This window comes from Vulpes vulpes, chromosome 1 (assembly GCF_048418805.1).
Source record: "Vulpes vulpes isolate BD-2025 chromosome 1, VulVul3, whole genome shotgun sequence".
NCBI lineage: Eukaryota > Metazoa > Chordata > Mammalia > Carnivora > Canidae > Vulpes > Vulpes vulpes.
In genome coordinates, this window is record NC_132780.1 from 111953144 (window position 1) to 112025232 (window position 72089).

The 72089-nt window shown below is 40.6% G+C and overlaps 1 pseudogene; it reads right to left on the bottom strand.

The window, feature by feature from the left end:
* Window positions 1-4994: 4994 nt before the first annotated feature.
* On the bottom strand, window positions 4995-36448 carry LOC112913688 (cytochrome b-c1 complex subunit 7 pseudogene; annotated as a pseudogene).
* Window positions 36449-72089: the final 35641 nt, after the last annotated feature.

Consider the following 72089-nt stretch of genomic DNA (forward strand, 5'->3'; position numbering starts at 1 on the left):
CTCTCTCTCTCTGTCATATGAGCAATAAAATCTTTTTTTAAAAAAAAAAGAGAAACAGATGAGTCATTTAGATGTAAATCTGGAGAGTAAGGTAGGCTATCAGGTTAATCATTTGGGTTAGGGGCTCCTGGCTGGCTCAGTCAGAAGAGCATACAACTCTTGATCTCAGGGTTGGGAGTTCAAGTATCACGCTGGGTGTGGAGACTGCTTAAATAAATAAAACTTTAAAATAAATAAATAAAATAAGTTGAGTTAAAAGAGGTTAAAGGTGGAGGTAGATGGTAGAGTTGAAATCATGGGGAAAAAGAAAACAAATTGGTTTCTTTGTTTATAAACTACCTTCCTCCACTCCTTTCTTTGACCTTGTGTCAAGCACTAGGGATGAAAGTGGTTCTGTTTTTTAATTATCTCACGGTACGTTGAGTTCCAGAAAAGTGAGCACAGTGTCACTGAGTTCCATACCCATTTTTCCATGACATCTACTTTAAAGAACAGTACATGGGGGCACCTGACCAGTTCAGTTGGTGGAGAGTGTGACTCTTGATCTTGGGGTGGTGAGTTTGAGCCCCACGCTGGGTGTGGAGCCTACTTAAAAAATAAATATAGAACAGGACATGTTCATCAGGGGCACCTTTAGATGAAGCTATTGGAGCTTAAGCTTCAGACACTTTACTTATAAGTGGTCCACTCCAAGTTTCTGCGAAGACCCTAGCAATTTTGCATTTATAATTTGATATTCTTTATCTTAAAGAGGAACCTCCAGAGCTATAGAAGCTTCAGGCCCTACAGATCTCTTCTAGTGATGGTACATGAATACCGAAACGTTTGTATGAAACCGTAACATTCCTTAAAAATCTCAGTCTGTTCCCCTTTGGCTTCCCCTTACCTGCTCCCCTACCTTCATCCCAATTAACTGGTCCAGGACAATCCCTACTTGGTTATTAGGTTTTCAGCTTCTGTTCCTCCTGTGTGTGTGTGCTAAGTCCCAAAGTAAGTGTGTGGCCCAGGGCCATCCCTAGCACATACAAAATTTAGTATATATTTGAAAATAACGTACCTTGGAACTGACAAATTGCAAAAAAGCATCCACTCAAGAAGATCAATTACAAAAAGGTTGCCCCTGGGCAGCCCGGATGGCTCAGCGGTTTAGCATTGCCTTCAGCCCAGGACGTGATCCTGGAGACCCGGGATCGAGTCCCACGTCGGGCTTCCTACATGGAGCCTGCTTCTCCCTCTGCCTGTGTCTCTGCGCCTCTCTCTCTCTCTCTCTCTCTCTCTCTCTGTGGGTGTGTGTGTGTCTCATGAATAAATAAATAAAAAATCTTTAAAAAAAGAAAAAAAGGTTGCCCCTACCTCTAGGCTGTTGGAGCTGTGAGGGAGTGGCTTCTGAGTTTCATGTCAGCTACAATTCATGATCTTTCTCTGGAGCAGGTGCATGGAGACCACCATGGCATCTCTGTGGCCCTACTTTATCCCAAATGTGTCACTGAGGACAATGCTTTTGGAAACCCAGGTAAATTATATGTAGTGATATTCTAGGAGTTTCATCATTGCCATGAAGAATACTGGTAAGTTTCTTAAAGTTTTGTTCTTCGAGCCAAATGATGGTGCCCAGAGATTGTCTAGTGTAATTACCCAAGTCATTGGCTGCTAAGTGCCTGGGAATGAGGCAGCTGTGAGCCTGCAGGCCTTAAGAAATGGATTGCATGTGAAAATGGAAAAGAGCTGGCTCTGTGCTAGTGTTTGTGATCGTAGGAATTCACCTGGATACGATGAGTTTGAAGTAAAGAACACAAAGATTCTGACAAGACATGATGACTGAGACCATTTCTTCAGTTCCCAGTGTGAGAACAGAACCTTAGCTTCTTTCTCCTCATTACCCACCAAGTATTACTGAGTCTACCTCCCAAACATTTGGCAGCACTGATTCCTCTTCATCCTCACAGCTACCATCTGCATTCGGGATTTTATTCTCCTCTGCATCCCTGTCACCCCAGCCTGCATGCAAGGCCTCTGTGTAAGGTGTGCCGTCTACTTTGGGGGGACATGGGGATGATGCAAATGGTGCCTCCTTGGAGTCCTTTTTGGCTCCAGTGTCCCAATGACTGGGAATCGAAAACTCGAGTATTTGAAGCTTTTTTGTGTTGTTAAGTATCCCAAGGAATCTAGGAGCGAGAGTTTATAAAAGCGGGCTTAATTTAATTCTACAGCATGTATACATTTTTACTCAGAAGCCTTAACTCTTGTCAAGTATAATTCACTTTCTTGTGGCTTTAAATTTTACCCGACTCCGAAATAGGGTGGCTTTTATGGTAAGAATTGCTTTCCTCCTGAGCTAGAAGCATAACCATGCATAGGACAGTAAGAGTAAGTTAAATGAGAATGATTACTAAATGCAGCCTCAAAGAGAAGATAGATAATAGCACTTTGCATTCATACCAGCCTGCCTTTCATCTGAGTATCTCAAAGGAAGGCAAAATGTAGCTGATACTGTGTTATGGTTGAAAATTACAATTGTGCAATTTTCTTATTCCTGAGTGTTTCCCTTCTCAAACATGATACTGAGTTAAAACGTATCTAGAATTCAATGTATATTGATTCTGAACACAGGTTTCTCTTTCTGCCCCTCAAACAGCAACGCTGAGTTGCAAAGGCATCAATGGACCACCTGCCTTTGTGGCTTTGAAGCATTTGCTACCATTGGAGAAAAACATAATAAGGGATGGGCAGACATCTTTCTGAGCTGTTCTAAAGTTTTTGAGAGATGACTTCAACTACTTCCATTTTGACCTCAGTTTGTACTTTCTAATTGATCAAGTTCTTTCCAGCTTATCTCTTAACTCAGCCAAGACCTAGCAGGTGAAGCATTCTGTGATGGGACCTGAAACCAGCCCCTCAGGCAGTAAGGAGTGCTGGGAGCCAGCAAGACCCCACCTGACTACCTCAAGACCCTGATGGGCCTGACCTTCACTGCCCAGCTGCATGGACCCCCACCAACCTCTGTCCCGCATTTTCCTTACATAAACCTAGAAGTATTTTCAACACTTTGGGGCCAGTCTTTGAGACATTAGTCCACTGTCTTCCTGGTGCTAGCCTCTGAAATTCCTTTCTTGTTTCATCACCACTCAGCTCTCTGCCTTTGGAATTTGTCAGCAGTGAGTGGTAAAACCTGGTCTGCTTGGGACCCCCAGAGCCAGGTGTTCCTGTGCCCTGGGACCCCCGTTAACTTGTGGTGGAAAAATTAGAGGTGAAGATGGAAAGAGAATATTTTCTATGTCCCCCAAATGGATTAAATCATGGTGCTAATACTTCAAGAATGCATCAGAGAGGGGCACCTGGGTGGCTCAGTGGTTGAGCTTCTGCCTTTGGCTGGGGTCGTGATCCTGGGGTCCTGGGATCAAGTCCTACATCAAGCTTCCTGTGGGGAGCCTGCTTCTCCCTCTGCCTATGTCTGCCTTCCTCTGTGTGTCTCTCATGAATAAATAAATAAAAATCTTAAAAAAAAAAAAAGAATGCATCAGAGAGCTCCACTCTACTGAAGCAAAAGTTGTACAGGAGGTGCTCAGCAGTATAGATGGAAATTATTCAAAATTCAATCTCTGAATTACACCACTGTAAATGTTCTATGTGTTGATAAGAAAAGTTTTTTTTTTTTTTTTTTTTAGATTTATTTATTTTATTTGAGAAAGGGAAAGTGAATGAGAGAGCAAGCAGGGAGGGGAGCAGAGGGAGAAGCAGACTCCCCACTGAACAGGAGCCCCTCCTGGGACTCGACCTCAGGACCCTGGGATCATGACCTGAGCTGAAGGCAGATGGCTAACTGAATCCCTGTATTGATAAAAAAAAAAAATTATAGAAATCCCCAGAAATACATTGCTACTGAGCCTCTTTACATGCTTTCTGTTGTAAAGTTGTGACCTAATATTTTTTTGAACGACTTTAAAATGTTCTTATAGTACCTATTTATAGGCATGCATTTTTGAGTACTGACATAAGGGAAATTAAACAGTGAGCCTCTAAATCTCTATAGATATAGAAGAACATTTTTTGAAAGTCATTCAGAAAAAAAATATGCAAAAGGTAAACAAAATTTTTCCTGGGGCACCTGGGTGGCTCAGTGGTTGAGCATCTGCCTCTGGTTCAGGTCATGATCACGGGGTCTTGGGATCGAGTCCTGCATCAGGCTTCTCACAGGGAGCCTGCTTCTTCCTCTGTCTATGTCTGCCTCTCATGAATAAATAATGAAATCTTTAAAAAATAAATAAAAATTTTCTCAAAGTAGTTAAAATTTTCTTTCTTTCTTTCTTTCTTTCTTTCTTTCTTTCTTTCTTTCTTTCTTTTTTTTTTTTTAATTTTCATGCTAAAAAAGACCACATCTTGGTGGTCCAGGGGATGGGTTAAATGTGTGATGGGTATTAAGGAGGACACTTATGATAAGCACTGGGTATATAAGTGATGAATCACTAAATCCTGCTCCTGAAACTAGTATTTACACTGTGTTAACTAACTGGAATTTATTAAATAAAAACTTGAGACTACTTAAAAAGAGGCCAAGTCTTAGCATAAAGGGAACCAAGAGGTCCAGGCTTCACAATCTCAAATAACCTCATAATCTGACACTTCCAATGATCTCTAGATTAGGTTATCCATATAGCCAGGGATATATTATAACAAAAGAAAAGTATATCAGTCATGCAACTTTGTTAGAGGTCAACATTTTCTGCAAATATACATTTTCTGTAAAACTAATGAATTTTTAAAATATACATGAAATCACAAAAATTTCCGGAAGTGTTTTGGGTTTTTAGGATACTGTGACATATTTGATCCTCATCCTGGTTTCTGGTACAGGGTTCCTTTTTTTTAATAATCACAATAGACATTTATTTAAAGTAATACATTTGCAGCTCAAATAGTTCCAAATTTTCCATTTCAGGTTTGCCCAACTTAGAAGTATTTGAGGGCAGCTGCAGCCACAGATTTCAACACCATCATTATTTCTTTGCCCATTCCTAACTCCTTTCTTTCCCGAATAACTTCTTTCGATATAGTCCAAGGTAGAATTATCCTCATATTTTGTCCACTGCTCCTTAGGCAAGATCTGATGCCTCCTGGTCAGGTCCAGTGCCCTCTTACCGTGAAACATCCTGTCATTATAAAGGTTCTCAGGAAGCCTACTTATGGCCTCTTTCACATCGTCATTCTCATATTGTATCATCTCCATTAACCCCGGTTTATTGAACCCTGCAGCATTGTAATACCACTTTCAAATGTCCTTCAGCCCCTGGCTTGATGCTGCAACTGGCCTGCCCACCGTCTTGACCGAAACTGGTAGAAAGTTCTAAAACCCTTGGAATTTCTTAAGTGATGAGAGCAGCAAAGAGGTCTTGTTATGTTAATGATGTGGCTTTTGGAAAGTACCCGAGGAGGGGTTGGTTGCTAAGGAAGCCAACCATGTGACTGGAGGGTTGGAGTTCTCAATCCCACCCCCTTAACTCGGGAGAGGGGAGAGGGGCTGAATCGATCAGCAGCGGCTAATGATTTAATCAACCACACTAATAAGGAAGCCTCCATAAAAACCCCAAGGACAGTGGGCAGAGAGCTGGGCTGGTGAGTGCATGGAAGTCCTGGGAGAGTGGTGCAGTGGGAAGCCCGGAGGCCTCACGCCCTTTCCCCCTCCCAGCTCTGCGTCTTTTCCACCTGGCTGTTCCTGAGTTTCATTGTTTTATAATAAATCCATGATCTAGTAAGTAAAATGTTTCTTCGAGTTCTGTGAGCCTCTCTGGCACATTATTTGAAACCAAGGAGGAGGTCGTGGTTTGGGATCTTTGAGCCCAACAGTCAAGAAAGAACTCTTGAGACATTTTTATGGTGCAAAAGGGTGTTTTCATTAAAACACAAACAGCTGCATTGTGATGGTGAGGAGTGACTGATTAAGTAGGGTTTTCTAACCTTTGGAGGTAAAAGTGACGTTAGGGCTCCAGGAAATTGAGTCTATAGATTCCTGGGGGTCTATTTTTTTTTTTTTTAATTTTTTTTATTTATTTATGATAGTCACAGAGAGAGAGAGAGAGAGGCAGAGACACAGGCAGAGGGAGAAGCAGGCTCCATGCACCGGGAGCCCGATGTGGGATTCGATCCCGGGTCTCCAGGATCGCGCCCTGGGCCAAAGGCAGGCGCCAAACCGCTGCGCCACCCAGGGATCCCTCCTGGGGGTCTATTATTAAGATTGTGTTTTTTAAATATTTTTTTAGTAATCTCTACACCCAACATAGAGCTGGAACTCACAACCCCAAGATCAAGGGTCGTAGACTCTTCTGCTCTTCTGACTGAGCCAGCCAGGTGCCCCTAAGATTGTTTTTCTTGTAAATCATGAAGACAGCTGCAAACTATAGTGGAGTTTCTTGTCCTACACGACTGCAACCTTCATCCGTTGACTGTTTTTCCTCTGCCTTTATTTCCTAGGCAGTTACTAGTGCCTGACAATGTTATTTATTAATCCCATCTTGGCGGGGGCTGGTTTGCAGGTGTCAGCTTGAGTTATGCCCTCAGCTTGCCTTTTAGCCTCTCATCAGTTGGAACCTCCATCTATAGCTGGTGGGTTGGAAGCACAGGTGATGACCTGGACGTGGCGAGGGACAGCTTTGTAGGACTGAGCCCTTAATCTGTGGGGTCTGACACTATCTGAGAAGATGGTGTCAACTGGGTTAAATTGCAGGACATGCGGCTGTCGTAGGGGTGCTACTCGGGTTTCCAATTGTGTTGGAGAATCACATGTTGGTGTGGCGAATCCTGATCCCTATGGGGGAAATGGGTGCAGAACCCCTATTATTACAAACTATTCTTCAATAATAAATTATGATCAGTGAAAGGGGAGAAGATAGTAAGGGAAAGAATACAGGGAGAACAAGAGAAACATGAAGACACAATACAAGAAAAACCTAAAGTGAGTTTCAGGGAAAAACAAGCATAGAAGCAAAGAAGAAACAGGAAAAGAAGGGTAAGAGCTAAGTGTTCAATATTAACTACATATTTCTGCATTGTTTGACTTCTTAGGATGAGCACATTGAAATCACAATCAAATATTACTACCATGCAACTTCCTGATTCCCAAGTGTTTTGCTTTTTTTTTTTTTTTATTAAAGATTTTATATATTTATTCATGAGACAGAGACACACAGGCAGAGGGAGAAGCAGGCTCCATGCTGGAAGCCCGATGTGGGACTAGATCCTCAGACTCCAGGATCACTCCTGGGGCCCAAGGCAGATGCTCAACCACTGACACTCCCAGGGGTCCCCCAAGTGTTTTGCTAACTGTCCAACATGATCTAGTCTGCAGCAAGGGAGAAAGGTGCTGTCTGCTGTTAGGACTGATGACAGGAACCTACAGAACCTCCAACTAACTCCTCAGGCTGTGTGTTCTTACTCAATGAATTACATGCCACTTAAGATTTAGGAACATTTGGCTAGAAAGAGAATACCACCCCCGAGGGGCTTTCTGATTCTCTTGAGAATTACATTTGTTCGTGTAAATTGACACCAATCATTCTGGTTTATGCCTCTGTGTCCTGTGAGGCTACTTACTGAGATTGAGATTATTCACGTAGAGCTGAAGAACTTCGATTTCTGGGTTTGTAAACTAGATTATAAGGCCCTTGAATTCTGTGACAGCAGAGTCCACCCTTGGCAGTGGCCTGTGATCCTTTCTCCTCCCTCTTATCTGTGTTCTTCATATTTACATGCACTCATTCACAACTGTTGGATAAGAGCAATTCAATCCAATAGGGTTTTTTCTTTCTTTCTTTCTTTCTTTTTTTTTTTTAAAGATCATTTACTTGAGAGGAGGGAAGAGGAGCAGAGGGAGAGGGGAGAAGCAGACTCCCGGCTTAGCAGAGAGCCTGATGTGGGGCTTCACCCCAGGACCTTATGATCTTGACCTGAGCCAAAGGCAGATGTTTGTAACCCACTGAGTCACTTAGGCATCCCTCAATAGAGTCTTATATATGGATGATTTCAAAGAAAATCATGCATTTTTTAATATAAGACCTCACAAAAACAAACATAATAAATTTGAAAAGTAAAAGTTTTACTGAAAGAAAATAACAAGGTACAATATACAAAATGTCTCAAAGTATGAAATTTCTGTAGAAAGTATGAAATAGTGGAAAACTTGAAACAGCCCACATATCCAGATATAGATAGCTGGACTGGTAAATTCTTTTTTTTTTTTTTTTTTTTGACTTGTAATTCTTGATGCTTTTAATCAGTAAAATGCTTTCCAGGCACTGAAAATACTGTAGGAGAGCAATGGGTTCTTCTATAGTAAAGAAAACTTAGATATATATTTTTAAGTAAAAACATTTTAGAGCCATGTGTATTTTATGATACTATTTTTGTACAGCAATGATATGGAAATGGGGAAAAGGACGATTGGGTATTGTCATTTTCTGTGTCAGACATTCCTGTAGTATTTGAAATTCTGGTAGTTAGCATGTATTTTTTTAATTAGAAAAAAACACCAAAAAGAATTAGCCACTATTTCTTGTGTTGAGATTGTATTTTAAAATGGAATATCTCTTTACATAACAGTATTTTAACCACCTGACATTCAGACTTTATCAAAAAAAGATTTAATATATTATGCACAACATTAATGATTGTGCAAGATGGTGAAAGCATGGACTCAGGCCAATCAAAAAAAAAAAAAGAAAAACAACTTTCCAGTTCTTCAGGACAGGTCTGAGTGGAATGGCTATCCTAAATTCTATTAAATGTTAAGAGGTAGGGACACCCCTAGAAAGTGGTGAGACTGGTAAAGTTTATGTTTGGTGTTGCCCTCCTTCTCTGAGGTTCTTGGGATCATCTGACCTTTACCCAGTAACACAGTACTGCAAGAGCCAAGGAAGTTACACCTTCTTAGGGACCAATCTGAGAATGCTAATAGTGATCCCTACTAAGTGGTTCTGATGATTCCGTCAAAACTGAGCTGTTACTTGATTGATTTCTTCTAGTTGTGCTCTTTCTATGGGAATCCGTTTGGAAACAGAGAAACTAGGCAGATATAACAGTTGACATTTATTGAGCACATAGGTGCTAGGCATTCTATTTACATGATCTTATTAGTTATCTTTTTTTTTTTTTTTAAGATTTTATTTATTTGAGACAGAGACACAGGCAGAGGGAGAAGCAGGCTCCATTCAGGAATCCCAATGTGGGACTCGATCCTGGGACTCCAGGGTCATGCCCTGGGCCAAAGGCAGGTGTTTAACCACTGAGCTACCCAGGCATCCCTAGTTATCGTTGTTATTCCTGTTCTGCAGATGAGAAAACTGATATTCAGAGGGTTACTCAATATCCTACAGTTGATGAGACATGAGTTTAAGATTCAAACTTCAGTGTTTCTGTCTCAGTAACCTGAGATGTTAACTCCTAAGCCATGTGATTATTGACACGTAGACACTGACCAGTAGCAGCAGCAACATCACCTGGGAAATGCATATTCTCCATCTCTACCTCAGAAGTACTGGGTAAGCTATTTTTAAAAATGCCCTGCAGGCTTTAAAATATATATACATTTAAATATGGTTCTTGGGCAGCCTGGGTGGCTCAGCGGTTTGGTGCTGCCTGCAGCCCAGGGCGTGATCCTGGAGACCGGGATTGGAGTCCCATGTCGGGCTCCCTGCAGGGAGCCTGCTTCTGTCTCTGCCTGTGTCTCTGCCCCCACCCCCCGCCTGTCTCAATAAATAAATAAAATCTTTAAAAAAAAAAATGCCCTGCAGGTGGGGCATCTGGGTGGCTCAGTTGTTTAAGTGTCTGTCTTCAGCTCAGGTCATGATCTTGGGGCTCTGGGATAGAGCTCCACATAAGGCTCCCCGCTCAGTATGGAATCTGCTTCTCCCCCTGCCCTTCTTCTCTTCTTATGTTCTGTCCCTCACTCTCTCAAATAAATAAATAAATCTTTAAAAAAAAATGCCCTGCAGGTGATTTTAAGGCACACTGCCACACAAAATTGTAAAGCGGAATTGTCCAATTGAACTTTCTGGAATGATATTTTATACAATCTTGTCTAATAAGGTATCTTCTAGCCACATGCAGCTACTGAACATTTGAAATGCAGTTAGTGTGATTGAGAAACTACATTTAAATTCTATATAATTTTAATTAAAATGTAAATAGCCACAAATGGTTAGTGGCTACTATGCTGGATAGTACAGCTATTATCTCCTTGTCTACTTGTCTGTGGTTCTTTATGACATCATCCCTCACTTTTAAAGAGCACCACTCATGCAGTCAATTGGCAGCAATTATAGCAGAATGGTGTTGGAAATACATTGGAGTAAGTGTAGTCTTGTGTAGGACCCACTATCTAGGAGGCTTCCCCCGTTGTCAATGTGTAGTGTTTTAAAAAGAATAAATGAGAGCATTCACCCCACATGACCCTTAAATGAGTCCATGCAATACTAAATGTAGTGATTAGGTTATTTGTACAGATTGATCATCCCATATAGAACAATGGTTCTGCTGCATAAAAAAGATGAAGTCCACAAATATGGACCTAGATAGGACTTTGATAAAAGGTCATAAATCTTTATGTAATACAAGCTTTTTTTTTTAAGCATGTAAGAATATACAGATATGATAACTCACTTGATGTGACTCAAAGGCAATTTTTTTTGGACAAGATGTTGGCCCTTTATACTATTAGGAAGTAGCCGACTTGAAATGAAATAAACATGAGTCTGTAAACTTCAAAATTGTAACTTGGTTTGTAAGTGGTAGAAATGAAGAGAGGCAGTGTAGTCATGCCATGTAGGGTGGAGAAAAAGACTATGTCAAGGCTAGAATTTATTTACAACTGTCGAAAGGAGGGGTGCCTGGCTAGCTTAGTCCATCACGCATGTGACTCTTAATCTCAGGGTCTTGAGTCCAAGTCCTACATTGAGTGTGGAGCCTACTCAAAATAACAATAAAATAAAATAACTTAAAGAACCTCACAACTATCCAGAGGAGAGAGAAACTCCAGCTAGTGAACAAACATTCTTGATAATACAGTGAAACAGATACTAAGAATTTTAAATTTTTTTTATTATTATTTATTTATGATAGTCACACAGAGAGAGAGAGAGAGGGGCAGAGACACAGGCAGAGGGAGAAACAGGCTCCATGCACCGGGAGCCTGACGTGGGATTCGATCCCGGGTCTCCAGGATCGCGCCCTGGGCCAAAGGCAGGCGCCAAACCGCTGCACCACCCAGGGATCCCGATACTAAGAATTTTAAATCCTCCTGCTCACCTTGGGTAGTTCATTAGCAGGCGCCAAGGGTCAATTCCAACAAACATTTATTGACTTATGGGTCAGCACTGATGAGAATTTAATGATGAGAACAGCTGTGTTCCTGAGAGAGGCATGCTGGGAGATGTGCATTAAGAAAATTACTCTGGGAAGGGGCTGTTGCGGGACTGCCTTCTAGGGACCCTGAAGACCAGAACGAGGTGGTTGTTGTTGGGACTGGGTAGGTAGGGAAGGCTATGTGAAGCTTGTAGAGATAGAACACCACGGGAAATTTTTAGATATGGGGGGGCTGAACTTCATTAAAAAACTGAAGTTTAAATTTGGATACTGAAAGATGGTGATATTAACACTGCACTTGAAAGAAAGAGAACATGTGGAAGAGAGGTGATGTGTCATGGACTTGAGGGACTACAGCTCCTAGTAACTTGATGTTATTTCTTGCCATGACCCAAGCAGGCAGAAAATGACTCCAAGGGTATATGATCAAGTGTCTATCAGGTGTTGGCCATGATTTGGAGACTGCATAGAGGAGAGAACCATAATACATCTTTCTTAAAGAGCGTGGAATTGCAAATCCTGGAGTCTATTTAGAGATCTAAGGTATGACCGGCCTGATAAAATGTCCTTGTTAATTATCTGACAAATTGCTTTACTTCAGTTAATTCTTCCCTCCTTAATATTTGCAGATCTTGCACAATTCTTTCTCTTTTTAAAAATATATATATATTTTAGTTTATTTGACAGAGAGTGCAAGTGCACAAGCAGGGGAAGTGGCAGGCAGAAGGAGAGGGAGAAGCAGGCTCCCTACTGAGCAGGGAACTCAACATGGGCTTGGTCCCAGGATCCTGGGATCGTGACCAGAGCCAAAGGCAGATGTTTAACTGATTGAGCCACCCAGTTGCCCCTTGCACAGTTCTTTCTATAGTGTGATGATTTGCTAGATCGGGAGTTCCTTGACTAATGGAACCATTTCTGGGGCACCTGGCTGTCTCCGTTGGTAGAGCATGCAACTCTTGATCTCATGGTTGTGAGTTTAAGCCCCACATTGGAGGTAGAGATTACTTAATAAATAAAAAGTAAAAAAAAAAAAAAAAATAGAGAGAGACTATTTCTTATTTAACTTCATGTTGTGAGCCCTTAGTCTTAGGACCTAACACACAAATATTGGCTTAAGTATTAGAGTAACATCTGGAGGAACGAAATGGTATAAGGACATTGCTCAGTCCTCCTCATTGTTGCCAAAGCTAAGCCTGGCCACAGGAGTCCTGACATTGGCTCAGATTGTTCTTCCAGATGGGCTCTATCGATGTTGGGTACATGGGACAAGTCATGGCTTTGGTTGGCAGGTGATAGTGATGATATGTGGTATGAGGTTAGGGGAGGACATCATGGTGATGGGTCTAGGAAAATAGAAGAGAAGATATCTAAGTAAGCTTATTTATTTATTTATACATGTATAAACTATTTATTAGCAAATAAGTCCTACAGATTTATTTCTTTTTGTACATACTCATAGCGTGGTCATGGTGGCATAGCTTTGGTATACTGCCCTCAGTCACAAAGTCCTCAGAAGTGGTGTAGCCATCTGTGGGCCCAAATCTTCAGTTGCTCCAGGTCTTCATGAAGTTTGTCATCCAGACTGGTCAGGACATGGCTGTATTTTCCATAGTTCACATCCTTTGCTCAAAAACCTTTTGCATGGGATCTCGTACTGGCATGGATTCTGCATGATGGTGATCACACATTTCATCTCCTCCTAGTGAGCTCTCCTGCCCTGTCAGTGAGATCGATGTCTGCTTTCCTCGATACCGCATGAGCATACCTTCACAAAATGTGCTGGAACTTCTCAGGGATCACTAGAGGCACGGCGGCAGCCCCAGAGGCAGAGCAGGCCTTCTGTGGAAGAGGTAAGTACATTTATTTTTAGTACTTTTCTACTTTGCCTATGTTACTCTGATCAAATTTTCATTTTTCTTCCTTCAGTTCTCAGATACCTGTACTAAAAGGTAATATATACAAGGCACTGTGCTAACTGACAGGGTACAAAATACAAAGAGCAAGTTCTAGAGTGCAAAGTATCCCAGCTGTAGGGGCTGCACTGTTCCTTAAAGCTCATATTGCCATGCCCAGTGAGTCTTTGATAGCCTTCTTGCTTTTCAGTGCAATCTGGTACCTGTGTTCTTCTCATATTGCATTAATTCTCTTTGAAAGATTTCCCCTCACTTCACAGGAATGCATAATATAATCTGTCTTACCTAAAAAGTCTTCTGTTTTTAAAGAGTCTCTTGTTTCATGGGGAGAATATTTCAATTGTAATATTACCATTGGGGTTTGACTTGCTGTAAGGTATATATTTATTTTTCTTATCAATTTAATGGCCTTTTGATAATTGTCCATGAGACTCAGCAAAATTCTAACACTGATATTTAATATTTTAAAACAAGTCTCTTTCTCTGTGATTCTAATATAGATCCAGTATCTGCTTTGGATTTGATAATAATCTTAATATACTGCTTAAGAACCAGATTTATTTTTTATTTATTTTTTATTTTTTTAAAAAATAAAAGACATGAGAGACACAGAAAAGAGACACATGAGAGACACATTTATTTTTTCATGAGAGACAGAGAGAGAGAGAGAGAGGCAGAGACACAGGCAGAGGGAGAAGCAGGCTCCATGCAGGGAGCCCAATGTGGGACTCCATTCCAGGTCTCCAGGATCACGCCCTGGGCCAAAGGTGGCGCTAAACCACTGAGCCACCCAGGCTGCCCAAGAGCCAGATTTAAATGTATATATTTTTTAAAGCACTGACCTTGCTTTGGGAAGCAGTATGTATTTTCTTAGCCCCTGCTTAACCAAGCAGTGGTTACAAAAGAACCCTTTCCACCTTCTTTGTCCTTTATTGTTTTTTTGTTTGAGAAATAAATGCATTGCACTTTCTTACATGAAAGTTGGATCCTTATTTTTATGATTCTTATGAATATTTCACTGTTTCTAACTAACTTAGGAATTATGCATGAAAAATAAAAGAACTATAACTGGGTTTGCCAAATCCTGAGGTGAGCTTATTGAAATTGGAGACAGTAATAAAACAAACAAAGCCAAAATAAAATAAAAGACAGTATGCTCACTAGAAAAAGAAGGAAACAAGTTTGCCATTCTAAGTGAAGCAGGTGAGGATGAGAGATGAGAACCAAGGTTATAATAAAAATAATAAATGAATGGTCAATTCAAATCCGATATAAACCCCTGGTTCTCAAACTTTAGTATGTATCAGAACTACCCTGAGGACCTATTAAAGTCCTTTCTGGACTTCACCCAGAGTTTCTGATTCAGTAGGTCTGGAGTATCTGTTTTTCTAATCAGTTCCCACTAATGCTGCTGGTTTAGGGACCACATCTTGAGAACTATTAATTTAGCCAAATAATAGAACACTAGACACCTTTGAACTAGATCATGTAGATGTATTATTTATTAACAGAGAATGGTAAATTCATAATGGAACTAATGAGAGGGAAAGATAGGGAGCCCCCCTTCTTGGTCCCCACCAATCTTATCTTTTTCAATTCTTTGTACATTGGTAGTTGCTGAGACATCAACTTTGTATTCCAAGTTTTATAATTAATGGAAAGAAGTAAGCTTTCCTTGCACAGTGTGTTGTGTCAATGTAGCCTTAGTAAGTGTCAGAAAGTCATCTATGGAAGAGTTAGAGATAGTGAATGTGGAAGGAACGATAATATTAGAAAGTCACTATTTCCAACTCCTAATGTAATAATCCAATCAACGATCATCACTGGATGAAACAAATAGGTGAAAAGCTGATGGTGATCTTTAGAGTGGAGGTATTCAATAGTTACTACACAAATCTGATTAATCTTAATGCAAATATAGAGAAACAATGAGACATTTTGGTGCTTGATATGATGCAGCACAAAACACCACACTCTAAGTATTTCTGCCAAATATGGGGAAACTGATTCTAACCAAGACTCTGGGGCTTCCTTCTATTTACAAAAACTATGGGAGAAAGAAAGAGATTGAGCTATGGCACAGGGAAGAAAACAGACACATCAAGAATATGGAATATTCTACAGGAGAAATCAGTGACATGGGAGGAAAAATTAGAGTAGTTTCCCCTTGATTCAGAGAGTCATAATAAGCCAATGTGTCAGTGGACCTTATTTAGATCTTGATTTGGACAAGCTAAATGCAAAAAAATATATACATTAAGACCAGGAAATGCATAGCCTGAGAATTAGCCAACACCAAAGATTTATTCTTAATTTTGTTAGATTGATATTAACATTTAGTCAGTAAGAGAATGGCCACATTTTAAAGAGATACATAATGATAGGAAATAACATAACATCTAGGATCTGCTTTAAAATGGTTTTATAGGGCTGCCTAGTTGGCTCATTCAGTAGAGCATGTGACTTTTAATTTTGGGGTCATGAGTTCGAGCCCCATGTTGGGTGTAGAGAATACTTTTATTTATTTTTTTTATTTTTTTTATTTTTATTTTTTTGAGAATACTTTTAAAAAATAAAATAAAATAGGGACACCTGGGTGCCTCAGTGGTTAAGCTTCTGTCTTTGGCTCAGGGTGTGAACCTGGAGTCCCGGGATCGAGTCCCACATCAGGGTCCTTGCATGGAGTCTGCTTCTCCCTCTGCCTATGTCTCTGCCTCTCTCTCTCTGTCTCTCATGAATAAATAAATAAAATCTTTAAAAATAAATAAAAATAAATAAAATAAATAAATAAAATAGTTTTGCAAAGGGATAAAAGGGTAGAAGGAAAGTCCCAAAAGTTTGATAAGCATAGTGTCTGGATAATGGGTATATTAAAATGCATTACCATATTCTCTCTACTTAGCGTGTGTTAAAAATGATCATAACACAAAATAGTGGAAAGAGTAACCTAATCTCCAAAGCTTTTCTTCTCTTAGTCTTAAATTGTGATAATTTTAAAAATCTGGAGTAAATTTCCATTGTCCTGATATTCTGTTTACAATCCTGTTTGCCTGCATTGCTTATCCACCATGTGACCTTGGGCAAAGGAATTATTAGGTTAGTTAAGTGGCAGTAATAATAGTATCTGCTCTAGGGTCTGTATGAGGATTAAAAGCGATAATGAATGTAAATCTCTTTACTCAGGGTCTGATGCATAGTAACCACTCAATAAACATTTGTTATTATTATTACATAAATAATTGTTTTTTTCTATCCCTCTTTTTGTTTTTAAAGGTTTATTTTTTTCAGAGAGAGAGAGAGAGAGAAAGAGAGAGAATGTGAGCAGGGGAAAGGCAGAGGGAAAGAGAGAGAGCGAATCCTCACCCAGACTTCCTGCTGAGCATAGAGCCCCTACACAGGCTAGATCCCATGACCCCGAGATCATGACCCAAGCTGAAATTAAGAGTCGGTAGCTTAACTGACTAAGCCACCCAGGCACCCCCTTTTTTCCCTATCCTTTTAGTAAATCAAGAGTTTCTTTCCCTCTAGACTGATCATTTATAAAGGAGATATCAACTAACAGTAAGGATGTTGTCTACATTTTAAAGTGATACGCTCTACTCGTATAGTTAATTTATAAGCTTAAAAGATTATTTAAATATATAACATATGTTAATGACATTAAAATATTTTCAGTGGGTTTTGGGGCTTGAGAAAATGATTTTAAAACAAATATCCTTTCATCATTCACCAATGCTAGTACAGCATGACTTGTTCTTCGTTTGCATAAATAATCTCTGTGCATTCTTCAGAAAAGGTAAACATCTTTGCTAAAGCTCTTAAAGCCTAGCTGAATTTAGAAGTAAGCCATAATCCCAAGTTGACTTAGTCAGCTTCGGAACTGTCGTACCCTTTCAGATGGATTGGCAGTCTTGTAACGGTGGTGATTTGAGTGCCATAGGAGGAGATCCAGAGGGTCCTGGGAGACAAGTGCAGATGACTCCCAAATTCTTTATGGACAAGGAAGTAAAATTTAGGAAGTGGCACATTTGGGCAGGGGGGAGGAATTCAGTACTGTTGGTTATGCAAGGAGGAGGAGAACAATACATCTGGAGAATTAAACGGAAAGATGAGCACACAGATGGGTTAAGAAAGCAGTGTTTTGCCAACTGGATAACATCTGGCACGTTAGAGTGAAGTTAATTACCTAACAAGCTAAACAAAAGTCCAAGTAGCAAATGATCTCTTCATCTTTCTGCAGGAATATAACATCCCAAAATAAGGCATGTTATATGGGAAAACCAGAGACATGGATAGAGTTTAAAAAATAAAATCCTCCTTTCAACAGATGTGGAATCCACAGCTGGAATTAAAGCAGTCAGGAGTGTGGGAAGGAGGCAGTTTATAGAAAACCTAAATGTGGTATTAACTCTCGCAGTGGATTACAGCATAAAAGACAGCAACACATTTTCTCTCTCCCAGGATTGCTATGGTTTATCAGTCTATCAGCAATGCTTACAAAGCAAAGCATATACAAACAGTTTTTCAGAAACAAAACAGAGATTTATATTGGTAACCGATTACAGGTCCGTGACTACAGTAAAACTTTCCTTTGAGATAAACTTACTTGTAAAATGTTGTATGAGTTATCAATATTATTGAGATGCTTTTCCTGCCAAGACTTATCTTCATGATCCTCTCTCTTTGTTCTATATCACCACAGCCTGGGATATCTTTCTGAGGCAGTGAATCCAGTCTGAGTTTTCGTCACAGTGACAGAAATTAAAGTAGCACGAAAGATCCAATCTCTTTTTTTTTTGTTATTCTCTGACTTTGGTGGGGGTGGAGGGAGAAAGCCTTAGGTTTGCAATTCTACCTCCAAGATTCTTACCGTCTTAAATCCTAAAGAACAGTAATTTTCCAGTCTTTTGGAAAGTAATAATACTTAAAAATTTCTGTTGTCTTTCTGATACATTAAAGGTAAAGATAGGGCAGCCCAGGTGGCTCAGTGGTTTAGCGCCACCTTTGGCCCAGCATGTGAACCTGGAGACCCGGGATAGAGTCCCACGTCGGGTTCCCTGCATGGAGCCTGCTTCTCCCTCTGCCTGTGTCTCTGCCACTCTTTTTTTCTCTCTCTCTCTCTCAAATGAATAAACAAATCTTTTTAAAAAATAAAGATCAAGATAATGTTTTATTCCAGTTCCCAAAGCTGGATGAGATGGTAGGAGCAAAACTACAACATGCTGCAGTCAGCCATAATGAGCACCACTATATCCCATGTACAATTCTAGGTGCTAGAGCTATAGCTGTAAGTAGACAGACAAGGACTCCAAACACAGGAAGCTTCATTTTGGTGGAAGGAGAGACAAAGAAATAAACCAAATCATTTCAGCCAGTGGCCAGTGCTGGGGGAAAAGAACGTAAGGTCATGTGATTGAGAATGTTGGGGGGACCACTTTAGTTTGGATGATGAGGCAAAGGCTCAGAGATGGATTGTCAGTCTTATGACATGGCTCTCTGAGGAGGGAGCTTATCACTGAATCAAAAAAGGAGCCAGTTACATCAAGAGCAGAGGCAAGAACATTCCAGGCAGAGGATAGAGCTAGTGCTAAGGCCCCATGGTAGGAATAAGTTTGATCAGGGACAAAGTATGGAAAATATAATGCATTTGTAATGAAGTTACTGATTGCATTAAATATGCTTAAGATGACAGTACTAATAGTAGAAAAACTAGTCCTTAGGAGGGAAATGAAATTCAAAGTATCCAAAAGTGGTGCCCATGATTGCAATATGACTGAAAGAACAAGCAAGGCCCAGATGTTACAGAATAAATGCGCTTAATTCCTGAATTAATTCCAATTACTCTTGGCCTAGACTCAAAGCCATCATAAGAACACGATCCAAATGGACTCAAAGAGTACAATATTTTTCCACAGTTTAAACATTAGGAAGAAGGCAGACCATAATGTCACCACTGTAAAACAACTTATAACAACTCTCTTCTCCCCATTTTAAGGCCCTCCTGAGAAAGCACTGCAAAAAATGTTTCCTAAATATCTTTTAGTTCTCCTGAAGTATTGGTTAGAAAATATTAATATTGTAAGGTTCATAAGTCTTATCTATTTTTAGATTAGTTTTGAGTGAAATTTACCTTTTCATGAAGTTATTTGTCATTCTACTCTGATCCTTAATAGATAGTTTCAATATTTTTGCTAACTCGTTGTCACTTGATAGGTTTAACTGATGGCTACTTGTTGAGGCTCAAAGTTGAGAAAACTTAGAATGAGCTGCCATCTTTGTAGCTTTTCTCTTAAATAAGCAAATAGTTTAGAAAGGTGATTCAAGCTAGCTACAAAATACATATAATATATATATCTTGGGACGCCTGGGTGGCTCAGTGGTTGAGCGTCTGCCTTTGGCTGAGGGCATGATCCTGCGATCTGGGATCCAGTCCCACATCGGGCTCCTTGCGTGGAGCCTGCTTCTCCCTCTGCCTAAGTCTCTGCCTCTCTCTTTCTTTCTCTTTCTGTGTCTCTCATGAATAAATAAATAAATAAAATATTTTTTTTAATTTTTTTTTATTTATTTATGATAGTCACAGAGAGAGAGAGAGAGAGGCAGAGACACAGGCAGAGAGAGAAGCAGGCTCCATGCACCGGGAGCCCGACGTGGGATTTGATCCCGGGTCTCCAGGATCGCGCCCTGGGCCAAAGGCAGGCGCCAAACCACTGTGCCACCCAGGGGTCCCAATAAAATATTTTTTAAAAGTATAAATATGTCATATGTTTTATGTATATATAAAATATCTTATTTATCTATCAGTGAATGAATGCATGGATTGCTTTCATGTCTTTGTTACTGATTGATCTATCACAGCTGCTAACTCAGGAAATGAATAGATGAGTCCCCGTAGCTTTCCCTCCCAACTTCTCCATCCCACAGAATCCAGAGGGGGCTGCACTAATCGAAACCATCGCCCCTGGCTGGGTTTGCCAACACCATTGCTCAACAAACTTGGATAAACTCTCTTGAAAGAAAAGCCCAATAACTCAAGGGTCAAGGGTTTGGAAAAGACAATGGGAGAGATAGATTTCAGGTGCCAGCAACTGGAAGAGGTGGCAGGTGCAAGAGAATTAGGAACGTTAGACTCTAGATCACTTTTGTAAGAACATTGAGGGTTTTGTAACTTGTTCAAGTTTGTTCTCTTTGACAGCCCATGGCCTAGTAGAGAGAGCAGTTAATCCTTAACATTACAAGCCAGTGTGTCTGTGTTCAGGGACAGCCAGACTGCTTTTCTCAATACGATCCGCTCTGAAAATCCTCAGGGAGAGAAGCACGTTTGCTGGTGATCAGAGAAAGGAAAACAAGGGGCATCTCTGGGAACTGCTACCAGGAAAAATACAGAAAAACAGCTTAGGGGAAATCTGCTGAGCATGAAAAACAGCTGATGGTCACCCACTCTGACTTCTAGGGTGGAGATTTTCAACTTGGAAGATGAGTAGGTTCCACAATTGCTAATGCCCTGTTTGCATCCCAGGACGATTACACCAGCCTCTCTGATGCAGGCATCAGTATTTTTTCTTAAATTTTATTTATTTATTTGAGAGAGAGAGAGCAAGTGAGAGAACGAGCACATAGCAGGACTGAGCCACCCAGGTACCCGCAGGCATCAATATTTTTTTATAGTTCCCCAGGTGATTGCAGAATATAGTCAAGTTTGGGGCATCTGGGTGGTTCCACCTTTGGCTCAGGTCATGATCTCTGGGTCCTGGGATTGAGCCCTGTGTCGGGCTTTCTGGTTAGCGGAGAGTCTGCTTCTCTCTCTCTCCCTCTGCCCCTCCCCATCACTTGTTCTCCCACTCTCTTAAATAAATCAATAAATCAATAAAAAGAAAAAGAAAAGAATGTAGTCAAGGTGGAAGACCCCCTGCCTTAGGAAGCACTTCTCAAACTTTAAAGTTCTTATCAAACCACCTGGGGAACTTATTAAAATGTAGATTCTGGTTCAGGATGTCTGGTCCTGCATTTTTCAACCCAGCTCCCAGAAGTTACCATCGCTGGGGAGGGGGGTGGGGGAGTGGGTGGGAGGGGGCCCGAAGGAGGGGTACCCTGAGGTGCACCAGCCTTCTAATATTAATTCTGGACACCAGCTGATTCTTCAGTGTCTCCAGTGCCTGCCATTAAGCCAGTACTCAACACTTGAGTGTCAGACATTTTAAAATATAAATCTTGGAAACCTCATTAAATTTAGAATAAAATCTGAACTCACAATGGCTTTCAAATCTTTTAATGTGACAGGGGCTTTAGCCTACAGCTCTGCACTGGCTCACCCTGCTGCAGGTACAGAGACCCTTACCGCTCCTCAAGCATGCAGACCTACCTTCCCTGCAGGGCCTGCAGAGCAGCTCTGCTTTCTGCCTGGAATAATTCCCCCTCCATATCCTCATGGCTTTCCCCCTTTTCAGCTCACTTGTCACTTCCCTCGCTCTTCTTGGATCTCTCATTCTAAGCAAGCCAACTTCCCTCCATCTCATAACTCTCTTCTCCATGTAGCTCTAATCGCTCTTTGAAATTGGCCTGCCTATTTGTTTGCTTATTGCTTTCCTGTCTACCTCCACAGCAATATTAGCCATGAAAGAAAAGCTGCTGTCTGTCTAGGCCACTGCTTCACCCCTCAGCTCCTGGTAAAGAACCTAGAGGAGAGTAGACATGCACACAAAATGAAATTGAGCGGTAGGAGTATCAGTCAGGTATTTATATGGAAAAGGAGAATTAAGTTTCAGTAAGTACAAACTGTTACTGAAGAGATGGTAAGGTGTGGGTTTCTGTGGTAGTGGCAGTGAGTGTACAGGTGGGGTTGAACCAACAGGATCATCTACTCATCACCATGAGCCTGGCCTTGGCTCACACGGGACTTCTACTCCATGCTTTTAGGAAAATCTTTTTTTTTTTTTTCTCCCTCAAGATTTCCTCTTACTCTAACCAAACTTTTTTCTTTTTATTTATTTATTTTAAATACGCTTCACACCCAATGAGGGGCTTGAACTCACAACCTTGAAATCAAGATTTCCATACTTTACCAACTGAGCCAGCCAAGGGCTCTTAGGAAAATCTTTTTTTTTTTTTTTTTTTTTTTAAGATTTTATTTATTTATTCATGAGAGACACAGAGAGAGAGAGGAAGAGACACAGGCGGAGGGAGAAGCAGGCTCCATGCAGGGAGCCCAACATGGGACTTGATCCCGGGTCTCCAGGATCACCTCCTGGGCTGAAGGTGGCACCAAACCGCTGAGCCACCTGGGCTGCCCTCTTAGGAAAATCTTAATGAATTCATATACATTGGAGAAGCTGAATTCATATTTATATTAAGTGAGAACATTAGTCAGTTTATTAAAAGAAAGACTGTAGTCATAAGCTGAAGCAAGATGCTTTGGCTCTTTTCAGGCCGTTTTTCTTGGAAACTAATCCATGGAAGTGGTTGCTAAGCCTGGCTTCTAGGTGTGAGAGCTTTAGCATTTAGACCAATCAAATACTTGAAAAGTCACTTTGGCATATTATAGGTATTAAGCACCAGGACATACCTGTGATTAGATTGGAAGGTGCAAATTCTTCAATGGTTTTTATGTTCTGATTTCTAGCCAATATTCAATTCTCACATATTCTTAATTGAGTAAGTACTCAATTATACTTAATTGTACTTGAGTTTGTGCTCCTACAACTGTGGTTTTGTAGATTGTCATTATGTATTTTTATATTTCAATTGAAGTAGCAACAAATGATATATTAAACAGGATTCAGTCTTTGTTAAGATTAAAAAGATAAATAATGAAAAGCAATCTCCCTTTTATTTCTGACCTTTGCTAAAATGATTAAGAGAAGACAATTTAGGTGATACAAACAAATGTTATTTAACACTTCATGAATTAAATACTCTCTGTTCCCAAGGGACCAGAGAACTGTAAAATGGGTGAAGGCAGGAAGCTTTTACAGGATAAAGAATAAAGGAAGTAAGTAGAGAGCCCAGCCCTGACTTGGTGTTTGGAGGTGGGCTGCCTGGCTATACTGTGTTTCTGGTCAGAAGGAGGATTTACAGGGATACGAATATTATCTAAGTTTCATTTTGTTGACATGGTATCCCAGGCAGGAGTAGAAATTCATTTCAATACTTCAATCCCCAGTTCCTCCTCAGGAGACCACCACTGTTGACCCTGTCTTGTGTATCCTTCCAAAACTGTTCCATGCATCATCTGAGCTTCACTTTATTAATCTGCAAAATGGGGTAATAATAGCACCTGGTCTCATCAGGGTCTCATGAAGATTAAATGTATGAACACATGTAAAGGCCTTTAAAACAGTGACAGATACATACCGTGAATTTTGTTCTTTTTAAATGATACCATGCATTTATTAATATGAAGATTGGATATCAGTGCTGTTCAAAATAGAGATATGTATATCTCTTTAATATTACTTAATACTGCATTTTGTAGTAGCCTCAGTAAGAAAGTACAAAGAAATAAATGAAAAACTTTTAGTAATATTTTTGTTTACCTCAATAGATCCCCTAAAATATCATTTCAACATGTAATCAATGTAATATATTCTTTAATGTACACCTATTTTAATGTGATATTTTATAATCTTTTTTTTTTTTCTTTGAAGTTCGGTGTGCATTTCCTGCTCTCAGAACACCTGCCCTGGCACTAGGTCCAACTGAAGTACCTTCTAACACATGTGGCTAATAGTTACTGTACGAGACAAAGTGGGTCTACACATCAATCTATCAACTTGTCACGTTTTGTACTATATTCAAATAATACTATTCCATGTGTACCTGAATATCATAAAATATTAATATTTTGGATGAATTTGGGGAGAGACAAATACTGTGTTTATCATATTTAAAATAATGTGGTTTTAGCCTCTCAAATGCCTACAGCAAAAGTGAATTCCTAAAATGCTTAATATAATGGAAAGAACAAGGGCTTCTCATTGTTCTTCGAGAGAGGATGACCTTTCTAGCTGTGGCTTATGGTGGGAACTGGTCTGCCTTGCGTGCCACCCGCTGGTTCTGCACCAGCTGTGCTCAGGACTGCCTTGGAGTTCTTCCTCAGGGCACCTTCTCCTGTGAGCCATATCAGCTCTGGCAGGGTTGCTTCCTCCCTCCCATCCCCCAGCATGCATGTACACTTGACCCTTCCAGTGAGTAATGTATGAATCTCTTTAAGGAGAAAAAAAAGCACAACTTTTTGTGTCTAAATATCGATTTAAATGATTTTGTTACAATATAAAAAACAGTGCCAACATAAAATTGTCACTCCTTACGTTGGTGGTTTATATATCATATCACATCCAAAATGAAAACATTAACTTAAAGAAAAGGAATTATGTAGTTACTAGAGATGTACATGTACAAAAAGCATATAACAAAAATAATTCTCCCTCCACCTATTGTCTCAGCCTCACAGTTCCCTTCCCAAAGGGAAACTAGATACAACATGTATATATATGTGTGTACATATGTATTATTTATTCTTTGTTTATTTTTACAGAGATTTGTTGCATTCTTTTTCAAATAACAGTTCAGATGATTGACTAGTGGAATAGATGATGTTTTGTTGAAGTCACAACTGCACCACATCTGCACTTGCCCCTGCACCTGACTCCACAGCCTGGGTTCTTTTGAGTTCTGCACAACCAGTGCACAGGTGCTGTGCCCACCCCTGCCATGAAACCTTTATTCTTGCAGGGTTCAGGGTGGGCATTTTATCTTCACTTGGCAGGAATGCACCATATACATACTAAGTCCGTCTATTCTTTTCTCATCAGCCTGAGACAAGACTTGTGCTACTTGTGGCCAACTCAATCAAAACACATGTTCAGCATGGGCTTTTAAGGCTTTGGGCAGATCTCAGTCATAAAGCAAGATTCAGAGTATATTTCTATTAATTTTTAAGGTTGTCATCAAAATGAGAATACAGAATTAAAATAAGTCATATAGATGACCTACGGGCCCAAGAATATCTTAGATTAGAAAGTACAAGCCCAATTATTTCAGTATATATATTCCTCAGGGCTCAGCTCACTCAACCCCTAAAACTAAAGTCAGGTCCCCCAGTTATGTGTCTATAAAGCACCAGGTATTCCTTTAATACAGTCAGAGTTAAGCCATTGAGTATATGGTCATGTGTTTATTAATTAATTAATATAGTTTATTTTATATGGTCATGTATTTAATGCTGTCTTGCCCATAAGAGTGTAGTTCAGGTGCAGGTCTCATGTCTGTATCTATAGTGCCCAGCACAGTGCTTTTCTCATAAAAGGCATTTAACAAATAGTTTTTGAGTGATTAATTAATTATAAAAGACTAGGGTTCAAGTCCTATCTTTACTTCTGCCTCTGTAACCTTGAACACCAGTTATTGAATTTCTTTAGGTCTTAATCTCTGTATATCATAAAATGAGGCAAGTAGAATAGAACAGAGATTCTTAAACTTGAAATCACCTGGAAAGCTTTTAAATAATATATATTGTGGAGTTCCACTTGTAGATACTGATTTACTAGTTCTGGGGAACGTCTAGGGAACCTTTCCTTTTTTTTTTTTTTTTTTTTTTTTTTTAAGATTTATTTACTTGAGAGCCAGAGAGCATGAGTGGGGGAAGGAACAGAGGGAGAAGCAGCAGCTCTGTAGGGCTATGTCCCAGGACTCTAAGATCATGATCTGAGCTGGAGGCAGACATTTAACTGACTAAGCCACCTGGGCACTCCTAGGAAATCTCTTCTAAAAGCTCCTTTAGCTTACTATGTATATAGCCAGCATTGGAAACTGAATCAGTTCTAACATCCTATGCTTCTTTGTATATATTAGTCCTTGACTTAAATTTAACATGTAGTGATTGAGGACCCATATATGCTAAATATATCTACACTGGGATTAGTAATACGAGGAATATTTAGATTTCCCAAGGACTTCCTGGCTGAGAGACACATTAGCGATCTAACAGCATTTTGAACACTATGTTAGCACAGGATGCTGCAAAACGCAGAGAAGGCATTCATTTCAGTCTGAAGTTTAAAGAATAATTGCAAGAGATGGAATGGAACCTCAATCATTGAATTTTGAGTTAACCATTGAAGGTAGAAATTAACCAAGGGGGAAGGTAGGTCAACAGAAAAGACAGAATGTGCAAAAGTCCAGAGGCGTAAAAAAATCCAGTTCACTAGAATCCGATAAATAATTCCCAAAGTTGGAGCAGAGCCAGAGGCAGTAGGGTTTAGGAAAAGTCTCTTGAGAAGAAGCTGTTGTTATAGCTTCTTGGCTGTGACCAGGGTTTTTGAGCCAGAAAGGTTTCTTTTAAATCTTGGTTTTGGGGATCCCTGGGTGGCGCAGCGGTTTGGCGCCTGCCTTTGGCCTAGGGCGCGATCCTGGAGACCCGGGATCGAATCCCACATCGGGCTCCCGGTGCATGGAGCCTGCTTCTTCCTCCGCCTGTGTCTCTGCCTCTCTCTCTCTCTCTCTGTGACTATCATAAAAAAAAAAAAAAAAAAAAAAATCTTGGTTTTGTCACTCTCTCTCCCTGTGGGACTCATAAAAATTAATTAACTTGTTCACACTTAATTTCCTTATCTGCTAAGTGGGGGCACTAATACCTGTCTTGTAAGATGACTAGAAAAATTTAAGGAGGCAAAATGAGGAAATATATGTACAGTTCTCAATACAGTGACTGGTAGATTATAACCAAAAAACATGCCGAGGAAGGCAAGTTTACTACAGCTTTTCTTCCGTTTTTAAGTTTTAATGACTATGGGGTACTGATATTGTAGTTAAAGTTTTATTTTTTTAAATAAAAATTGTAACTGTCATTATTTTCATGAGGAAGATATTCAGGGAAAAGTAAGTGTCCTTCTCAAACCCAGGTGTCTGTTCTATGATTTGTTCTTCCTAGAGGCAACATTAACATTTAATGTGCTCTTTAGAGATATTCTAAAGCACATTTGAAATAGCAAAAAAAATTAGAGGCAATCAAGATGTCCATCAGTATGGGAAATGTCTCTGGAATAGGTACCCTTTTTATACTGGGTAGTAGTCAAAAAAAAAGCAAGTTGCAAAATGGAGTATTCCATTGCAATATCTTCTTTTAAATACACATGTAATGTTATAAAGAGATATAAATATCTGTGTGGGTATATATATCATTTCATGTTTATAATCAATACCTAATGATTAAGAATTCGGTACTCTTTATTGTGGCATTTTCAAAATCTAACTTAACCTTTTAAATATTCATATCTCAGTGATATAACATGCTTGCTTATCTACTAACTTGAGGGAGGTGCTCCTAAAAGTAATTTACACATTGTGAAAAGATTGCTGAATAAATCAGTACGGGTCAAATCTTGTAACCTTAGACACTAATATCATTTGGAAGTCTATGACTATCTTTGACAGAGTGCCTATGGACACCCTGTAATTTCTTTTCTTCTTTCTTTCTTTCTTTCTTTCTTTTCCTGAAGCACCGTTGACATACAATATCATATTAGGTTTTGATGTAAAACATTAGTGATTTGACATTTATATACATTACAACATGCTTACCAGGATAAGTGTAGTTATTGTTTGTCACTATACAAAGTTATTATAATATTATTAACTGTATTCCCTATGCTGTACTTTAAATCTCCATGACTCTCTTATTTTAAAACTGGTCATTTGTGTCTCTTAATCCCTCACCTATTTTGTCCCTCCCCGCTCTGGCAGCCTCCAGTTTATTCTCTATATTTATGAGTCTGTTTCTGTTTTGTTTGGTTCTTTTTGTTTTGTTTTTTATTTTAGACTCTACATATAAGTGAAGTCATATGGCATTTGTCTTTCTATGTTTGAGTGTTTCTCTTAGGATAGATCTCTAGGTCTATCCATGTTATCACTAATGGCAAGATTTCAATCTTTTTTATGGCTGAGTGATATTAGTATGCCTGTGTGAGTATCTTCTGTATCCATTAATCTATTGATAGATCCGTAGGTGGCTTCCATATCTTGGCTATTGTAGATAACGCTGCAACAAACATAAAGTGCATATATCTTTTTGGATTAGTGTTTTTGTTTTCTTTGAATAAATACTCAGAAGTGGAATTACTGGATCGATCATATGATATTTCCACTTTTAATTTTCTGAGGAACCTCCATACTGTTTTCCACAGTGGCTATACCAATTTATATCCCTATCAAGATTGCCAGAGTGTTCTCTTTTCTACACATCCATGCCAATGGATTACTTATTGTCTTTTTTTATGTTGGCCAATCTGACTAGAGTGAGGTGATATCTCATTGTGGTTTGGATTTCCATGTTCGTGATGATGAGTGATGTTGAGCATCTTTTTCTGTGCTTATTGGTCATCTGTATGTTTTCTTTGGAGAAATGCCTGTTCATGTTTTCTGCCCATTTTTAAAATGAATTATTTGTTTTCTTGGGTGTTGAGTTGTATAAGTTCTTTATATATTTTGGTTATTATCCATCACTTGCAAATATCTTCTCCCATTCAGTAGTTTGCCTTTTCATTTTGTTGATAATTTTATTTGGTGTGCAAAAAAACCTTTTTATTTGATACAGTCCCAATCAATAATTTTGGCTTTTTTTGCCTTTGCCTGAGGAGACAGACCAAAACTAATATTGCTAAGACAATGTCTGAGAGTTTACTTCCTATGTTTTCTTTTAGTTTTATGGTTTCAGGTCTTACATTTACCTCTTTAATCTATTTTGAGTTTATTTTTGTATATGATGGGACATACAAAAGAGGGACACTAATTTTTTTAATTATGGCCCACTAGTAGAGATTTGTGCATGCTTTAAGTATGATGAGGTATAATTTTATTTCCTTAGATATCTGTGCTGTAATGTTTATCTAGGATTTATTAATAGCTATTTTGCTTATACACTAAACGTACATATTCATTGTAAGATACATTTTTTTTTTTTTTTTTTTTTTTTTTTTTTTAATAATAAGACCCCGTCGGAGGTGAGGTCTGAGCCTTCTTTTTATTTTTATTTATGATAGTCACACGCAGAGAGAGAGAGAGGCAGAGACACAGGCAGAGGGAGAAGCAGGCTCCATGCACCAGGAGCCCGACGTGGGATTCGATCCCGGGTTTCCAGGATCGCGCCCTGGGCCAAAGGCAGGCGCCAAACCGCTGCACCACCCAGGGATCCCTGTAAGATACATTTGGATTTCAAACTAACATTATTGGTCATATTTTGATTTTTTCTATTTATTTATTTTTTAAAGATATAGTTATTTATTTTAGAGAGAGAGAAACTCCAAGCAGACTCCATGCTAAGTGCTAGCCTGACATAGGACTTGAGCTCATGACCCTGAGATTGTGCCATAAGCATCTTTACTGTGTTGTATTCCCTTACATTATTTTTCTCTATAAGTAGTTGTTAATTATATTACCTGGTAGTTTTACTTGAAGCAAATATTATTTTAATAAACTTGAGAGTGGAGAAGTTCTTTGCTTCATGGTATTAAAGTCAGAAACACTAAAACAGAATTGGCTATGTGAAAATTAATAGGCACTCTATGAAAAAGAAGACAAAAGTACCACAATATAAATGTGTGTATGATAAATTTGTGAAAATATTTGCAAAATATGATGCTGAAAATAATTAATTGTGGGACACCTCGCTGGCTCAATTGGGAGAGCATGTGACTCTTGATCTCAGGGTTGTGAGTTCGAGCCCCACATTGGCTGTGGAGTCTACTTTAAAAAAAAACTAACTGCTTTAAATATTTTATAAAGTTATACAAATCCATTGGAAAAGGTGAAGCCCCTCCCCAGAAAAATGGGCAAAGACTTCAACAGGCAATTCCCAAGAGAAAGGATACAGATGCAAATAATATACTTTTTATTTTAAAATTATTTTTAAAAACATTTTATTCATTTATCTGACAGAGAGATGAGAGAGAACAAGCAGAGGGAGCAGCAGGTGGAAGAATAGGGAGAAGCAGGCTCCCCACGGAGCAGGAAGCCCAACTTGGGGCTTCATCCCAGGACCTTGGGATCATGACCTCAGCCGAAGGCAGATGCTTCATTGACTGAGCCATGCAGGCAGCCCCAATAATGTACTTTTAAAATGCTTATCCTCGTTAATAATCAAAGAAATGCAAATTACAAGGTAAAAAAGTACATTTGGATTTCGGAATGATTAAATGAGAAAGTCTTAAAATCAAGTATATGTGATATTTAAATGACATTTACTTTGTTAGGGAGAGACGATGGAGGATGGCAGCTTGTTATACTATGAAATTGCAGAGATTTTCCATTTAGTATGGTTACTGTTTTCCAATGCCACACTTCAAATTTTTTAGTCATCTCTTAGTGGAAGAGGACATTGGTTGCATTACTTTTCTTTTGTCTATAACAGTTTAAAAGATTTCAATTTTCAGGATGCTTGGGTGGCTCAGTGGTTGAGCGTCTGCCTTTGGCCCAGAGTGTGATCCTGGATCCTGGGATCGAGTCCCACATCCGGCTTCCCGAGGGAGCCTGCTTCTACCTCTGCCTGTGTCTCTGCCTCTCTCTCTCTCTCTCTCTCTTTCTCTCTCTCTCACATGAATAAATAAATATTTTTAAAAAGACATAATGACTAAAAATGGTTTTTAAAAAAGATTTACTTATTTATTCATGAGAGACACAGACACAGAAAGAGAGAGGCAGAGACACAGGCAGAGGGAGAAGCAGCTCCTCGCAGGGAGCCTGATTCAAGACTCCATCCCAGATCCCAGAATCAGGACCTGAGCTGAAAGCAGGAGCCCTACGGCTGAGCCAACCAGGCGTCCCTAAAAATGATTTTTTAGTCATTATGTCTTTAACAGAGGCAAAATTACTTAAAATGGTGTGATGTAAACACAAGTGCTCTGCTGGCTAAAAATCACACCAAATGTTTATGTATATTAATATATATATAGTCTAGGATGCCTGGGTGGCTCAGCGGTTGGGCATCTGCCTTTGGCTCAGGGAGTGATCCTGGAGTCCGGGGATCAAGTCCTGCATCGGGCTTCCTGCATGGAGCCTGCTTCTCCCTCTATGTCTCTGCCTCCCTCTCTCGGTGTCTCTCATGAATAAACAAATAAAATCTTTTATAAATAAATAAATAGATAAATAAATAAATAATCTCAATTTTCTTCAGGTTTTTTTTAAGAACATAAAAATTCATATGTATGCACTACCAAATTTATTTTCTTTCATTTAATTATTTGTTTGTTGGAGTGGACCATAGGGGAAGAGAAGAACTTTTTTTTTTTTTTTTAAGATTTTTTATTTATTTACTTGGAGAGAGAGAGCAGAGCATGCAAGAACATGAGTTGGGGGGGGGGGGGCGCAGAGGGAGAGAGAGAAGCAGGGAGCCTGATGCCGGGCTCTATCCCAGGACTCTGGGATTATGACCTGAACTGAAGGCAGACACTTAACTGACTGAGCACCCAATGATACAATATCTTCATTGTACAGTTCCCTCTTCTCTTGCCCAAACTTTCGTGGCCCAGTGTTTTAGAAATTAGAAATCATCTGATTCCAGAAATCAGATAATATAATACATATGCCATAGTATACGAGAGTCCCAGGAGGTCTCAGATGGTATAACATATCCAAACACATTAACATTTCACCAGCAAAATCTATTTATGTAATAGAAGTTACATACAAAATTTTATTTACATAGTATAGATTCAGGGCAGGTGTTACTGCCAAATGAGTTCCTGTCAAACTTAGAATATGTATTTTATTGCATTACAGATAACCACATAATATATATATATATAATGTGTACATTTACATATCTACATATACACACTTGACTATAAAAGTTCTTATATCCATCCAAGGATGTTAGAGTTAGTAGATTCATTATTGAACAAACAATTAGATTTAATGTCCATCTTCATTTAGATATTTTCCTTGGCTATGTGAAGGGCACTATTTTTCCCTGTCAAGGTGCAGTGTGGGAACCTCTGTTATTTGAAGAAATAATTATGTTTTCTTTCTCTTAGCCATTCTACGTTGTCAATAGGGAATGGAAACAGCCATTAAGAACTTTCTAAAAGTGTAGGTTTACAAATAAACAGAATCAAATTTGAATCCCAGCTCCACCATTAGTTGGCACAATAATGAAATGTCAGTAGGAGTGCATGCAAATCAAACTTGGATTCAAATAGATTATCAATTTGCAGCCGTTGGTTAATGGCTTACTTTGGGAGAAGGAAAGGAGTAGCAACTGTAGATATAGGGAGGCTGTTAAATGCTACTATTTTATTTCTTGATTTTGATGGTTGTTGCATGATTGTGTTCACATTATGATAATTCATCAGGCTATATAGTTAGGATGCCTGCATCTTTCTGCATGTATTCCTTCTATAAGTAATATTTAAATGTTTATCAGTAAAAAAAAATAAAAGTATCTTAAAAAATAGAGACACGTGGGGGTACCTTGGTCGCTTAGTTGGTTAGGCATCCAACTCTTGTTTTAGCCTCAGGTCATAATCTCTGGCTCCTGGCTCAGCATGAACAGAGAATCTCCTGCTTGAGATTCCCTCTCTTCTTCTCTCTCTGCCCCTCCCTCTGCATATTCACGCACCCTGTCTCTAAAATAAGTGAATCTCAAAAAAAGGTAGTGATACATTAACTTTCTATAATCCACAGATCCAATGTAGAAAATATTTCATAAAACTCATGTATAAAATCAAAAACATTTAATATCATAGATATTATACTTAATATACTTAATATATGATATTGATTGATTAATGATATATTTAATATAGATATTATTATTGATACCATTAAAAATAAAGATAAAAGAACAAAGAGGTTTAGTGATCAGCAACAAGATAATATATATGTAGGCATTAGTAAGTGCTGTTTAGTGGGTCAGTATGTCAGTATGCAGATTGAATCAAGCATTCTTTGCTTAGGAGATTTTTCCTGCTACTTCTGGAGTTCTGGGAGTGTTTGTAATGAAATAATAAAAACAGCTGTGTAAATGGTTTAGTATTTTTATTACATATATTGAAAAAAATAACTCAGAAGAAAATTTGCAAGCATCACCTTTTTTTTTTTCTTCTTCTCTATAGACTAGTGTTTTTATGAAACACAGTTTGGTAAATGTTGATTTAAACTTTAATCTTATGGGCAACAGGAAGCCATTCAGTATTTTAAGAATGAAACTGACAATTTCATTCCCAGCAAAGGAGGATATGAAGGCTGGAACAGAGGTAGACAAGTAACAGATATGGGGCTGGTTCAGTAGTTGAGGCAGCAAATAATATGAGCCTTAATCCTGTTAACTAGCAGGCTCACCTGAGGATAGAGAATTGACAGAAGAAATTTCAAAGTGATAAAATCTTGGCATTGCGATGACAGCGGTGGATACTGTGGTCTATGCGCAGATCCCTCTTGGATGATATATGGTTGTTCCAGTTGCTGGGAGGGCCACTGGCAGGGGCCAGCCCTTTAGGGATTGTCTCAACTGCAGAAACCTTGTTTGCACCTAGTGACTGGAAGAATAGGGCCAGTGTCATGTATGTGTGACCCGTACATTCACACAACAGCCCGTGCCCAGAAGGGGCCTTGTGCATGGTTTAATGCTCTATTGTCATCCTCTTGGAAATCTTAATTTTTAAACAGTAAGTCTTGCATTTTTTTAAATAACTTTTTTATTTTTTATTTTTATTTATTTATTTATTTATTTATTTATTTATTTATTTATTTATGATAGTCACAGAGAGAGAGAGAGAGAGGCAGAGACATAGGCAGAGGGAGAAGCAGGCTCCATGCACCAAGAGCCTGACGTGGGATTCGATCCTGGGTCTCCAGGATCACGCCCTGGGCCAAAGGCAGGCGCCAAACCGCTGCGCCACCCAGGGATCCCTAAATAACTTTTTTAAAGCAAGCTTTTATTTATTTTTAAAAAATATTTATTTATTTACTTATGATAGAGGAGAGAGAGAGAGAGAGAGAGAGAGGCAGAGTCACAGGAGGAGGGAGAAGCAGGCTCCATGCCAGGAGCCCGACGTGGGACTCGATCCCAGGGCGCGCCCTGGGCCAAAGGCAGGCGCCAAACCGCTGAGCCACCCAGGGATCCCCAAGTCTTGCATTTTTTAATTTTGCACTGAATCTTATAAAACATGTAGCTGGTATTAATGTGAGAGTATAAAGGCCTTGCCACCTAAGCCCATCTCAAGGTAACTCTAAAGTCATTTCTAGCTTCAGAGCTCCCTATTTAGATAGGGAAACTGAAGGATCCCATAAGCACTTTTTGCTCCTTTTTCTTTTTGAATTTTTTTTTTATTTATTTATATTTATGATAGTCACAGACAGAGAGAGAGAGGCAGAGACACAGGCAGAGGGAGAAGCAGGCTCCATGCACCAGGAGCCCGATGTGGGATTCGATCCCGGGTCTCCAGGATCGCGCCCTGGGCCAAAGGCAGGCGCCAAACCGTTGCGCCACCCAGGGATCCCTCCTTTTTCTTTTTGTTTAAAGATTTTATTTGAGAGAGAGAATAAGAGAGAGAGCACAGGCTGGGGGGGGGGGGGGGGGCAGAGGCAGAGGGAGAAGCAGACTCCCCAATGAGCAGGGAGCCTGATGCAGGACTGGATCCCAGGATCCTGGGATCATGAGCTGAGCCGAAAGCAGATACTTAACCAACTGAGCCACCCAGGAGCCCATATATTGTCTTTGCAAGGGGCAAGTTGTTAATGATTTCTTTAGGATAGATAACATCTAAGGAAGGACCAGGTGACAATGACCAGGCAAAGCTATCATATGTGTATTCCAGACCACTGGCACTAGATGTCTTGACATCAAGAGCCTCTGAGTTCAAGGAATAATACCTGTGCCCTTGTCTTTGTTCTAACCAGTTCCTGGATGCCTGAGAGGACACGTACACCAGACCATGATCCTCAGTTTAAAAGTTTTAGACACTGAACACTGAAGTCTCCTTTCTTCTAGGCCTGCTGGCATCACTTTAGAGTTGGTTGAGGCATGTGCTGGGCTGCATTAAAGTTGACTTTACTTCTGCAGCTTAATCTTGCTTGACTGCCCTTTCTTCTATGTACCTTAGTCCCAAGGCATCTTTAATAGGCTTTCTACCCACTAACCTCCATCTCATCTTCCTGGAGAGCTCAAACTTCGACCATATGGTAGCTGAGGCTGAGAGAGGAGTCAAGGACAACTCAGAGATGGTTTGCCCTGACCTTAGTGGATGATGATGCCTTCCACAGATGAGGAGGCCCCAAAGAAGAAGAGCAGCTTGGGGAGGGAACATGAGAAGTTGTGTTTCTGTTTTGTGCTTTTAATTTTGATGTGACTGTGAAATCTTGAGTTTTCAGAAATTTGGACTGGGGTAATGGGCTGATTCTAAGGAGTGAATGCTGTTGTCCAAGAATAGTATATAAAGAGAGGGCTAAGAGGGGACAATCATTATCTAAGAGTTTAGTCAAAAGATTAAGTTGGAAGGATGGAGAAAGAGCAAGCTGGGAGAAAGAGGGGATCCAGGAGTGAATAAATATGAGTGAAAGCATAACTGAAGTGGGTTGACATGTATGGTGTCTAGAAGCAAAAAAAAGGAACTGGTGACTCAAGGCCATTTCATCAGAAATTTGGCTATGAGAGAAAGACAAGAGATTGGAATAGCTGGTAAGAATCCAAGATCAAAGAAAGTAATTTTTAAATTCTTTTTTATTTTTAATATGGAAGACAGTTGAGGATGTTTATTTTGCTAAAGAAAACAAAAATGCACACCTTTCTTACAAGAGGCATGATTAATTTCTAGGATGACCGGCAGAAAATTAACTGGTGGCTCTTTTTTTAGTATTTGAATTAAACCTTCACCTCTCTGTTCCCAATTGCCCCAAATGGTGGTAGTTAATTGTAGGTTTTGCTATGTGGAAATTTCCTGGAAATCCTTCAAAAAGGATGCTGCTTTTAAATCAGAGGAATGATGAGCCTAGTCTCCCCAGTTCATCCTGCTTGACTTTCTTAGTGGCAAATCACCAGAGGGCGTACTTGTCACACTGCCTTAGAAATGGGATTGGTGTTGGTGAATCCAAACAGAGTAGAAGGCCAAAAGGAGGAGGAAAATGGAACATGTTTAATGATATACCTCGGTGTTCAGGTCAAGGACAATGACCATTGACCATCTCTTGACTTTAGCTACCATGGTAAAACCTTATCAACAGTCCAGGTGGTAACAGGGATACCCTTTTCCCTTTTGCCTTCAAAAATTATCTAATTTGCTTTCATTTATTTCATTTGACCTGATCCACTCTCTCTATAGTTATTTCAACAAGTATTTACTGAGCAATATCATGATTATTCAGGCACACTAGATAGTGATGACATGACAATTAATAATACAGATGAAAATCCTTGCCATCACAGAGCATATATTTTACTGTGATGAGGCCAAAAATAAGCTAAATAAGTTAGTGTGTGTGTGTGTGTGTGTGTGTATATATATATATATATTTTATTGGAGTTCAATTTGCCAACATATAGAATATCACCCAGTGCTCATCCCCTCGAGTGCCCCCCAGTGCCCATCACCCAGTCACCCCAACCCCCACCCACCTCCCTTTCCACCACCCCTTGTTCGTTTCCCAGAGTTAGGAGTCTCTCATGTTTTATCACTCTCACTGATATTTTCACTCATTTTTTCTCCTTTCCCCTTTATTCCCTTTCACTATTATTTATATTCCCCAAATGAATGAGAACATATAATGTTTGTCCTTCTCCGATTGACTTACTTCATTCAGCATAATACCCTCCAGTTCTACCCACGTCGAAGCAAATGGTGGGTATTTGTCATTTCTAATGGCTGAGGAATATTCCATTGTATACATAGACCACATCGTCTTTATCCATTCACCTGTTGATGGACACCGAGGCTCCTTCCACAGTTTGGCTATTGTGGACATTGCTGCTATAAACATTGGGGTGCAGGTGCCCCGGTATTTCACTGCATCTGTATCTTTGGAGTAAATCCCCAGCAGTGCAATTGCTGGGTCGTAGGGCAGGTCTATTTTTAACTCTTTGAGGAACCTCCACACAGTTTTCCAGAGTGGCTGCACCAGTTCACATTCCCACCAACGGTGCAAGAGGGTTCCCCTTTCTCCACATCCTCTCCAACATTTGTTGTTTCCTGACTTGTTAATTTTAGCCATTCTGACTGGTGTGAGGTGGTATCTCATTGTGGTTTTGATTTGTATTTCTCTGATGGCAAGTGATGCAGAGCATTTTTCTCATGTGCTTGTTGGCCATGTCTATGTCTTCCTCTGTGAGATTTCTGTTCATGTCTTCTGCCCATTTCCTGATTGGATTGTTTGTTTCTTTGCTGTTGAGTTTAAGAAGTTCTTTATGGATCTTGGATACTAGTCCTTTATCTGATACGTCATTTGCAAATATCTTCTCCCATTCTGTAGGTTGTCTTTTAGTTTTGTGGACTGTTTCTTTTGCTGTGCAGAAGCTTTTTGTCTTGGTTAAGTCCCAATAATTCATTTTTGCTTTTGTTTCCCTTGCCTTCATGGATGTATCTTGCAAGAAATTGCTGTGGCCAAGTTCAAAAAGGGTGTTGCCTGTGTTCTCCTCTAGGATTTTGATGGATTCTTGTCTCACATTTAGATATTTCATCCATTTTTAGTTTATCTTTGTGTATGATATAAGAGAATGGTCTGGTTTCATTCTTCTGCACGTGGATGTCCAATTTTCCTAGCACTACTTATTAAAGAGACTGTCCTTTTTCCAGTGGATAGTCTTTCCTGCTTTGTCGAATATTAGTTGACCATAGAGTTGAGGGCCCATTTCTGGATTCTCTATTCTGTTCCATTGATCTATGTGTCTGTGTTTGTGCCAGTACCACACTGTCTTGATGATCACAACTTTGTAGTACAACCTGAAATCTGGCATTGTGATGCCCCCGGCTCTGGATTTCTTTTTAATATTCCCCTGGCTATTCGGGGTCTTTTCTGATTCCACACAAATCTTAAGATGATTTGTTCCAACTCTCTGAAGAAAGTCCATGATATTTTGATAGGTATTGTATTAAATGTGTAAATTGCCCTGGGTAGCATGGACATGTTCACAATATTAATTCTTCCAATCCATGAGCATGGAATTTTTTTTTCATCTCTTTCATCTTCTCTTTCATCACATCTCTTTGTGTCTTCCTCAGAAGTGTTCTGTAGTTTTTAGGATATAGATCCTTTACCTCTTTGGTTAGGTTTATTCCTAGGTATCTTATGTTTTTGGGTGCAATTGTAAATGGGATTGACTCCTTAATTTCTCTTTCTTCAGTCTCATTGTTAGTGTATAGAAATGCCACTGACTTCTGGGCACCGATTTTGTATCCTGCCACACTGCCGAATTGCTGTATGAGTTCTAGCAATCTTGGGGTAGAGTCTTTTGGGTTTTCTATGTACAATACCATGTTATCTGCGAAGAGGGAGAGTTTGACTTCTTTGCCAATTTGAATGCCTTTTATTTCTTTTTGTCGCCTGATTGCTGAGGCTAGGACTTCTAGTACTATGTTGAATAGCAGTGGTGAGAGTGGACATCCCTGCTGTGTCCCTGATCTTGGGGGAAAGGCTCTCAGTGTTTCCCCATTGAGAATGATATTTGCTGTGGGCTTTTCATAGATGGCTTTTAAGATGCTGAGGAATGTTCCCTCTATCCCTACACTCTGAAGAGTTTTGATCAGGAATGGATGCTGTACTTTGTCAAATGCTTTCTCTGCTTCTATTGAGAGGCTCATATGGTCCTTGTTTTTTCTCTTGTTGATATGATCTATCACATTGATTGCTTTACGAGTGTTGAACCAGCCTTGCATCCTGGGGATAAATCCCACTTGGTCATGGTGAATAATTTTCTTAATGTACTGTTGGATCCTATTGGCTAGCATCTTGTTGAGAATTTTTGCATCTGTGTTCATCAGGGATATTGGTCTATAATTCTCCTTCTTGGTGGGATCTTTGGTTTTGGAATTAAGGTGATGCTGGCCTTATAGAAGGAGTTTGGAAGTATACCATCCCTTTCAATCTTTTGGAACAGCTTTAGTAGAATAGGTATGGTTTCTTCTTTAAACATTTGATAGAATTCCCCAGGGAAGCCATCTGGCCCTGGACTTTTGTGTTTTGGGAGGCTTTTGATGACTGCTTCAATTTCCTCCCTGGTTATTGACCTGTTCAGGCTTTCTATTTCTTCCTGTTCCAGTTTTGGTAGTTTGTGGTTTTCCAGAAATGCGTCCATTTCTTCTAGATTGCCTAATTTATTGGCATATAGCTGCTCATGATATGTTTTTAAAATAATTTGTATTTCCTTGGTATTGGTGGTGATCTCTCCTTTTTCATTCATCATTTTATTAGTTAGAGTCTTTTCTCTTTTGTTTTTAATAAGGCTGGCTAATGGTTTATCTATCTTATTAATTCTTTCAAAGAACTAACTCCTGGTTTTGTTGTTCTACAGTTCTTCTGGCTCTATTTCATTGAGTTCTGCTCGAATCTTTATTAACTCTTCTACTTGGTGTAGGTTTTATTTGTTGTTCTTTCTCTAGTTCCTTTAGGTGCAAGGTTAGCTTGTGTATTTGAGTTTTTTCCAATTTTTTGAGGGATGCTTGTATTGCAATGTATTTCCCTCTCAGGACTGCTTTTGTTGTATCCCAAAGATTTTGAACAGTTGTATCTTCATTCTCATCAGTTTCCATGCATCTTTTTAATTCTTCTCTAATTTCCTGGTTGACCCTTTCATCTTTTAGCAGGATGGTCTTTAACCTCCACATGTTTGAATTTCTTCCAAATTTCTTCTTGTGATTGAGTTCTAGTTTCAAAGCATTATGGTCTGAAAATATGCAGGGGACAATCCCAATCTTTTGGTACCGGTTAAGACCTGATTTGTAACCCAGTATGTGGTCTATTCTGGAGAAAGTTGCATGTGCACTTGAGAAGAATGTGTATTCAGTTGCATTTGGATGTAAAGTTCCGTAAATATCTGTGAAATCCATCTGGTCCAGTGTATCATTTAAAACTCTTATTTCTTTGGAGATGTGCTTAGAAGATCTGTCATTTTCAGAAAGGCCCGTGTTGAAGTCTGCCAGTATTAGTGTATTATTATCTAAGTAGGTCTTTACTTTGGTTATTAATTGATTGATATACCTGGCAGCTCCCACATTAGGGGCATAAATATTCATGATTGTTAGGTCCTCTTGTTGGATAGATCCTTTAAGTATGTTACAGTGTCCCTCTTCATCTCTTACTACAGTCTTTGGGATAAACTTTAATTTATCTGATATAAGGATTGCTACCCCTGCTTTCTTTTGAGGACCATTTGAATGGTAAATGGTTCTCCAACTTTTCATTTTCAGGCTGGAGGTGTCCTTAGGTCTGAAATGAGTCTCTTGTAGAGAGCAAATAGATGCGTCTTGCTTTTATATTCAGTCTGAAACCCTGTGTCTTTTGATGGGATCATTAAGCTCATTCACTTCAGACTTACTATTGAAAGATATGAATTTAGTGTCATCATAATACCTATTCAGTCCCTGTTTTTGTGGCTTATTTCTTTGGGCTTCCTCTTTCTTTTACAGAGTCCCCCTTAATATTTCTTGCAGAGCTGGTTTGGTGGTCACATATTCTTTCAGTTCTGCCAATTTTGGAAGGTCTTTATCTCTCCTATTCTGAATGAAAGACTTGCTGGATAAAGTATTCTTGACTGCATGTTTTTATCATTTAGGATCCTGAATATATCCTGCTAGCCCTTTCTGGCCTGCCAGGTCTCTGTGGAGAGGTCTTCTGTTAATCTAATATTTCTCCCCATATAAGTTAGGGATCTCTTGCTGCTTTAAAGATTTTATCTTTGGAATTTGCAAGTTTCACTATTAAATGTCGAGGTGTTGGTTTTTATTGATTTTAGGGGGGATCTCTCTATCTCCTGGATATGAATGCCTGTTTCCCACCCAAGTTAGGGAATTTCTCAGCTATGATTTGTTCAAATATGCTTTCTGGTCCTCCGTCCCTTTCAGCGTCCTCTGGAACCCCAATTAAACATAGATTTTTCCTTTTGAGGCTGTCATTTATTTCCCTTAACCTTTCTTCGTGGTCTTTTAATTGTTTTTCTCTTTTTTCCTCAGTTTCCTTCCTTGCCATCAACTTGTCTTCTACATTACTTACTCTTTCTTCTACCTCATTAACCCTCCTCATTAGGACCTCCAGTTTGGATTGCATCTCATTTAATTGACTTTTAATTTTGGCCTGATTAGGTCTAAATTCTGCAGTCATGAAGTCTCTTGAATCCTTTATGCTTTTTTCCAGAGCCACCAGTAGCTTTATAATAGTGCTTCTGAATTGGTTTTCTGACATTGAATTATAATCCAAATTCTGTAACTCTGTGGCAGAGAGTACTGTTTATGATTCTTTCCTTTGCGGTGAGTTCTTTTTTCTAGTCATTTTGCTCAGTGCAGAGTGGCTAAAAATGAATTGTACTTTTTAGAAGCGCAAGCTCTTCTCTCTGTAGCATTCCAGCTGTTCTCTCTTTAAATCTTAGGTTGAATTTCGTAGGCTTTCAGGATGATTTGCAAGTTATCTAGGTAAGTTGGTGGGGACAAGTGACTTGGGGACCCTACTCCTCTGCTATCTTGCCCCCCCTCCAGTTAATGTTTATAGTATATTGCAAGCTGGTATATGCTGTGGAGAAAAATAAAGTAAGCAAAAAGGATTAGAGAGGATGGAGGGAACTGCAATCATGCTACCTGCCTCTATATAGTTCTGTTTGACACAAGGATGTTTGGTGAAGCATCAATAGGGATTGAAATACAGCAAATCTACTGTACTCAAAAGTGCCTTTTCCTGACTAATCATCGTGCAGCTTCAGAAGGCTACAGGTGGTTACTATCTGCCTTTAAGTGGTGCACTCCTTGAAATGTGCTTCTGGGACATTTTGAGTTCTTGAGCTTTTTTTTTTTTTTTTTTTTTTTTTTTTAAGATTTTATTTATTTATTAGAGAGAGAGAGAGTAGAGGGAGAAGCAGGCTCCATGCAGGGAGCCTGATGTGGGACTTGATCCCGGGTCTCCAGGATCATGTCCTGGGCTGAAGGTGGCACTATACCACTAAGACACCGGGGCTGCCCCAGTTCTTGAGCTTTTGAACCCTTTGGATACGAACCTTTACCCAAGCTTTACAAACTCTATACTATAAACCTTTAGAGTTGATTTAAAAACACAAAATCAGGTATTATAGAATTAAAATCTTATATAGGTCCACAACATTCCATTAGTTGTATTCAACTGCATGGCCTGGTAGGCTGTCCCAGAAGTATACATGAGTTTGATTAGATACCCTCTTCATAGAGTCAGGCTGAGCATTCTCCTGGACTTGACATTGTTGATATTTTTGTATTGATAGTGTAAAGGTTAAATCCAGTATCTTTTAGGGACTCAGAGCAAAGCTGAATAGTCTATAATTTATAGGCCTATCATAATTTTTCATTAAAAAGGAACATAACTTCTGCCCTTTTTAATCATAGCACATATGTCTTATCTTCTAGTGTTTCTTAGTAAAAGCTAATGGTTTGACAGTGTGGGCTAATTTTTTGAGTATTTTAAGTTAAATGACAATTAGCCCTTCCTATCTAAAGCACATTTCAACATTTTCTTCCCAAGACAAGTCACTTTTTACTTGTCTGTCACTCTTGGCACAGTTGGTACATATTATGTATATTAAATTGCAGTTAGTTTTTCAAACTTTAAGGTTTGAAAAATTCTAGAGATATCAGTTACGAAATATGCCAAAAGAGAGTAACATTTTCACTGCCCTTCTTCTTTTGATGATATCATTAATAATATTTTCTTTTTACCTTGTATTTTCCTTGCAACTTGTTATTTTGCTTGGGTCAACTGATTTTGTCCTGTAGGTCTCCATATTTTCTCTTCATGAAGATAAGACCTTCAGTTAGTCTCAGTATTACAGGAAAACTCCAATTTAGAGTTGGTAAAGGAAAAGACAGAGCAGCACACTGGCCCTTGTGGATGATCATTCTAACCACGCGGGGTAGTAGGCAAGTTAAGTGATAATTAGAATGATTAAGCCTCATTGTCTTTTCCTATGTGTCCCATTTCTCTCTGTCTCTGTCTCTCCCCATCACCTACAGATCATCCTCTATGTCTCTTTCCTTGAGTTAAAGCCAGGCAACTAGTCACTGTAAGAATCCTTCCCAATGAAAGCACACATTCCTTGTCTTGAGCCTATATTAGCTGGCCTTTTTATTTCTTTCCCATAGATCCATCTCAATTTCATTGTCTTTGTGTCTGTCTGCTAGGGGATGCGGTTCTTCCTCAGCCCGGTATCACTGCAACACCACTGAGCTAGAAACAAAAAGGAGAAGCTGGACAGAAGTATTTCATATTCCTTCTGAATTTCTTTTAACATCAGGCACATATGCTTACATTCATGATAATATGGATTTATAAGAAAAGGAGAAAAAAGATCTTCTTCCTTCTTTGCAAAATGGTGTATCTGATATGGCCCCGGGACATGGAGTATAAAAATGGACGATGGCATATATACAAGCAGAACCCTGACTCACAACGTGCAGCAGCCTGCCCAGGAAGTCAACCCCCTTCTCTATAATATACAGCCCAGGAAGCCAGCCTGCTAGAAGTTGTGGGGACCCACTTGGAACTCCAGAGTTCATATGAAGATTATTTTAAGCTGAAAATATCTGAGATTCAACAGACTTAGAAAGAAGTCTTTTTGGAGCTTCTTTATCTGACTAAAAAAAGCAACTTCTGGGAAATGAGGCTACTGATTGGGAGACTAGGAGGTAAAATTCTGGGGGAAGTGAGGAGACTGAAGAGCGAGATATGGTGGCAACTGACAGGGAAATGCATATAACACCCCGTGCCCTCTGACTAGTACAAAGAAAAGCAAAAGCACAGCAACCACAACCCCAGCCAGTGGTGCAGCCCCTAACTCAGGAAACATTCATGATGAGAGAATATACTCACTCCCCCTATGCTTTTTGATATAGTTGCCAAGTTCCAGCAAAAGGCCAAGGAAAGTATCCAGACATGGTTAGTGCAGCTATAGGGTGTGGTGGTGATGGCCAGAGGTAGAGAAAATGAGCAACATCATCACATACCCTGCCTTCCAGTAGCACCTGCATGTTTGCTGGGGTGTGTATTTGTGTGTACTAGTTACTCACTGCCTTCTAGAATGGATTATTCTAGCCTACAGGGAGAATTGCCAATGAGAGGGAACTTTCTGGGCAAGTGTAACCCTGGAAATCCTACATGAAGATATAACAAATTTTTAGGGAGTTGGGAATAAGACAGGCCACCTATGCTCCTGTCTTTAGGGCCTTGATCCAGCCATATTCACTGCAGGAATGAAAGCCAAGATACTCCAGTCTACCCACAGTATCTGGTATGAGATGCTGACATCTATGCTGAGACCAATCATGGGAGAAGACATTTATGATACTGAGAAATCTAGTTATCCTAAACATCTGCAAAGGGTCCAGTAAAACTAGCTCAGAAGCAAATGTGGTTTGACTTCATAGCATCATTGGCCCCCACGTGAAAAGATAGACCTGCAACCCCTGTGTTTGTCAGCCTGTGGAAGGCCTTAAAACCCCAACAGCTCAGATCTGCCCCATCTTCTCTATCATCCCAGACACCTCTCCTCTAGCAGAGGCCTCAGGGATACAGTAGGATTTGGGATGAGTTCCTCCCACAAGATGCAGGATGCAGGAATGCCTCCAGGTGAGGGGCACTGGAGGTGATCAGAGGCCTCATGTTGACTTCACCATTCATTGGTCCCCCACAAATAAACAAAAGGTGACGGTTCTGGTGGATACTGGAGCCCAATGTACTCTAATAAATGGTAATTAACCCTTAAAATTTTTCTGGCCCCTTAAATGCCATGTATGGGTTGTGGAGGGAAAACTGCTATGGTCAGGAAGGTCCCTTTGACACTGCAACTTGGGTGTTCTCCCCCGTGAGAACCAGAGAGCATATTGGGTCTTGATGAGCCTGCAAGGCCAAACTCTGCAAACATTTGTTGGTGAATTCCACCTTCATGTCACAGTAATCACACCAGTGCTGAGGGGAGATGACAACTGGGAACCAGTAAGCTGACTGACTGCATGAAAAATGCTAACTATCAAAAACATCAATTGCCTTGGGGGGCATAAGGAAATTGGAGAAATTACCCCAGAACTGCAATGAGTGGGCATTTTATGCCCCGTCCCTTGTGCTTTCCACAGCCTAGTACGGCGGATTAGAAAGCCAGATGGCTCACGGTGGATGGCTGTGGGCTCCTGGGAAGTGAACAAGGCAGTGCCTCCCATCCGTGCGGCTGTGCCCAGCGTTGCCACCACCTTAGACACCTTGGCCACGGTCCTTCACGTGTACCAGCCTGTACTGGACTTAGCAAAAGCCTTTTCAGCATGCTCCTGGCTGCTGAGTCACAGATCAGCTTGCCTTCAGGCGGGAAAAGGGCAACAGTGGCCCTTTCAAGGGCTTCCCTTCAGTAGGCATTTGGGGGTTTGGGACAATGTTTATTCCTCGCCTGGGGCAGCGCCTCTGCCCCTTGTGCAGTTTGTAAAGAAGGGGCATATGCGGGCCTGGGGATCAGCGCAGCCAGCTGCCCTGAGAGGGCAGAAATTCCGGTGATGCAGAGTAGAGCTCTGGGCATCCCCAGGCCAGGTTTGCATTTAAATTAGATGTACCGGGCCGCTGGGTGGCTCAGGGGGTGATCCTGGAGACCCGGGATCGAGTCCCACGTCGGGCGGGGTCCGTGCATGAGCCTGCTCCTCCCTCTGCCTGCGTCTCTGCCTCTGTCTCCGTGTCTCTCATGAATAAATCTTAAATAAATAAATTAGATATACCTGTGACACCAGGAGGATGGGGTGGACACCAGCTGAGGAAGCCGGAGAGAGAACTCCTGCGACTCTGGTCCTTGCTCGGGAAGGGGCAGACGGCAGAGCAACGGCCCCTGGAGTGCGGGGCGCTCCTGCGGGGAGCCCTGGGGCGGAGCTTCCCCTCCAGCCCGGCGCGGCCGGCCACGGCCCCTCCTGCCTCTCGCCGCCGGCCCCGGGGCGCGCCCTCTCCAGAGGCTCCGGTCGCGAGGGACGCAGGCGCTGCGAGGCCCTGGAGGGCGCGGGTCCTCCGAACGGCCAGGCCTCCCCCTGGGGCGGCCCGGGGCCTGCAGCTGGCTCTGGGTCAGGCGGCCCGCCCCAGGGACTGCAGTCGCTGTGCCCCAGGACCCTCGGGAGGGAGCGGGGAGGGGCTGGGGCCTCCTGAGCGCGGCCGGGGCGCCTTCGTGCAGGTATTTGGGCTCGGGCCACGGGAGCCGAAGGATAGATAAGCATCGGAATCACCACCGTGTGGGGGCAGGATATGGGGGAAGACTCGGGGTCATCGGCAAGAGCCTAAGGCCTCACTGTCGCGCCCTCCCCCGCGCACGCCCCGCCCCCCGCACGCCCCTCGGCCTCCTTAGCCCGCAGCCCTGCACGACCCGCACCCCCGCAGCCCTGCACGCCCCGCCCCCCGCACGCCCCGCACCCCGCAGCCCTGCACGCCCGCACCCCGCAGCCCCTCGCTGCCCCCTGCACACCCACACACGCCGGCCCGGAGCCCGCGAGCCTCTGCACGGCAGCGCCGCCCCGACCCAGGTGAGGCCTCGACTGACGCCTGCGGCGGGGGCGGGGGCGGACGTGGCCCCCCTGGACGCGGGACTCGGGTGAGGCCCCTCGCGTGTCCCCGCCACCTGCCAAGCCCACGCCGGAGGGGCCGCCTCTTCCGTCTGTCCGTCCTCCCTCGGCGTGCGGGGCCGTCTGTCCGTCCTCCCTCCGCGCGCGGGGCCGTCTGTCCGTCCCTCCCTTGACGTGCGGGGCCGTCTGTCCGTCCTCCCTCCGCGCGCGGTGCCCTCTGTCCGTCCCTCCCTCGACGTGCGGGGCCGTCTGTCCGTCCTCCCTCGGCGTGCGGGGCCGCCTGTCCGTCCTCCCTCCGCGTGCAGGGCCGTCTGTCCGTGTCTGTCCCTCCCTCGGCGTGCGGGGCCGTCTGTCCGTCCACCCACGGCACGTGGGGCCGTCTGTCCGTCCCTCCCTCGGCGTGCGGGGCCGTCTGTCCGTCCCTCCCTCGGCGTGCGGGGCCGTCTGTCCGTCCACCCACGGCACGTGGGGCCGTCTGTCCGTCCCTCCCTCGGCGCGCGGGGCCGTCTGTCCGTCCACCCACGGCACGTGGGGCCGTCTGTCCGTCCCTCCCTCGGCGTGCGGGGCCGTCTGTCCGTCCCTCCCTCGGCGTGCGGGGCCGTCTGTCCGTCCACCCACGGCACGTGGGGCCGTCTGTCCGTCCCTCCCTCGGCGCGCGGGGCCGTCTGTCCGTGTCCGTCCCTCCCTCCGCATGCGGGGCCGTCTGTCCGTGTCTGTCCCTCCCTCGGCGTGCGGGGCCGTCTGTCCGTCCTCCCTCCGCATGCGGGGCAGGTGTCCGGCTGCTTCCCGCAGGCCCCGGGGCGGGCGAGCCGGCCGCAGACCCCCCCCACGCGAGCTCTGGAAGTCGAGCTCTTGCTCTTCTCGGTCGGTCGATCTCGGTTACTTCCACAATCGTGCGTTTCATTCAAGCGGTTTAGAAGTCTCTTTGGAATGACTTGCAAAGTAGAATAAAGATAAATATTTATTTGCTGTGGTACTTTCCATATATTTTCTATTTCTTTAAGTTCTCTACTGAGGTTTTTCAAGTTCTCTCTGATACAGGGAGTACAAAAATCTTATTTGAAGCAAATCAATTAATCCTGCAGATGACAGAGAGATCGATATAAGAGAGCCGCAAATATACCTATTCTCTGAGCTCTTGAAAAGCCTCCAACAGTACAGAACTTCTGCATTTTAATAAAAAATTTACACACTGATTTTAGTTATAAAGGAGAAGAGAAAATTCAAGTATAAAAAGCCTGGGACTATGAAAACAAAGTGTTTTGTCTAAAAGATCTTTTTTGTTTCAAGAAAAAAGGTCCTCAGTAATTTTATGAAGTTTTAAATTTGGAGCATCCTTTGTCAATGGCGCTCCACCCCCACCACCACCACCAAACAAGGACAGAGAGTAAATGACCCAGGCTAGCTGAGGCTGGAGCAATGAAAATGTCATTAGATTAATGCCAGATTAAGGTTTATGCTAATACTCTACACAACGGGGATAGAAAATTGATAATTTGGTAAATTGCTAATTTTTGTGGAGTCTCTTCTAGTTACATTCCTGAACTTTTCTCATTTACTTTCATTTCTGGATATCTAGTCCTATCTTCTTTGCTATTAGTGCTTCTGTTATTTTTATTTTTTAAAATTATTTTTTTTAAAGAAATATTTATTTATTTTAGACAGAGCATGGTCACAGAAGCTGGGGGAGGGGCAGAGGGAGAGAGAGAGAGAGAGAGAGAGAATCCCATGCAGATTCCCAGCTGAACATCTCGCCGGACATGTGGCTTGATCTCATGATCCCGAGCCAAAACCAAGAGCAGGATGCTCAACTTACTGAGCCTCCCAGGCACCCCAACAGCTGTAATTTATAGAACTATACTGTATTGAAGTATAACTAAACATTCAAAATCATTATGAATACAAGCTTCATTTTTTCCCCCTACTCCTACTTTGTCATTTCCCCTGACTGGCAGGATTGGGAGAAGTTGGCAACACCTGGTTATATGCCTCATCTGTCTGACCCACTAGTCAAAATATAAACTTGTTCATGTGAAGTAGTCCAAGAAATACAGCAAAATTGCTTTGAGTCCTATGACCTCTGCCCCTGCACACACCCACCCATCCACCGACACTTCCTGTCACACTTATGAAATTAAGTAGGCTATGAGTTTCCAGATTTCTTCCAAGATAAAGCTAATTAAGCAAAAGCAATAGAGAGAGCAGTCTTTTAAATTTTTTTCAGAAGTTATCTCTTAATTAAAACCATTCCCGTTTTCTCTCTTTTTTTGTTTCCATTCCCATTTTCTAGATAAATGAGTCGAACCTGTTGATGAACGTGTGCGCCTGATTTTAAAGGTATGGGAATTACCATCTTAAGCGCTTGCTCCATTTCTTTGGTGTTAAAGCACAGCTACTTATCTGCGTTATCACAACATGAAGTAGAGTACACTCCAGCTAGCACAGGCACTTTCAGTGAAGCGTTTCAGCTTGAATCATGACTCCCCCAGGCTCGATTCTTTACGTATTAGCAGTTTAAATGTGCATGCACAGAAAGAGGCTTTGTTTGGGGATTGCAAACCAGTAGATCATTTGGCATCTTTACAATGTCCCGGATATTTGAATGAATGCAACTTCACTGAACTTGTTAATGTAAAATATTAGATGTAGCCTGAGTAACACCAACAGCTTGCAGAGACTCTAATGGTCCCTCTTTAATTTTGTTGCTGACACCTGGCAACATTTGGAACTATAAATAGAGTAGCAGGGAGGAAGAAAGCCAAAGAGGTTTTCTGTTTCTGCCTCGATATGTAAAAAGAGGTTTTTAAAGAGAAATGGCAAATGTCACATGTGGGAAAGAATTAGGGGTTCATTCTATTGAGATGAAGGCTGCCACAGGATCTACTAGAGCACATTGTAGTTAAGACATCCTGGATTCTGGTTGGGTTTGTGAGCCTCTTCATAATTATGGGTGAAGGTGCAGGAAGCTGCTTTATCTTTCCAGGACTAAAACCCAATTGTAAAGCCCCAGGACGATGGGCTATAAAACTAAGGGGGCAGGAGGACTGTACCCTCTACCATTTTTCCATTCCCAATTATCCAATATGAGAGATGGAGGGGGTGGGGACAGGAAAAGAAGGGGGTTGTAGAGCAAAAGGGGGAGGTAGAACGTTCCTGAATGGTCTTGATTCCTTTCTGGGAAAGGATCTAATTAGTAGTGTCAGCAAAGTAACCTACAACCAGAGAGCATTCCAGAAACTCCCTTTAGTAAATAGACTGTTAAGCTTATTACCAGGCAGATAGAAATTGAATCTCTGCTGGAGTCTTAATGTGGATTGGCTGCCTTCTCTCTTAGCTGTTTCTCCTTGAGAAATGCAGGATTATATGGAGGCAGGAAGATCCCTTTTGGCAGACTCATAATCTTTTAGCAGGTGTGAGGGTGGAAAATGCATAAACTGAGAAGGTTAAGCAGCTGGGGTCCAGCTTCACCCCTGCTTCCACTAGCTTCACTGTCCCAGGCACATTACTTGGATTTCCCAAGCTGTGGTTTCCAAAATCACCCCCTCACGAATACACTGGGAGGATTAAATGAGATGACCTCCGTGAAAAGCCCAGTGAAATGCAGATGCTTCATCACCACAGGTTTCTTCCCTTTCTCTGCAACACAGACAGGCACTTCTTTGTCAGATAAATTGATTTAACTATGTCTTCTTGCTTTATTATTGTATCATGTCTATTATGTGAGAAGGAAGAAATTACAGTGTTCTCTTCCTCAGGGGATACTCCTGCAATCTCCTACTTAAGAGTAAGTTTAACCATGCACAGGTCGGAAACATTCTCCATAGCCCGTTTTCTAATCCTCATTTTGTACCAGAGGGCTCTAAGAGATTTGAGCATAATATCCAGCTATTTTAATGGGTTTTCTAAGAGTGTGAATTGGCTTATAATATAGGCAGCCCCTTCTTTTCATGCTAGGGTTGAAAAAGCCAACATTTTTTTTTCCTGAGGATTATAGGATTACCTTTAATACTGTATTTCAACACCTGTTATAAGACCTGAGGAACTCAATAAATGTTAAATAATAATATCTAATGTGAATTAAAAAAAAAAAACCAGCATATTAAACTGTGAATTCCTAAGTTTCTCTATCTTAGCCATTTACTCTTATATCTTAGTCCAGTAGAAAAGTTCTGGAACATTCACAGAATCTTGCAAGTGGTCAGGCAGAACCAAATTGACTCATGACATCGCTCTTTTTTTAAAAAAATATTTTTTTATTTATTCATGAGAGCCCCAGACATAGAGAGGCAGAGACGTAGGCAGAGGGAGAAGCAGGCTTTCTGCAGGGAGCCCGATATGGGACTCGATCCCAGGACCCAGGGATCACAACCTGAGCCAAAGGCAGATGCTCAAACACTGAGCCACCCAGGCGCCCCATGACACCGCTCTTAACTAAACCTGTGACATTTTGTCTGCATGTGATCCGGCCTGAACAGGGCTTTTGCTTGTATTGACCTCAGCTTTCTTCTGTTGACCTCTGATAGCAGACTCTACACTGTTTCCAGGTCTTTTGCCTAGAATCGAATCTTTCCACATGTAGGCTTTGTGTGTCATAGCACTTAGCTGGAAGAGTTGCGGTGCACCCTTGCCACAACCAAACAGGGTGATTTCCCTGCTGCCTCCCTACTGCTACAGAAGCAAAAATGAAGTTTGTTGCCATATCTATAAATTTTAAGTCACTATCTTACAACCTAGGGCATTTTACAATAACTGTCAACCAGTGAAGTGGAAATGACTTAGTTACCATTGCTGGGATGTGTGTCCTTAGGTTGTTACTTCTTGCTGGCATGGCTGTAAAACTGTAGCTCCCTAAAAGTTTCAGGGAGTTAACCATTTCAGAAGGATTTAAGAAAGACCGTAAGCCCACTTATGGTTTGAAAACCATACACTGACACGTTATCAGAAAGCCCCAGACAGCACAGTGGAGTATTATTTTGCTTTGATATCAGAACATGCAATATTGGTGGAAAACATGGATATCAATAAGATTGAGTTGAGAAGTGACTCAGATAAGCCTACCTCTAAATAGGAAGTACTGGGAATACCTTGACCGATTTATTTCACTTCTATCTGCCTTTTTATATAAGCATGAGAATGATATATGATGGAAATTTATGTCTAAATAAATCTGAAAAAGCTCTTTCAATAGTCATAAAATAAAAATCTGAGTGATAGAAAAGCATTATTCCATAGTTTAATGGGTGATATTTTTTCTTTCCTTTTTTTTCTTTGTGGTGGATAATAAAATGGTGAGCTATATCCTATTGATGGGACTTTAGATTTAATGTAGTACAGTATCATTGTTCTTAAGAGTATATGGGTTATTCTCTGGATTATTTCCTTGAAGGGATTTTAAAAATCCTTCAAATTTCACATCCAATTAGTTCAATATGCATATGTACTACATCACCAAAAGCCATTGAAATATAAATATTATCATTGAGTTTTTAAATGCATGACACAAAATTCCATCACTTTTGATAGGTAATAATGAGAATGTACTAATGAAAAGTTATGTCTTGGTTATTCCTTTTATGGTCTGCTAGATGCATTACATTTTGTTTTTATAGCTGAAGATGTGGCATGGAAAAAAAAAGTAAACTCTTTAGTGTTAGGTTAGAGAATGTTTGTTATTCAAATTTGGAAAATAACAAGCTATTCTTTTAAAAATGTGATCATAAATAATAATAGTAGAGATGTTTAAAAGCCAAAAAATATGTAATTGTATTTTCAAAATGGCATTTGGGGGAAAGCAGGTGCAATTACCATGATTCTTAATCAAGATGTGTTCTACAAATCATCTTGTAGAAGAAATAGGAAAATATTTACAATATATTAAGAGAAAAAAGCAGATTAAAATATAAAAGGTCAAGTATGTCTCCTCTCTCTGCACCCAGTACTCAAATTCCTCAGTTTCAAGTGGCTTATACTCTACATAAGGTAATTTCTTTATGAATACAGATTCTATTGAATATTGTGAAGCCTATAATGAATATTTGGTAACATTTATTCATTCAAAAAATATTTGTTGGGATCCCTGGGTGGCGCAGTGGTTTGGCGCCTGCCTTTGGCCCGGGGCGTGATCCTGGAGACCCGGGATCGAATCCCACATCGGGCTCCCGGTACATGGAGCCTGCTTCTCCCTCTGCCTGTGTCTCTGCCTCTCTCTCTCTCTCTCTCTGTGTGTGTGTGTGTGACTATCATAAATAAATAAAAAAATTAAAAAAAAATTTTGTTGGCTATAATTCTAGGTCCCTGGGGACAAAGCAATAAAGCCTTGCCATCTCAGAGCTTAGATTCTAACGGGGGCAGGTAATAAGATAAGTACATTTTATTGTATGATAACTAATAAGTGTAAAGGGTGAAAATAAAGAGGGATGGAGGATTGGAAGCTTTGGGAAGGGTTCAGAATTTTCTATTGGGTGGCCAAGGTGGTCCTCTCTAAGAGACATAGGAGCAGAGCCCTGAAGAAAGCAAGGACTCTACCCATGTGGCTATCTGAGGGAAGCACGTTCTAAGCAGAACAAGCAAACAGGGAGGCCTAACCAGTGCCTGGTGTGTTTTAGGAATGGGAAGAGGTCAGAGGAGTTGGAGTTGGAGTAGGTGAACAAATTCAAGTGTTAGATAAGGTTAGAGAAGTAAAATAGGCAGAGCAGATAGTGTGGATGTTGTGGGTCAGAGAGAGGACAGTGGCCCTTTCCTGTGAGTGAGATGTACCCTGGTCTGTCTGGCATTTTATGTGGATGTTTGCCTGTTGTGTTGATAATAGACTAGAAGAGTGGAAACAGGCCAATTAGCAGGTTTGTAAAAATCTAGGTGAGAGATGACAGTGATTTAAACTCAGCAATACAAGAAGTGTTAAAAATAAATCCAGATTCTGGAGCTATTTTGAAGAATGCACTATTACGATTTGCTGGACCGGATGTAGAGTGAGCAGCAGATGAGTTCAGTAGGACTCTCAAGATTTCTAGCCTGAACAACTGAATTAGAGCTGCCCTTTATCAAGGGTGATGAAGGGAACATTGTAAAAGGAGTATAATTGGGGGAAATGGGTGAGGAATATTAGGAATAAAATTTGGATTAAATTTGAGATGCCTTTGAACATCTAGGGAGAGGTATCAGATAGGCAGTTGGGTACACAAGTGTGGAATTAAGGCTGCAGGAGTCATTCGTGTATTGATGATATTTATTTATTTATTTATTTATTTATTTATTTATTTATTTAAAATGTATTTCTTTAAAGTTTTTGTTTATTTATTCATGAGAGACACACACACAGAGAGAAAGAGGCAGAGGGAGAAGCAGGTTCCCCGTGGAGAGCCTGATGCAGGACTCGATCCCAGGACCTGGGGATCACCACCTGAGACAAAGGCACATGCTCAACCACTGAGCCACCTAGGTATCTTCATATAGATGATATTTTAAAGTCACGAGAGTGAGTGATATCACCAAGGAGTGGAGCTTGGTGTTCTGAAAGCCAGGTCAGAAAGGCATTTCATGGAGAGAGGCATCAAGTGAGTCAGATAAGTCAGCTAAATAAGCTGAAGACTGAGAATTGACCACTGGATTTAGCCACATGAAGGTCACCGCGAGCCTGATTGGAGCAGTTTGGTGTGGGATTCGCCTGAATGTAGTGGGATCTAGAGAGAATGCGAGGAGACAAATAGGAGACATGATGTCCAGCAATTTTCCCATAAGAAAAGGAACAAAGGAAAAGGAGAGAAATGGACGATAGAGTGGAAATTGTTTTGGTTTTGTGTTTTAGATGATAGAAAATCAGGCTGTTGATGGAATTATCCAGTGGAAAGAGGGGAGAAAAAAAATTGGAGACAGGAGATTTGCTGAGCCTGGCACAGCTTCTAGTGAGGAAGTAAAGAAATTGATTTTAGCAAGGAGCTGCTAAAAATGCATTTTCCAGGCATTCCAGTCAGGTTTTATGCCATTCTCTACTGCTCTTCTCTCTGCCCCAGTCTATCTTTCGTTGATAGGATTTCACCAATTCATCTCTTCAGTGAAGTGTTTCCTCTCTATCTCAGCTCATGAATTCATAGAGATCTCTCCCTTCTCTGAATTCATTGCTCTTCTAATCTGTCCCATTAAATTGAATATTAGTCATCCTTTTATGCACAGCTGTCTTTCCCATTAAAGTGTAAGCCCCTTGATAGCAGTGATCATGCCCTGCCTGTGGTAAGTGCCCAGTAAAGCTACCTGACTCGGCCTCTACCACTTGCACTGGAAATGATTTCCTCCCTTATAACTCCCTGAGGAGAAGAGCCTACTATTATTCTCCATGTAAAAGTCCTTCATGTACTGGAGAGTATTATTAAACTGCCTCTTGGTCTCATCTTTTCCACTCTTTAATACCCCAGTTTCATCTCTTAATGTTTATTTTTGGTTTCTTTCCATTGGCACGTCCCCAAATGTAGTTTTCCCCCAAATGTGCTTTTTTTAAAATTTTGTTTCTTTCTCTTTCTCCTTTTTTAATGTTCTTCTTTTATTCTTTTGCTCCTCTCAGAGTTTAATTGCAGAATCTGAGATGTTGCAGAAGGTGGGAATCCAGAGCTGACTGAGCCACAGCTGCCTTTTACCAGACTGAGGGGAAAAAGTGAGGATTGGCCAGACTGTGAGTGTGTGTGTGTGTATGTGTGTTGTGTACATTCCAAGCAAAAGGAGAAGCATGTAAAAAGGTACAGAGATAAAACCATAACATTTTCTCACCCACAGCTACATATTCATCCCTTAGAACAGTGCCTAGCTCTAATACTTATTAAGTAGATGAATCAATGAGTTAACTACTCCTGTGATCATCAGTAGCTTCTACTAGTTTTCTTTCTATGTAGACACTGGGCTCATCTGCAGCTTATCCTGTCATTTATAATGTGACCACTACCCTAAATTGCCAGTCGGTAACAATCATAGCTGGTATTAACTGAATATGTATGAGACAGTAGAGTAGAAAGATAAAGAATTTATTACTCAGGTGCCATATATCTGCTCATGTCTCAACTCTGCCATTTTGTAGCTGTGTGATTTGGGGAGGTCACTTACTCTCTGTGTCTGTTCCCTCAACCCATAAAGCAGGACTAGTAATACCCACTTCACAAGATTATGGTGAAGATGAAATGAATAAATATATATATTTTTAATTATTTATTCATGAGAGACCCAGAGAGAGAGAGAGAGAGAGAGGCAGAGACACAGGCAGAGGGAGAAGCAGGCTCCATGCAGGGAGCCTGACGTGGGACTCGATCCCCGGTCTCCAGGATCAGGCCCTGGGCTGAGGGCGGCGCTAAACTGCTGAGCCACCCAGTCTTCCCGAATTAGTATAAAATCATAAAGTAACTAAATCTTAATATCAATCCTAATCTTAACCTCATCGGGTTAGATGAGTTCACTGAGGCTTACCGGGGCTGAAATGCTCTCCTGAAGCTAACCAGCTGGTTAACGATTGGGGTTCGTGTTCACCCATGGCCCATCTGCTGTGGTGGCAGGCAAGGCCCGGATGAGGAATAAGAGCAGCTTTGTGCCCAGGCCTCCCTTTAATGTAAACAGGTGAGGTGGTGCATTGAGGACCCACTGGCAGTGGAAATAAAGCAGTGTTGTTGAGGACATGGTTGCAGGGAACAAATCTGAGCAAAAGGGTAAGGATGGAAAAGAGACAGGAGTTGAGGTGGGTGATCACGGAGGAAGAAGAGGCAGTAAATATCCCCGCAGCAGGGCCTGGTCTGCTCTAACTTCTTGGGCTTGTTCTTACGTGCTCTGTTTGTTTGAAAACCTACGAGACCAAGCTCAGATTATGATGTCCAAATTATTTCTGGGCTCTCCTTGTAGAGTTATGACTGAGTTGGACATTACATTAGCAAACAAAGCAATATGCTTGGGTTTGTTTGTAACCCTCATTTCCAGGGATTTACTGCTGTCATTTCTCTTGCAAATGATTACATTTTTTTATTATGCTCTCTGAGAATAGCAGAGCCATAAACTTCAAATTAATGGGTCACAATTTACTCCTTAAAGCTGTTACTTGTACAATATTTTGGTCCTCTTCTGGAGCTATTCTATCTTATTTATTCTACATTCTAATATTTATTCTATATTATTTTCATATTCCTTTCTCTTCCTTCACGACAGTCTGGATGGGGGAATTCTAGAAAGAACAAAAAGAAGACAAGCTGTGAAACCAAACAGAAAGTATGTCTTTTAGAAATTAGAAAAGCCTGGGAGAAACAGGAGCAGGTCCTGGGGAGACTGTGCCCTGTGTAGACCACCTTGTTTCACTCCTAAGGGGACGTGAATCTCAAGAGCTGGAATGTAGGGACCATAAAAAAGAAGCATTGAAAGGGTACGTCTTCCTTATCTCTTTTCTTCATGGCCCACTTTGGGATTGAATGTTCCTATGAGGGGCGTTATAAGGCCCAGAGTAGAGAAAGTTGACAGGTGGTTGAGATTCCTCTATCATACAGCATAATTGAATAGTGATTCTATGGCATTCTTAGGCCTTTTTTTCTGGGTAAGAATTTGTACCTGGGTCAATGCTGAAGCAGTTACAGCTTCCCGCTCTGGACTGCTACCCAATGACCTCTTGATCACAGGGCAGGAGGACTTGTGGTGAGGTAGGAGGGATGGTTGAGGGGGGCTCCAGACTCTTAACCTGCCAGGCAACTGGTGCACTGATTCCATCTAGAGGTAAAACCTGGATGCGGCCATTGATACCACCCTCGGTACAAACTAGCAGGCTCCAGTGTTTACTAAGCAACACAAAAGAGATTAGATGTACTTTATTATATATATTTGTAAAGATTTATTTATTTTAGAGAGTGTGTGTGAGAGCACACGAGCAGGGGCGGGGGCTTGAAGAGTGGTAGGGACAGAGAGAGAATTGTAAGCAGGCTTCATGCTCAGTGGAGCCTGACATGGGATTCAGTCTCACAACCCTGAGATCATGACCTGAGCTGAAATCAAGAGTCGGATGCTTAACCGACTGGGCCACCTAGGTATCCCAAGACCAGATATGCTTTATACAATAAATACCTGTCTTTTTTTTTTATTATATCACACATACAAAATGTACTAATCTTAAGTGTTCCATGAATTTTTACGTATGCAAACACTAACTACAACACCCCTCTCCCCCCGAAAAAAATCATAGAGTATTTCCAGGAACCCAGGAGGTTCAACATATGAGTTTTGAGGAGACACAATTCAGTCCATAGCAGGAATGTGTAATATAATGTGGTTGTCATCTCCTGGAATCAGGATATTTGAAAGCAGTGATGAATTCAATATTGGTAGGAAGTTATTTTAATAAACTTTCTCAAGTGAGCATTCTTTGTTTCCTTAAAAATCTGGAGGATTTTAGGACTTCCCTAAAGTTCTGTTCCACAATTTTTTTTTTTACTTTTACTTTTTATTATTTTTAGTTAAAAATTCTTTAAATTCTAGTATAATTAACATACAGTGTTATATTAGTTTCAGGCATACAATATAGTGATTCAGCAATTCTATACATTATTCAGTGCTCATCATTAATCCCCTTCACTTATCTCATCCATTCCCCCCCACCGACTTCCCCCAGTTTTTTCTCCATGGTTAAGAATCTGTTTTTTTTTTTTATTTGTCTCTTTTCTTTTTTTTTCTTTTTTAAATTCCAAATATGAGTGAAATCATAAGGCATTTGTTTTTCTCTGACTTATTTGAACCCAGGGCAAACATATTACCTATTTTGACTTTACTTCCTGCCCAAATAGTTTAAAAAATCATCAACTTTAAGTCTTTCAGGCATTATCAATCTGGATTTATCTTTCAAAGAGATAAGCTATTTATTTGAGACTAAGTTTTTGAGTTGAAAGGTCATTTTTTCTGTGGCTTTTTTTTTTTTTTTAAGATTTTATTTATTTATTCATGAGAGACACAGAAAGAAAGGCAGAGACATAAGCAGAGGAAGAAGCAGGCTCCATGCAGGGAGCCCAATGTGGGACTTGATCCCCAGTCTCCAGGATCGGGCGCTAAATGGCTGAGCCCCCCGGGCTGCCCATATCTGTGGCTTTTCATAAATATATGACTTTATTTAAGCAAGAGGATAGCCCGCAGATTCCTAAAGTGAATTATACTGGTTTTTTTTTTTTTTTAGATTTTATTTATTTATTCCTGAGAGTCACACAGACAGGGCAAAGACATAGGCAGAGGGAGAAGCAGGCTCCCTGCAAGGAGCCTGATGTGGGACTTGATCCTGGAACTCCAGGATCACACCCTGAGCCAAAGGCAGACGCTCAACCACTGAAGCGACCCAGATGTCCATAAATGATATGTTTTAAAAAAGCATATGGTTTCAAGTTCCTGACACTCATCTCACTCTGAGTCACTTCTGGATAGTTTTGGGCACTCTCAGAGGTTAGGCATTTCTGGGATTCAAAAAGGATATGTTTTCTGTTGTTTGTCATATTTGAAGTTTAAATAGCAGCATGTTCATTACTACCATGTGCCACATGTTAGATTCTAGGTTCTTGGCAACCCAGAAAATGATAATATTTCTGCTCCTGTACAAATCGTTTTTTGTGAATCTTCTGTATCAGGGAAAATAAACATTGAGTGAGCCATGACTTGGAGTCTAGGACTAGTAGTTTTACAATCATTTTCTGATCCTTCTCAGTTCTCTACCTTTTGGTACGCTGGGGTCACTTTGCTTTCTTAGTTGAGTAGAACAGTCCCACATGGCCATTTGCCCACCAAAATAGACAAGTACATGTTAGAGACACAATACCAAATGCCTAATTTTCCTGCTCAGATCCTTTCATCAACATCCATAGTCAGATATTGAATGTATCCCCTGTTTAAAAGATAGAAGAGAAAAACAACAATGTGTGTTTGTGTGTGTGTGTGCATGTGTGTGTGTGTGCGTACCCATGGAACAAGGGACTAGCTGGCCGTGCAATACGGGGAAAACAGGTTGGGATAAATGACATCAGGTGAACCCCTGGCACAGGTTGGAGGGAGAGCCAGCATGCTCTTTCTTTCAACAAAGGATCTTTAAGAGTGGGACATATGCCCAGTTTTCAGAAATGAATTAGGTGAGATCTGTCTCAAAGGCAGAGGGTTGGGACAGATTGACAGAGGGGGCTCTTTTCTTCAAGAGAGAAGCTAAAGGCCATTCCTAGGCCACTCTCTCTCCAGATTACCTGGCCTCATTCTTCTCTGATGTGTTTGTGAAAATTCATGATCTTTACAAGTCATCTTTACGTTCTTTTATTGGGGATAGAGTAGAGCATCTTTGTCAGAACTGAGTCAGGTCTTGCTTCCCTCAAAAAATAATTTGTCAAGTTTTCCTTCTTTTTCTATGGCCTGGAACTTTTTTTAAAAAATTAATTTATTTATTCTTTTTTTTTAAATTTTTATTTATTTATGATAGTCACACAGAGAGAGAGGGATAGAGAGAGAGAGGCAGAGACATAGGCAGAGGGAGAAGCAGGCTCCATGCACCGGGAGCCCGACGTGGGATTCGATCCCGGGTCTCCAGGATTGTGCCCTGGGCCAAAGGCAGGCGCTAAACCGCTGTGCCACCCAGGGATCCCTAATTTATTTATTCATGAGAGACACACACACACAGAGACAGAGACACAGGCAGGGAGCGAAGCAGGATCCTCACAGGGAGCCTGATGCGGGACTTGATCCCAGATCCCAGGATCATACCCTGAGCTGAAGGCAGACGCTCAACCGCTGAGCCACCAAGGCATCCCTGCCCTGGAACAGTTTAAATAGTGTAGGAATTTTTTGAAAATTTGGTAGATTTCACCAGTAAAAACAACTGGGTTGTTATCTTTTAAATGTTGAGAGTTGAAGGGGAGATGAGGGTAGGTTTCAGATACCTTTCTAATTTCTTTATGATAATGTCTTTAAATGTTTAATTTTTTTAAGATTTTATTTATTTATTCATGAGAGACACAGAGAGAGGCAGAGGGAGAAGCAGGCTCCACACAGGGAGCCTGATGAGGGACTCGATCCTGTATCCCAGGATCACTTCCTGGGCCGAAGTCGCAGACCCTTAACCGCTGAGCCACCCAGACATCCCTAAATTTTTAATTTTATTTTGAGTCAATTTTATTATTGTATGTGCTGCCAAAGTGAGCGCTATTTTGAGTCAATTTTAGTAACATACTTAACATATTTTCTTAGCTTTTATTATATGAAACTTTGGCATATAATTGCATAGAGAAATCATTTATTTTTCTAAATCTCTTTTATTGGAGTGATATACCCTTTCTTATAAACTTGTGAACTAACCACTTAATTTTCAGCACCTTAGAGATGAGAAATTTATACAGACCTGCCCTTGCTGGAGAACCCCAGCCATCTTCATTAGTGAAAAGAAGTATCTAGAATGAAGTCAGTTTATCGATTTTCTTTTTGCTGGGCAAGGAGGTGATTTGATGTATTAGTCAGGGTCCCATTAGGGGCCAGAAACCACACCAGTTACTGTAGTAGAGAGAATTTAACACAAAGAATTATTATCTAGGAATAAAGTTGGTAACTAGGTAAGTAAAAAGGTTCAAAAATAAAATCCTTTAAGATAACAGATATGGCAACTGGAGAAACAGCTAGAGCACTCTGTATCAATTTGGCAGGAGTACCATGACAAAATCCCGCTGACTGGTGGCTTAAACAACAGAAATTTATTTCTTTACTATTCTGGAGGCTAGAAATCTGAGACCCAGGTGTCCGTAGGCCTCTGTCATCGACTTCTAGATGGTCATCTTTTTTCTCTCTCCATATGGTGTTCCCTCTGTAGCTGTCTATATCCAAATTCTCTCTTTATATAAAGCCACCAGTCATATTGGTTAGGGGATGGTTAGGACTTCAATAGACACATTTGGGGGGTGGGGACACAATTCATCCCATAACACACTCCTAAGGATGGGGAAACAAAAGAGTTTGGAGTTATTAACCATTGAAGGCTTGTTAAAGGGCCCTGGAGAGCTGAACTCAGGCCTTTGAGGAAATAGGGGAGTTGATCTGGGGCTTAAGTCCCTGTGGTCAGAAATCTAAACCACAGCACAAATTTAGGATATAAACGTAGGCTTCTACTTCTGTTAATATGGGGTAAGGACTGGATTTGAGGAAATATTTGGTATTTCACCATCTTGGTTGTGATGATGATTTCACAGGCATATGCACTTGTCAAAACTTATAAAATTGTACATTTTAAATATATATAGTTTCCAGCATGCCCATTATACCTTAATTAAACAGGTAAAAAAGCTGTAACTGGGGCGCCTGGGTGGCTCAGTTGGTTAAGCGTCTGCCTCTTGCTCTGGTCGTGGAGCCCTGTGTTCCCAAATGTCCCCGTGTCCCCATGTGTCCCTGTGTCGAGCTCTCTGCTCAGCAAGGAGTCTACTTCTCCCTCTGCCCCTCCCCCTCTGCTCATGCTCTCACACTCTCTCTCTAAAATAAATAGAATATATTTTTTTTAAAGGCTGTAACTTAGTAAGAGTATTCATTGAGTCTCAAAATTGATCTCTTTCTGCAAGTTGCACACTAACCTGTATTTATACTTAATTTATCCTCTAAAACACTAATGTGCAGTTGGCATATCAGTGACTGGCTTTGATGTCAAGGTTTTCCATCCACAAAGCCTAAGCAGGAATGCTAGCTAGTGTTGGCCTTTAACTTCCTTGTGAATATTCTCTTCCTGACAGGATTTTTGCAGCCCCTGTAGCCTCGTATGACATTTAGAGGGTGAGACATTAACTCATGGTATTCTCACCAGCTGGTCAGTGCAAAGAAGGATGGAGAAGGGAATATCCTTGCTGAAATTAGGCTGTAACTAAGTAGACATACATATGGAAAAGCGTTCCCTACACGGTGATGGTCTGCTCTCAGCTTTCTGGCGTTAGGTTCTCTGTAATTGTTCAGTGTCTTATGCCTAAAAATCTTCCAGATCTCCCATGAAGTATTTGATTTTACAACATCCTCATAGAGAAAAGGTACGATAACCAAGGCTTGCTGATTAAAATGAGGTCAACAACAGATTTTTAAAAATCCCATTCTTTATCTCTTCTCTCTGTTAAATAATTCAAGAAATATCTAGTGAGCACTTATGTGCCGGGCACATTTAGCTGTTATGTACTTCTAGGGGCTTGTTATTCAAATCGTGTTTAGTGGAACACAGCATCAGCATCACCTGGGAGCTTATTAGAAATGCAGAATCTGAGTCCTCCTCCAGACATGCAGAATGAGTATCTGCATTTTAACAAGATACCTCAGTGACTTGTATGTACATTTAAGAGGCACCGTTCTAGAGAATTCTCTGTAGCTCTGCCACTTAAATATTGCATCAACTTTGAGAAAGTAACTTAAGTCATTAGCAAGTGAAGGGAAGGGGAATAATAGTAGAACCCACTACATGCGTTTTTTTGGGAGGATTTACTTAGATAAGCTTTCAAAATCCTTTAATACATAGGCTGGTACTTAGTAAGTGCTTTTTTAAAAAAAAGTTTGTCATTATTGTTGCTATTGTTTTGTAGTCAAAGGAAAAAACTCTTTGGTAAAACTTTCCTTGTAGCAACTTTGCTTCTGGTCCTTTTATTTGTTCATAATGCTGACAGAGAGACATTACTCCAAGAGGAAGACATTTAAAGACAACACTTGATCCTGGATTGGCTCCTGAGCCCAAAAGGGAAGGAAGGCAAAGGAATGTTGTAGTCAGCTCAGGTTGTCATAATAAAATGCCACTGACTGAATGGCTTAAGCAATAAATATTTATTTTCTCACAGCTCTGGACACTGAGTCTTAGATCAGAATGGCAGCATGGTAGCTTCTGGTAGCGACTGTCTTCCTGGCTGGCAGGTGGCTGTCATCTTGCTGTATGCTCACTCATATGGCCATTTCTTGCTCTCTTCCTCATTGTATAAGGCCACTAATCTCATTATGAGGGCCCCACCTTCAGCTACCAGCATTAATGGGCTAGAGGTTCAGCATATGAATTCGGGGAGCGGGGTGGTGGAGGACACAAGCATTAAGTCTAATGGTCTTGCTATCTCTCTTAAGTGATGCTGTAGAAATTTAAATGATGCTGGAGGGGGCAGCCCGGGTGGCCCAGCGGTTTAGGGGGCTTAGCCTTCAGCCCAGGGCATGATCCTGGAGACCCGGATTCGGATTCGAGTCCCACATCTGGCTCCCTGCATGAAGCCTGCTTCTCCCTCTGCCTGTGTCTCTGCCTCTTTCTCTCTCTGTGTCTGTCATGAATAAATAAATAAAAAATCTTTAAAATAAATAAATAAATGATGCTGGAATTTAAGTGATGTGGAATGAGATGGCGATGAATCTCTTCCTGAGGAAATGCAGAAGAGGACTGCATGTATTTAAGTGCTCTGAACAATACCAGTGCTGTACTCCGGAGATGAAGTGGGATGATTGCTGCGGATTCTTACTTTTGTTGGGTTTTACCAAGGAGCTTCACACACTGCTGGCCGGCAGCCCTGCATGTCTGCACTCTTAACGGGCTCCAGGTCATGGCCATTACTCTCCAGCCCAGATCCCCAGAAACTGGCACAAGATTTGGGACACGAGAGGCATTTGATATGTGTGTGTTGAGTATATGCCCAAATGGGTGAGGCCAGAGACCAGACAAGCAGCTCCTCAACCACCCCCACCCCCATGGTTTCATTCCCTGTGTTTTTCTAGGGGAAGGATAATATCAAACCTACAGAAGAGATGTAAGAATTAAAGGAACTCATAGACCCTTTATCCAAAAGCCACATGAATATATATTTTTTGCATTTTATTTAAAAATAATTTTAAACTTATAAGATATTTAAAAGAAAAATAGAAATGGTAATACAAAGAACTGGGGTGCCTGGGTGGCACAGTCAGTTAAGCATCCGGCTCTTGGTTTCAGCTCAAGTTGTGATCTCAGGGTTGTGAGAATAAGCCCTGCTTCAGGCTCTGTGCTCAGTGCAGAGTCTGCTTGGGATTCCCTCCCTTTGCCCTGCTCAACCCGTACTCTCTGCACTCTCTCTCTCTCAAATAAATAAATCTTTTAAAAAAACTACTAATAATACAAAGAACTACCCTATCCCCCTTCACCTAAGGCTTCTAAATTATTAATGGTTTACATTTGTCTTTTCACTTTTTCTCATATATCATTTTCTTTCTAAAACATTTAAGATTAAGTTGCAGACATGTTGCCAAATTACCCCTAAATACTTCAGTGTGTATTTCCTAAAGTCAAGGACACTCCCACAGAACTTCGATGCCTTTATCAAAATCAGGATGTTAATATTGCTACATTTTTACCTAATCCATGTATTTTTTTTCTGCCTGTCTAATAACGTCATTTATAGAAAGGAATAGTAATAACATCATTAACAAACACTGCCTCTCCCTCTTTTGCTTTCTGGGTCAAGATCCAATCCAGAGTCATCCACGGTATTTCATTGTCAAGTCTGTTTGGTTTCTTTCAATCCACAGTTTCTTAGTTTTTCTTTGTTCTTTATCATCTTGACAATTTTGAAGACTATAGGTCAGTTATTTTATAGCATTTTCTTCAGTTTGGTTTGTCTGGTGGTTCTTTTATGACTAGATTCAGAATGTGACTTTGGCATGAACACCACAGAAATAGTACTGTTTTCTTTCTAGTGCCTCATATCAGAAGACACACAAAATCTCATTTTCTCATCACCAACGATATTACCTTTTGTCATTGGTCAAGATGGTATCTGATATTTCTCCACTGTACATACAGTTCATTAATAAGTAATGAGTAGATATCTTGTCGGGATTTACTTTGAGACCATACTTCCATATTCTGTTTCACATCAACATTTTACTTGGTGAGTTTAACATCCATTCATATCTCTTGCCTGATCATTTATTACAGTGATGTTTGTTGAGTATCATTTTTGTAATGATATCATTTCTTCTCACATTTCCTAATTTGTATTCCACTGTAAGGTAGAGGCTGCTGTGTGTGTATTTTTTTTACTTACCTTGGTATGGACTCATGGATTTCTATTTTATTGAATTGGTTATGATCTGTTTGTTATCATTGTTAATTTATTACAGCTTTGTTGAAGTATACTTGACAAATAATAAGTCACATCTATTTAAAGTATACAGTTTGAAGAGTTCTGGTGTACGTATATAGTTAAAAATCCATCACTTCACTCCATGTGGTTGGGTATATCAAGAGTTCATTCTTTTTATGGCTGAATAGTATTCTTTTTATTTATTTTTTAAAATTTTTAAAAAAGATTTCATTTATTTATTTATTTATTTATTTATTTATTTATTTATGAGAGACACACAGTGAGAGAGAGAGAGGCAGAGACACAGGCAGAGGGAGAAGCAGGCTCAGTGCAGGGAGCCCGACGTGGGACTCGATCCCAGGACTCCAGGGTCATGCCCTGGGCTGAAGGCAGCGCTAAACTGCTGAGCCACCGAGGGATACCCAGTATTCTTACTTTTTTAAAAAAGATTTTATTTATTTATTTTTTGAGAGAGAAAGCAGGTGCATGTGAGTAGGGGGAGGAGCAGAGGGAGAGGGAGAAGCAGGCTCCCCACGGAGCAGGGAGCCCCACATGGGGCTTGATCCCAGGATCCTGGGACCATGACCTGAGTCAAAAGCAGACGCTTAACCAACTGAGCCACCCACGTGTCCCTTGCTGAATAGTATTCTATTGTACTGACTTACCAGTTTATTTACTCCTTCACATATTGATATACATTTGTTGTTTCTAATTTGGGACTTTTAACAAGTAAAGTTGCTATGAAGAAATACATGTTTTTGTACAAATCTCTAAACATGTCCTTGTAGGGGTGTATTCTTCAATTCTCTTCATTAATTATCAGGGATTGGAATGGCTGTATCACACAGTAGAGATGTATTGAGCTTTTAAGAAACTACTAAATTATCAAAGTGTTTATATCATTTGAGATTATCCTTAGCAATATATGTATTGCTATCACTGTATGATGTTACCTCCAACACTTGTTATGGTCAGTCTTTTTTATGGTGGCCATTTTATTTATTTATTTATTTATTTATTTATTTATTTATTTGAAAAAGATTTATTTATTTATTTATTCATGATAGACATAGAGAGAGAGAGAGAGGCAGAGACACAGGAAGAGGGAGAAGCAGGCTTCATGCTGGGAGCCCGACATGGGACTCGATCCCAGGACTCCAGGATCGTGCCCTGGGCCAAAGGCAGGCGCTAAACCGCTGAACCATATGGTGGCCATTTTAGACTGTACATACTATTACCATTTTATGGTTTTAATTTGTATATTCCTAATAACTAATGAGATGAAAAAAATTTTTAGAGGGGGGAGTGCATGTATATAAGCAGGGGAGGAGTGGAAGGGTGAGGCAGAGAAGTGGGGAGGAGTAGAGGGAGAGAGAGAATTTTAAGCAGGCTCATTGATCAGTGAGAGCCTGATGTGGGGCTTGATCTTACGACCCTGAGATCATGACCTGAACCTAAATCAAGAGTTGGATGAGCCACTCAGGTGCTGTGATGTGAAACATTATCTATGGGCTTATTTACCATTCATTTATTTTCTTTGATGAAGAAAATGTGATTATTCATATCTTCTGCCTGTTTTTATTGGGTCATCTGTCTTCTCTTATTGTTGACTTGTAAGAATTCTTTATATGTTCTTTTTTTAAAAAATATATTTTATTTATTTGTTCATAAGAGACACACAGAGAGAGGCAGAGACACAGGCAGAGGGAGAAGCAGGCCCCTCACAGTGAAGAAACCTCCCCCCTTGTAAGTAGGGCCAGCCCTAATCCAGAGGCAGCCCATCCAGGCGTCTTCCTGAAATTTTAGCAACTAAAAGCATTCTGTTTACAATAAGAAAACCATTTCCCCCCACACCCTGATTGGAATGTCCCTGAATAGGTTCATGTTGACCCTCTGTGAAATCAATAACCTGAATGCTATGCAACTCCCGAGGTTCTTTTGTCTTTAAGCGTTTTTTTTTTTTCCTTTTGCCTTTAAAAGATACCTGTAATTGCTAATTGGGGCTCTCTTCCTCTTCGGAGGCGGAGAGCCCGTTTGCGCAAACGTCCAATAAACCCTCTTGCTAATTGCATCTGCCTGTCTGGGGTCTGAGTGTCTGGGGCGTCCGCCGGGACACGTTGGCACCCGTGAGCCAGGGTCCAACAACAGGTTGCCTGATGTAGGACTCGATCCCAGGATCCCAGGATCACGCCCTGAGCCCAAGGTAGATGCTCAACCACTGAGCCACCCAGGTGCCCCAGCCTTGGTATCCTTGTAGAAAAGCAAATGGCTATGTGTGTATGTTTTCTTTTAGCCTTTATATTCTATTTCAAATATCTGTGTGTCTTTTTGTCAATATCACTGTCTCAATTGCTGCAGCTTTATAACAAGTCTTAAAATTAGGTAATTAAGTTCTGCAACTTTGTTATTCTTTTTACAAAATTGTTTTGGATATTCTAACTCTTTTGCATTTCCTTTTTTTTTTTTTTAAGATTTATTATTTATTCATGAGAGACACAGACTGAGAGAGAGAGGCAGAGACACAGGCAGAGGGGGAAGCAGGCCCCTCACAGGGAGCCCGATGCGGGACTCGATCCCGGATCCTGGGATCACGATCTGAGCCGACGGGCAGGTGCCCAAGCACTGAGCCACGCAGGCATCCCTCCTTTACATTTCCATATAAAAATTAGCTTGTCAATTTCCACAGAAATCCAAACTTCAGAGTTAGGGTTTGACTGTATTATAAATTCCATCTCTGCTGGTTCCTAAATGATTTGTTCTTGCCATATGTTTTAAACTCTCTGACTCTCACTCAGTATTTCATCTGAACATTGGAATAATAATATCTAATACTGCTGTTAATTATACTTGTAATACATTTAATCTGGTGCCTGTCATAAACTAACTGCTCAGTGAAGGGGAGTTATTATTTTTGAGGTGTTTTAGTGGTTGAACATAAAATGTTAAACTGTTTCATTATATGCCAGTAATATTTATTTAAGTTAACCTCAAATACTAGATGGAGGGAACTCTAGTTATGTCTCTTCCCCTGCCATCTTGGTAGGTCCTTGCTGTGAAAATATTATGCTCTTTATTTTAACAATAAACCGTTGGGGACAAGTTCCTGCTTCTGTCTCTTGATAGAAATGCAAAGTCAAATTTTTAGAAAATAAATTACTAAAAATTGCTTTGTGAATACAATAATGATAAATTGGCATTTTCTTCAAGCATTTAAAGCATTTTGGGGAGGCCTTTGTAAAACAGTTAATTTATACCCTGAGACAGCCTTAAACATGGATGAGATTCTAAATAAATCTAAATGACAATTTGACAATAAGAGAGGACATTTCTCTCTACTTAAGCTGCTCTGGACAATGGACACTTAACCAGGCTAATCAAACGTGACTTCTATCATCAAAATTAGTAAGGCATGAAAAACCTCTAGCAAATTATTCATTACATTGCCCATTTGGAAATATGATCTCCTGTGTCTTCTTAAGAGCGGCTACTTGCTGCCTCCCCTGCAAAGTGAAGGTTTTAGGTTTTCAGGCCAATGATTAACAGTTCACAGTTTACCCATCCCTATGGAAGTCCTTTAATGTTCGTGTTTACAAAGGAGCTACTGACCTCTTGCATTCGATCTCTCTTTCTTCTACTCTTTTTAACTTGGGCAGTTTGTAAATTTCCCACTACTTTCTCCAAAGATCATAGCCTTTCCCAAGTTTATCTCCTTGGTCCCATATAATCCGTATGAAGAAGAGGGAAAGCACTGATCGCTACAAAAGGAATGAGTTAACTAAGGCAAAGGATATATGCAAGCATTTCCAAAATTACTTAGTCTGACCCTCTTTTCCTTCCATATTTAACCAAACAGCTATCAAGTTCTAGATGTTAGAGTACCTGGGGACATAAAGACAAATTGGTGTATTGTATTCCTTTTATTTTAAGCTTGATTTTGTTTTTCATCTTCGAGTTAGTTTTTTATTCAACCTCTAATTTTGTCATAAAGTCATTCATTTTTGTAGCTAGTGTCATGCAGTGGTGTTTGCCCTGTTTATGTCTCACTTTTTATAATTTAACAGGGGATTTTCAGCTAAATAAACCTCAGTCAGCTTTTTTATTTTTTTTTTTGGTTTAGGAAAATGCAGATTTCATCAAATTGGTGAATCAATCTCTATTAGACAGCCTCATGAAGTGCAGAGTCCAGAGAATAATTTTGTAACAGACACTTGCCAGTTTAGGTAAAAATGCTTCTCTGGGCATTGAGAAATAAAATGCAAATTTGGCTTGGTAATTGTGGCTTGATAGATGTGTTACTAAATTCCAGCACACAGCCAGTTCTAAAGGTAAATTGTCAACTAGCTGCAAGGTTTTAACCAGTACCCATAAGAGGAATGTGCAAGTCAACAAATGTCAGGATTTATGGATATTGTTTGATAAGATAATACAGGCCTTTGGAAGACCGAATAAAAATAAGTAGCTGACAATATCAAATGGTGCTAGGGTTTCCCAATGGTTGCTAGACCTATGTATATTAATTACGCAGTTATTTGTGCTAACTGAATAAATGAAACTATTTGGGAGGAAGTGAGATTTATGAAAAACTAAACTGACTTGGCTCCTCTGGATGCTGTGATGTGGAGCAATTATTATTATTATTTTTAATATTTTATTTATTTACTCATGAGAGACACAGAGAGGCAGAGACAGGCAGAAGGAGAAGCAGGCTTCATGTGGGGAACCTGATGTGGGACTCGATCCAGGATCCTAGGACCACGACTTGAGCCAAAGGCAGATATGAGCCACCCAGGCATCCCTAAAGTTCATGTTTTTTGTTTTTTTTTTTTTTTAATTCTTGAGAGACACATAGAGAGACACAGAGACATAGGCAGAGGGAGAAGCAGGCTCCCTCCAGGGAGCCCAGTGCGGGACTTGATCCCAGACACCTGGATCACGCCCTGAGCTGAAGGCAGACGCTTAACCACTGAGCCACCCAGGTGTCCCAAGTTCATGTTCTTGATTCACATCATATTCTTGTAACATTCTTTTAATCCATCAAACATTTTTAGGAAATGGCCCTATAGGAATTTTCTTTACCTTTGACATTGTGGCAGTTATCGGTATACACATTTAAGACAGGTGGAAAATCTATATTTGTTCCAATAGAAACACCTTTATTGTGTTTGGATGAGCAATTGTTCAGTGATAGTCAAATATATGTAAAATAATTATTCCATTAAAAGTTAACATGCACTCCATTTTTAAGTAAAATTTAAAAGTGGTTTTATGTTTTCAAAAACTTTACTCTGAAAGCTCTGCATTTTTCTGTAAGTGTGAGGATCCATCCATGACGTTGATCTTACTGTGTAACTGGTACTGAATTGTCCATCAGATTTGGAAGCATTCGGTCGAAAGCCAACTGCTTTCTTTCCTACTGCTCTGTAACAAATTATCACAAATTTAGCAGCTTAAAGCAACACACATTTATTCTCACACAGTTCTAGAGGTCGGAAGTCCAAAAATGAATCTTGGGTTAAAATTAAGGCATCAGGAGGCTTGTGTTCCTTGTGGCTGGTCTAGGGGAGGATTGGTTTCCTTGTCTTTTCCTTTTTTTTTTTTTTTTTCTTGTCTTTTCTAAGTGTCTAGAGGCTGCTTGCCTTCCTTCCCTCGTGACCCCGAATCACTGCTACCTCTGCTTCTCTCTCTGACCCTGACCCTCCTGCCTCGCTCTTAAAAGGAACCTGATGGTTATATTCAGCTCAGCTACGTAATCTGGGATCATTTCCCACTGCCAAGATGCTTAATCATATCTGAAAAGTCACTTTTACCATGTAAGGTAACATATTCACAAATTCTGGGGATTAGGATGTGGATATCTTTGGGGAGGGCCAATATTCAGCTGATCACATCAACTCTTTTTTTTTTTAATTTTTTTTTTTTTAAATTTTTTTTATTTATTTATGATAGTCACAGAGAGAGAGAGAGAGGCAGAGACACAGGCAGAGGGAGAAGCAGGCTCCATGCACCGGGAGCCCGATGTGGGATTCGATCCCGGGTCTCCAGGATCG